Source organism: Phycodurus eques, chromosome 14, assembly GCF_024500275.1.
Source record: "Phycodurus eques isolate BA_2022a chromosome 14, UOR_Pequ_1.1, whole genome shotgun sequence".
In the NCBI taxonomy this organism is placed as follows: Eukaryota; Metazoa; Chordata; class Actinopteri; order Syngnathiformes; family Syngnathidae; genus Phycodurus; species Phycodurus eques.
The window spans coordinates 17070324-17142412 of NC_084538.1; the positions used below are offsets into that span (position 1 = coordinate 17070324).

Consider the following 72089-nt stretch of genomic DNA (forward strand, 5'->3'; position numbering starts at 1 on the left):
CATTTCATTTTAAGAAGCAATTTTCGCATCGTAAAACACTAATTCGTTGGACTGATACAGATGTTATGAATTGCGTGAACAAGGGAGCTGGCAGGGATTTGGTGCCCCTATATACAGTATAAACTAGGGTGGTCCATTCCATTTGGGCAAATTTTCTTTTCTACATCGTTTGTACTGTAACAGTTGCGGCAATTGCAGCATTACAAAATCAGCAAATGTAATTGTGGCCTTTAAGACTTTTGCACAGTACTGTAGTTATTGAAATTGTCATAACTCATTTCGGGCTCCGACAATATTACATTTATTTACACATTAAATATTTAGGAATTACTCAGTCTGAACCTGCAACTGTATTTTTCTGTTTACACACATTACAAAATTTGATGAAAGTATAATGACAGGTACAGTATATGAGATATGTGATTAATATAAGATAGAGGGCTTTCCACCTCACCAATCCTTCATCATAAAAACAAGACTTCAATTTTAAATAACCTTTTGAAAACTATCTTGACTTCTTGAGTGTAATGTGCCAAGGCTGTATTGAGTAAGAGGTCCCTTGCGACACTCATAAGTTGGCTAATCAAGAGAAATAGTTTTTTTCGGGTGAAAACACATTTTAGACAACCAATGCACTGAGGCTCCCTGAAGGGCCAGTCAAATTAAATGATAATATTCATTTAACTTTCAACTATTCCACCTGTCCAAAAACTGGACAGTATAGCCTATATGGATAAACACACATAAAGCCCTTTATGCCTTGATGACATCTGGTCATCATCTGGTCATCACGGAATCTTGACGCTGAATGCCAGAAATGCTGTTTTCCAATGTTATTACAAGAAAGCAAACATCTGAGGGTCGTCGTACTCATTTGTCACAATGTGCATGTGTCTCAACATTGCATGCCTAGAGGTTACATTTGTGTGTTGTTTTTCTACAGAATGTGACCTCATTGCACGTGAAGTCCTTGCCTCCATGTGCTGGGGCTTAGAGTTGTTATTGCTTAAGGAATCTCCTCTAATGTCTCTACAAAGGCCACTTCTCTGTAGATGTATCCAAACCTCTTTTACAATTCATTATTTAGATGAGACACACTGGGTCAAGTCTTCTTTTTGCCCAGAATGCTGATATAACCATCATATCCATCCAAATAAAGACAGTTCATTCGGGGTGTCGGAATTTAAAGAATCTGAATCTATTAAAAGCATGAATGAGACAAGGCGATGTTAAAAAGGAAATGTGACCAAACGTGACACCAAACTTCAGCAGTGAGCGATCCCTTGGAAGCTGCAATGGCGTCATCGCAGCTCATTTTTAGAAATTGCTCTCAACTCAACCAGGTGCAGTCTGGATTCCCTGAGGGGGGAAACAAGCTCGCCGGACATACAGTATATTCCCCACAGGATGGCAGAACTTTCTGTCTCAATGAGGTGCCAAAAGTACCAGAACAATAGAAATGTAGGGGCAGTACATTGTGTAACAAAACAACGCTTGATTGATACAATATTCACCCTCACTCAAAGAAAGTTGGATTCGAGAATGTAAGGACAAAACAATACCTAGAAGATGAGATTAAATCACACCACAAAGGAATATTTAGACACAGTGGGAACTACCCACAAATGTTGTCAAATCACAACCCACTCAAAGACAGAAGAAAGCGGGAGAGTATATGACGACTCTGCTTATCGACTTTGGTCCTTGGGGTTGCTTGAACAGCACTCGGTCCATCTGTCCCCTGCTAGGACCATTTGACCCTAATCTCTGCCTCCCCCATGGTACGTTGGTTGTTAAGCATGGCAGATCCGCTCAACTCTCCCTGCAGTCGCTCCACTGTGGGATGTCTTCTCAGGCTGGCCAAGTACTTCCTGAATCCCTGGAGTCCCGCAAGCTTTGGTTCATTGGGAGGCCCGCGGCAAAGGAGACGTAAGCGAAGCATTCTGACAAACAGATTTACTTAAAAGGGCCCACTTATTTGTGAGAACACCAAGTCACAGAGAAGACAGTCACACTTCAATGATGTTGACAGATTGCATCCTATTGTTGTTCTTGGAGAACTGTGGGAGTAGAGAAGATGACATGACTGAAGATCCCGGAGGGCTCTCAGGAATAAAACAATGAGCATGGGGATGCCTCTGTGCTGCATTTATGTTCAAGGTTATTTGTTTTGTTAGTTGGCTTTTCTCCTATGCATAAATTGACTAAACGAATAGCACTGGTGTTTGCATTGATTACAAGAGGCTGAGTGTGTTTGCTACATGATGCTAAATGGTGCAGTCATGCACAAATGGCACCACTTGAAGCCATATTTCAATTTTGTCTGAAGCTGATGTTCAGATGACACTGTGGGTGTTTGTCAATGTCAAGTATGCTGTTCCGTTGGAGAACAGAAATGGGTGCATGAGCGGAATATACAACCCCAATTCCAATGAAGTTGGATGTTGTGTTAAACATCAATAAAACAGAATACAATGATTTGCAAATCATATTCAACATATATTTAATTGAATACACTACAAAGCGAAGATATTTAATGTTCAAACTGATAACATTTATTGTTTTTAGCAAATAATCATTAACTTAGAATTTTATGGCTGCAACACGTTCCAAAAAAGCTGGGACAGGGTCATGTTTACCACTGTGTTACATCACCTTTCCGTTGAACGACATTCAATAAACGTTTGGGAACTGAGGACACTATTTGTTGAAGCTTTGTAGGTGGAATGCTTTCTCATTCTTGCTTGATGTACAGCTTCAGCTGTTAAACAGTCCGGGGTCTCAGTTGTCGTATTTTACGCTTCATAATGCGCCACCTGTTTTCAATTGGAGACAAGTCTGGACTGCAGGCATGCAAGTCTAGTACCCGCACTCTTTTACTACTACTGTTGTAACACGTGCAGAATGTGGTTTGGCAATGTCTTGCTGAAATAAGCAGGGGCGCCCATGAAAAAGACATTGCTTGGATGGTAGCATATGTTACTCCAAAACCTGAATGTACCTTTTCAGCATTAATGGTGCCTTCACAGATGTGTAAGTTACCCATACCCAGGAACATTGTCCTTAAACTGTTCGACTATTTTCTCACGCACTTGTTCACAAAGAGGTGAACCTCGCCCCATCTTTGTTTGTGAATGACTGAGCAATTCAGGGAAACTCCTTTTATACCCAATCATGGCACCCAGCTGTTCCCAATTAGCCCGCTCACCTGTGGGATGTTCCAAACAGGTGTTTGATGAGCATTCCTCAACTTTCTCAGTCTTTTTTGCCACCTGTCCGAGGTTTTTTGGAACGTGTTGCAGCCATAAAATTCTAAGTTAATGATTATTTGCTAAAAACAATAAAGTTTATCAGTTTGAACATTAAATATCTTGTCTTTGTAGTGTATTCAATTAAATATAGGTTGAACGTGAATTGCAAATCATTGTATTCTGTTTTTATTTGTGTTTAACACAATGTCCCAACTTCATTGGAATTGGGGTTGTAGTATTGAAAAAAAAACGGCACCTCAATGCAACAACTTCAAATTAAGTAGAAGTAGTTAGATCATAATCAAGAGTATTACTGAGCTTTACACACACAATAACATTAGCATTTCCGTGACCAAGCACAAAAGCATGAAAATCGAAGATATTGATGGTTGATAATTGCTGTTTGTTGTTTGCTTAGTTGATTAGCTAGTTCATTTGTGAATTTAGGGGTTAGTTAGTGAATTACAAAATAACTTGGTGGGGTTCCACATGAAGAAAGAACCAATTAGATATTAAGGCTTCTTTATACTCGCACGGTCGGCGACTGTGCTGACGTCACTGCGGCTATCTGGCGCGTAGTTTGCCTTTATACTCGAGCGCAACTCACGCGTTGCAGTTTTGAAAATGTACTGCAGTTCACCTCCAAGTCAAGGGTGTTGCTACTGATGCTATTGGCTTGGACACCACATGAGTTTCCTCTCCATGTTTTGGCCATTTTTCCTTTCCTTTCAGTAACAAGGAACAAAGCAACAACAATGGCGACCGTGGAATAGTGTCTGCTAGAACAAATGGACATAGATGACCAGATGATACGTTTAATTATGCTGCAAAATCGATCGTGAAGGCGGGGATGGTATGTAGAATCAAGGGGCACGCTGAGTACGTCATAACAGCATGTGACTAAAACGGACCAATCACCAGAGATGATCTCCTCGGCGTTCGACGTATTTTTGTTGTGTGCACGGCAAGCTACGCAGAGGTTCGTCTGTCGCGTGATGCAATGCGGGGGGATGCAATGCGGGTGTTGTCGGCCGCGTGACCGCGGGAGTATAAAGAGGCCTTTAGTCAGGCACTTGATAAAGCTGTGGATAGCCACATCGCATTTTGCAGAGGTGGGGCCAAGTTATTGCTTTGCAAGTCACGAGTCTCCAGTCTTTATCCTCAGGTCCCGTGTCAAGTTGCAAGTCCGACACTTTGAGTTTCGAGTCTTTTCGAGTCATTTTAACAACAAATTTATATATATATGTGTGTGTGTGTGTGCGTGTGTGTGTGTGTGTGTCTGTGTGTGTGTGTGTGTGGTCATGTCTTGTGCCGAATTGAAGTCAATCGACATTAGTGATCACGTTGGATTGGCGCAAAAATAGATCACGCATACACTAATCCATAAATAAAAGTAGAGAGCGGCATGGCGTTCATTGTAACGGAGTAAAATTATCTATTCTTTTTTACCTAAATACTCAAGTCAAAGTAAAAAGTATGGTTCATTCAAACTACTCTCACATGTATAATTTATCCAAAATGTTACTTGAGTAAATGTAACGGAATAAATAGCTCGTTACTACCCAGCTCTGATCTACACAGACTTATCTTCATTCAAGTCACAACAATAGACCAAGGGGAGGGAGGTGTGGGGGGTGGGGGGGGGGGGGGGGGGGGGGGGGTAGACAAAATGAGGAAAAATGTGTGGTGGCCGTCACCGGTGCTCGGGAGAAGACGTTTATTTAAGGATTGCTTGATGTATGTTCATGTATTTGTAATACGATATGACACGCAAGCAGGCAACAAATTGTTATGTAGCCTAGCAAGCTAGTGCTAGCACTAACGACCGGTTGTACGTAAACATGCCGGCGTTGTGTTGAATCATGTTGACAACGGCAAACATGGGGGGCGATGCGCCGGTCACAATAGGCAATCCTATTGGTAGGTGTCGGAGAGTTGGCGTTAATATGTCACACTACACGAAGATATAAAAAACAGTAAAACATGCTAGACTCTTCATTTTGGCAGTCGTAGGGCTATCGTAGGGCCAAATCGTTGGTCGTAGATTATGTCACACTACAAGAAAATGTCGGGCCCGATCTAGGAAATCGGCTGCAAGAGCTAATTGAGCCAATATCGGGGCTAAAATCCTGTAGTCTGATCTAGGCATAACAGAGGAGGAGTGAAGCAACAGGACAACAACACAAATGACAGAAGTAAATCAACAACAAAATGAATTTAACAGGACAAAATACTCCTTCTTGAGTGGCTCAGTCAGAGTCCTGATCTCAACCCAATTGAAATCCACAGGTTCACATACAATACCTTTTCCACTTTGCACTGTAATGTTTACATGTAGTGTTCAATAAAAACATGGAAACATATTGTTTGTGTGGTATTGCTTTTAGAAAATAGTTTGTCTATTGTTGTGACAAGTGAAGATCAAATCACATTTCATGACCAATTTATGCAGAAATCTTCAAATTCCAATGGTTTCACATACTTTTTTTTTTTTGCAATTGTATAAAGCATTCTCACTGTTACACTGTTGGGACCACTTCCCACTCGCTTTGCATCATTACCTCAAAGATGATGCACGCATAATATGGAGTATCGTGCAGGTGAAAGAGAATATACTGCATAGACATTTGTCGGACTCCTAGACACTGACGGCAATGACAGCAACTTTTTGTTTGACATTGACAAACACTGTATGAGTGCACAAGAATGTCAAGTGAAAAAGGTCTCGTAGCGGGCGGCACCATTCACCTGCCCGGTGCCGTTGAGGGGGGAGGCATCTCGGGGAGGAGGGAGTGGGCGGGTTATACCTTACTACGCAACAGCCCCCCTGTCGGGTGTTCAGGAGTGCTGCACTCTGATGAGGTTTTGGCTTTGTCCTTGTTGTTGTTGGGCTCATTGTCTTTGATGATGTCATACTGGCGACAGAAGAGAGCGATCACACCTGGGAAGAAGAGCGTCAGAACAAGTGAGCGGTAGTAATTCTGTGGATGCCGATAATCAAGCATTATACATTTATGCTTTATTATTTAAGATTCTTTCACGTATGAGAAAAAGGCATTGCTCAACGGATGGAAGTCACTTACAGAACAAAATGCACATGTTCTTTAAATTTGTTCAGAGCAATGTACACCGGAGGGTTTTATGTGATGCTTGCCTCACTTTCAGGCATTAGATGACTTCTGGTGTAATAATGTACAATGAACAACACCTCTTCATGGTTCAGCATTCACTGATTCACATTTCTCAGATTTTTGGGGAATTTATCCTCTGTTATTCCTAAATAAAAGTATTACTTTACCACCTTCTTGTGGCATGTTGTGGCCAAGGAACTATGTTGAAGTGAGGTGCTTCATTTAGACCAAAGTAGTGCTTTGTTCACATCTTTTAACGGGGTTTAACGGGGACATCAATTACCCACGAATTCTTGCTATTCGCCGCAGGGCTTGGTTCCTACAACAGGGGTTCACTGTAACAGATTAAAAACAAATTAGAGTAACAGATTTCCATGATATCTTCCCTGTGCTGCTGACAACCCTAGGCACGTGCATGGTATCTGAAGATGGCGATGATGTAATATGTTGTGATGTAAAAAAGTCCCAATACCTTTTTTTTCTTTCAACATTCACACACAATTTTTGAGGTAATCTCTATAATTCTATAGTGTTTTACATGATCCTCACCTGCCCACATGATAAGCACCACCACAATGATGATGAGCTCCCCCGCCCTCAACTGGTTGGTCTGACCCACTTCCTCCATCGTTACTTCGTCTGTGAGAGTAAAAAGGCAGCATACTTGTCAGGGAATCGCTCAGATGGTTTGCACTCAGTCAAATTCTCCTTAATGCTAAGGAGTCTCTGGTATTTCCTTTTTTGCGATGGTTCTTGGTGAGTTGCACTGATCTTGGACGGCAAAAGTTCATCCATAAGTCTTTGGAAAGTCGAGCGTCAGGGTTTGCGGACTAAAGGAATGGCAACTGCTTGTTGTAGAGATGATAGTTTGCATTCTGTTGACTGCTGAGGTGCCCATGAGCACCAAACCTCCACTTTTCTGGCATTACTGAATGTTGTGGAAGTCACAGGCTTGATATAAAGTGCACCGCAGTGTAGAGAGTGGCCCTCACATCCTTTATTTGCTTCACTGGGTGACATTTTGAGGCCCCAGCGTGGCAAGAATGCAATTCATGCTCCAGTAGCTTTCAGAAACAAGCAATTCTGCTGATCGATTGGCCCGTTGTCCACTATTAACTAATCAAAGCACAAAAGCCCAAGGGGTGCTAGTGCTCTTGATCCTATAAACTGGCCAGATATCACACTTTTAAAGCACAGCAACCAAAGGCCACACCTGTTCACGTGCAGCAGTGCCTGCATAGCTCATCTCCACTTGCCCTTCACTATGGTTAACATTTAAAAAAAAATGCCGATTGCTAATTTGAGTCAAGCAAAATCAACCTAACACAATAATACATTTAGCAAAAACAAATACATTTTAATTGGAGCTCAAATGTGAATCCACCGTGATGAAAACGTTGTTTTAAAGTAGGCTAAAATTGAAATGAATAAATGTTTACAAATTGATTGCTTGTTACCATACTCAGTAGAAATAAGTAGAAATTAAACTTTAATTCTTTCACTCATAGAGCTTGAATTTTTAATACAGGTATTGCATTAATTCATCTTAACGCGATATTCATTTATTTAAAGAGAATAACATAAGCAAATACAGTTTTCAGAGCACCATTCAGTATTCGACTTTTTGCTAAATATATTCATGATCATTTCATTCACAACAAAATCTAGCTGCCTAAACGTACACAGTCTCATAAATAGACAAATGCAGCATCAATTAGGTGCTACTGAAAATTGTTAAAATCAAATTTGAGAACACAAGATGAAAAGTAATAATATTAGGATTTTTAGAGACCAGGTCTCAGTTGGGAGAGCGGGTCGAAGGGTTGTCTGTTCAAATCCCGGCTCCGAAGTGCTGTCGAAGTGTCCTTTGGCAAGACACTGAACCCGAAATTGCCCCCAGTGGGCCTGGCCTACTGTATGTAAGTGCATTCCATTTACCATTTCCCTAGAGATAAAGCTACAACAGTGAAGCTGTAATGTATGATAATACTGCTAGTCTAGCTGTGTGATGATAGGTGATGTCATAGTTCACCTTGATTCCATCTAAACGTTTTGGAACTGGTTGAAGCCAGAATGAAATGGCTGAAATATAGGATTTCTTTTAAATGTGTTTCAATGCTATTTACAATATAGTCTGAGACTACGACACAGTGATTTATTGGTTAGCATGTTTGCCTCACAGTTCTGACCTATTGGTTTGAATCTCGGCTCCCACCCTCCTGTGTGGAGTTTGCATGTTCTCCTCATGCTAGTGTGAGTTTTCTCTGGGTACTCTGGCTTCCTCCCACATTCCAAAAACATGCAGTTTTGGAATGTTTACTGAAGACTCTAAATTTTCCAATAAGTGTGAATGTGGTTTTTGTTGTTGTTTTGTTTTTTTGTGGCCTGTGATTTAATGGTAACTAGACCACAGTGAACTTCACTTAGTTAACCAGTGTTCGATACCGGAGGTTTCACTGTATAACTGTCAGTTCACATATTTAGGTAAGGATTTCTTTTTTAGGTTCATTGTAATGTTCTTGTGAGTTGTAACCTTTGACTTTTAGCCCTTTTGTTTTGTCTGCTCACACTTTTCACACATTAATTATCATCATTATCAACATTATATTATCATGTTTTCTGCAGCTATTGTTCAGTTTGTATTTTCTGTAACTCCCTCTAACCTCATTTGGTCCCCTCAAGATTAAACTGAAGAAAAATGTCCACACTTTTCAGGTTTATATTCTATATTCAGGTTATTGTTCCTATTGAGACTGCAATGTGGGTTTGAAGATGTGGCGAGAAGAGAAAGTCTTTCTTCTTTGAAAATTCACCTGTCATATGTAGACAAAGCGTGAACAGAACTAATGAAAGCGCTCATACACTTTGCTGTGCAAATAGCAGCAATATTTCTCATGCAGACATTTCTCTCTTTGGCTGATTTACTTATAAAACCGCATACTTCATTTAGTTAATGTAAAAATGTGACTAATCTTTCTGTTAATGGGTGTTTTTCTGAGATATGAGTAATGCAATGACACATTGGAACATCAATCCAAAGCTAATGTGAAGGTTTCATTGCAGAAAAGAAAGTGATTTGGAATTACGGTATACTGTATGCAGTAAACCAGCATCTGCCTACTGGGTTGGAAAATGTACAAAACGAGAAATCAAGGAGGTTCCACTAACTGTATATTATTGCTTCCTCAAAAAAGTTAATGAATATTTAAGAGGCTTCATGAAATTATTTTCAAGGTACAATAACTTTGTTGTTGTTGTTGTTGTGTGTATATATTCCTCTTAATGTCAAAATGTCAGTTAAGAGTCATGTTTATTTGGGAGAAAAAGTCATCAATGTCAGTTAAATGAGCATAAGGTAGTACAGTAAATGAAACTTGGGACCTGTCCTGTTATTGATCTTTAAAATTTTATTTCCTTGCAGCAACAACCCTTAGATAAGACTTCCACAGGTAATTAGGCCTTAGTGGTGGAAAGAGCGTACATGTTCAGTCTTCTGCAGTGAAGGTACTGTATTTGTATTCCATACTATCCTTCCACTGTGGAAGAAGTTCAGACTCTATATGGCTCCACTTTCACGGAGGAGTCCTGCGGAGCGTCACACATGAGCTGAGGATGAGGAGGAATTGTGTAGATAAGGCTTCAGCCAAGAGCGCATTGATTTACCATCCCTTGCAGCTTCCTCTACTCGCCAACTGATAAATGCTCCCCCTTTTCCCTCATTTTGGTTTACTGTGCAGTGGTGCTGATTGCAAGCAAGGTGGCCTGCAGAGGCACGTCAATACAGAATGAATATACCCCCTTGGCTGTGTAGAGCACTCTGTTGTGAAATTTCATTTCACGCTTTGTTTTCATATTGATTTTTATTAGACTTTACGACGATCTGATCGGTGTGATAGGTATCGGCCGATAATTAGCATTTAATGCTGAACAGCTGATCGGCTCTCATGTCATAATTCGCCGATCCAATCAATGACGCCATCGATCGGCTCCGCACAAGACGTTTAACTCGGCATGGCCGTTGCGTATGAATCTAAAAGCCAGTTTATTTTTAGCCTTGTCACGTATCTTGTGGCGCGGTACTGTAACTATCTGACGTCCAATAAAGTTTTTTTCAATCTTGTTAAAAAGTACGTCATCGGTGTGGGACTATTTTGCAGTGTGTCAGATAACAACACATGAGTTATTTGCAGTCTGTGCACAACTGAAGTACGTTGTGGGGAACGTCATCGAAATGCTTCAACACAAATTTGATTTGAATTTGATGAATGTACACGATGAGGAGCATGCCGTGTTCAAGCAACGCAGCGACTAAAAAAAAAAATAAAAGGAAAAGCCAAACGGACGCAAACTCTGGACAACACCCGTCCATATAGCCGGGACAGTGAGAAAGTTAGAGTAAGCATGTCATTAACAGTATTTATTTAAGTAATTTAATTGCAATAAAGACATTTAATTACAATTAGTTAGCACCCATTAATGTCGAGCTGAGCTAAACTTATGTCAGTGGCCAATCCTTGAACTTTTGTCTAAAATGCTAGAGAATAATTTTGAGTTGGGATGGGCTCCAGCACACCCGCGACCCGAGTGAGGTTAAGTGGGACAGAAAATGGTTGGCTGGATGGATACAGTACTCAGTATACAGTGCACAAGCATATACAATAAATGAACAAGTCATGTAAACGGACACATTGCTCCATCTTGTGATCGAATTGGTGATCGGTTATTGTTTTTTTAAACTTGCTGATCGGTGATCGGCCCCAAAGCTCCTGATCGTGTAAAGCCAAATTTTTATTGGTGTTTACACGAGATATTATCAAAAGGCCAAGTTATTTCTGCACCTTCTAGGTTGGGAGCAAACACAAAAAAGCGGTGCAAGCATTTTTGTATTGATTCATGCTATCTGTTCCACTTTACCTTTATTCTTAGAAGCCTGAGTATCGGCCTCTTTCGGCGTTCGGAAGCTTAAAGGTTCGCTTTGAGGACTCGTCCCAAACATGCTGATGGACTGGACATGTACAATGTAGTCTGTCTCCTCCTCTAAGTCCCATAATGCACAGGAGCGTGTTGTGGTGTTGACTTCCTGGATGAATCGTAGCATACGCACGTCTTTCTTCTGTTGGGGCACAATACAGGAGAGTTTTGTGGAATAATGTTTAACACTGAAGACTAAATTATACGGCACATTAATACCATACAGATAAACTAAAAAGTAACTACTCATAAAGATGCTAATTTTAACATATTGACAATTAACTATTGATACATACTTTACCTAATCTAATAATCAATAAAGGGCTAGGCTAGGCCCCTGAGTTTCCCTGAATCTTAATTCTTTAGCATACCAAGCTTTCCTGCATGACTTTGCCCCAGTGCTCAGCGCAAGATAAAAGCATGGTTTGATCATTTTAGTGATGTTAATGCCATTAAACACCTTTTGGATTAATTAGAATGAAGATGGTGAGCCTGTTGTCCCACACTAGCAACCTCAGACCGCCTAACGATTTTCATGATGACTGGATGAAAATTCTCAAAGATACACTCCAAAATCTTGCAAAATTTGTCACTCAGACACCCTATTTTGCTCCACTTAGAGTTTCTGTGGTGTCCCACTTCTTTAGGGAGGATTTTTGCTGCAATACTTTTGAGCATCCATCCATCCATTTTCTGAGCCGCTTCTCCTCACTAGGGTCGCAGGCTGCTGGAACCTATCCCAGCTATCATCGGGCAGGATGCGGGGTACACCCTGAACTGGTTGCCAGCCAATCGTAGGGCACATTCAAACAAACAACCATACGCACTCACAGTCACACCTACGGGCAATTTAGAGTCGTCAATTAACCTACCATGCATGTTTTTGGGATGTGGGTGGAAACCGGAGTGCCCGGAGAAAACCCACGCAGGCACGGGGAGAACATGCATACTCCACACAGGCGGGGCCAGGGATTGAACCCCGGTCCTCAGAACTGTGAGGCAGACGCTCTAACCAGTCAATCACCGTGCCGCCCACTTTTGAGCATTTTACACAAATTTTACAGGTACTGCTGCCAACCGAGCCATGCCTGCCCTGAGTCTGCATATTTTTGCCTGTCCGTGTGCATTACAGTATCCATGAAAAGGATAAATAAAGGTTAGTGAAGTTATGCAATTCATGCATTTGTATGTAAATGAGTAATATGTTGATGTCAGTAAATAGTAACCCCATTACTCTGATCTTTTTTTTCTCTGAGAGCTGTCAAACAAGACCACAACTCCTGTGATTGTTCCCATAAAGAATCTTATAGGCTAAAGGAAGGGGATTACACAGTAAGAAGAATAGAAAAATGGCAGCAACCCACAGTGATTAAACACGACCTCATTTGTATAATGTCTCATTGAGTAGTTTGCACGTGCATGTGCGCATTCTACAGTATTTATTTAAACAAACTACTATGTGTGTTGGATGTACAGTATCTGTGTGTCCATCACCTGCTGTGTGATGGCAAAGCCAATGACAGGGTCTCCCTCGGGGATGTCCCATGTCACCAGAGCAGAGTTAGCTTTCACTGCTTTGATGGTAACATTGACAGGAGGGGACAAGGTATCTGCAAAAAGACAGACAAAAGTGTTACTTTTAAACTTCTGAGGGGTAAAATCAATGCAAAGTTTGGGTCTGTCTCATCTCTGCTGTAGAACTGACCACAAATTCCATGGTTAACAATATGTAACATGAAAGTTTTATTTTATTATTATTTTTTTTTTTTATTGCGTCATCTGAATTTAAAGCATATGCAAGATGCATCTGAATACACATCACTTGGTGTGTAGTCCAAAGCACACTCAAAAGCACACCGGTATCCAGCATAGCTAAAATTCCTTTCAATGAATATATAAATCCTGCAACAATCCGTAAAACAAGTCAAATTTAATTTGGCCCATGGTGTAATTATATTTGGCTTGCAAGAACATATCAAATGATGGAAAAATAGGAGCTTTCAAGACAAGTTGGAGGCAGAATATCTGTTCACGAATGTAAAGGACAGACTTGCTTATCATTGCGGAACCATTTTGGCTGTAACAAAAGAATATAACATTGACAAGCTTGAATTAATTTCTTCTTTATGAAATGTTTCTACTCCAAGCAAGGAACTGTTAATACTTTGCAGGTTGGATTTTCATTGAAAGATATACTTATTTTTTGGGTAGGGTTGTTTAGTTGTTGGCCTGTGAAAACATAATTTCATGAAAAAGGATCTCGAAAGGCTATAGATAGAGAGAGATAAAATAATTTCTTTTATTAATTTAAAGAAGAAACAAATGCCACTGATGTCTTGTATGTCAAATTAGATTTTTTTCATGCGTTCATAATATTAAACTTTGCTTGTCCCAGATTCAGTGTTTCAGCAAAACATACGTTTGTTTTCATATGAAAACGTTTAGCATTACATACAGTATCTGGAGAGAAGGGGAAACATACCTAAACATTTATATTACATTTCACATCCCCCTGTTAAAATGTTTGCAGCCTTTAAAAAAGCCTTTGTTCTATTTTCCTAACCTCTAAAACTGTAATGTTGAATTGTTCAGTGTCCTCCTGGGCACACTTATTCTTGTGGAAGTGCAAAGTGCACAAACTAAAAAGAACAGAAAGTATAAATTGGTGCCAGTCGGATGTCTTGGCTGCACAGGTTTTTATCATGGCTTGATATCTGCGACAGAGAAATGTGGCAGTATTCCCTATCGAGCTGAATAATTGATCATGTTTGTATGTGAACGTGATCAGTTACGGCTCCAAAGGTGTACTCCTGGTTTTCATGGAGATGCATTGCATGCCTCAGGGTGCAGCTGAGTTCTAACAACATTAAGAGCTGCTCAGCTGTCAGAGGTCTTGTGTGCTGCCCGAAAGTGTTGACAATCTGGAAGCTCAGACAATCAAAACTGAATAACATGATGAGTATATGTATATCTCTAGAGAGCCATCTAGGCTAACAGCAGCGGTTTTTGAAAGAATAGCAACTTCCAGTGACAAATTAAGAGACTGTTGCAGCAGCTTATTCTAAATAAGGCATCCACAGTGTAATCATCATCATGTTACAGCACATTTATGAATGACTCTGGCCTTGATAGATATTTGGACTCTAAGTCTGAGTAAGATGAATAGGGACAAGAAGAAGTGGTCACTTTCAATGATGCCCCTCTGCTGGCTTTATTAAGATATAAACATAATCAGGCAGCTCAGTGCAGAGATGATATATTGTGCAGGTTAACAAATTACACTACTGACAATTAATGGGCAGGGTGCTGCAGCTCATGAACTCACGCGCTCTTTATTCAGACTCTTGCCAGCAAATCCCCAACGTTTCAGTGCTACTTGTTTCCACGATACCTGCGGTTGAAGCTGTGATGAATAGCCTGTATAAGAAAAGATGACAGGAAGGGGGCCAGCTGCATATCTTTATCATCAGCGACTATCATGTTTAAAGTTATTTTGCTTTTGCTTACTCTCTACTTACTATTTATCTGTCATCTCCCCTGAAGACTCAGAAACGGGAGGGGCCTGAGGGGACTTAAGAAGTCCCAAATCAAACTAATTCAACTCTTCCAGTCTGTCTATATTGTGCTCTCATCTCAAAACACACACAGCGAGTTAACCTTTGATTCCTCTCAGGGACTGCGACTTCAACAGGGACTTTTAGTAATATTAAAGGCCAACTCTGTAGATTTAGGATTGCCGCCCGCAGATTCTTTTGTTGATTCTCTACCCGCTGCTCCCTCATCTCAAACCAACGCACACATATGCCCGACTCCCGAAGAATATTGATGCTGGAAGCCTTAATAACAATGATGTCAGTTGCAATGCCTCACCTAAAAGTTTTACGATAGCAATAGCTTGATCTATTCAGTGTTGTTCAAACTTTTTTGAGCTGAAGGACACCTTATGTTGGACCACTTAATGAAAAAAAATTACAGACTCCATACAGGAAGGCCAGAGTCAAACTTCAAACCCAGAACCGCAACACGGTCAGACAGGTGTACACTGTACTGCCAAAAGTATTTGCTCATCTGCCTTGACTCACATATGATTTGATGATATGATTCTAAATCCATATGGTTTAATGTGAAGTTTGTCTACCCTTTAGCAACTATGACAGTTTCAACTCTTGTGGGAAGGCTTTCAACAAGGTTTAAGAGTGAAACAGGAATATATTGGTGAGGTCACACAATGATGTTGGATGAGAAGGCCTGGCTCATTGTCCACTCGAAATTAGCCCAAAGGTGTTCTATCGCATTGAGGGCTGGACCCTGTGCAGGCCAGTTGTGTCCATCCATACCAATGTTTCTCATCCATGTCTTTATGGACCTTGCTTTGTGCACTGGTGCACAAAGCAAGAAACGGATAGATTTTATAACCGATTTCACAAAGCTTTACAAATGTTCAGGCACCACCTGTGAAACAAAATGTTTTCCTTTTCCTTCCGAATCTTTCCAGTTGGCGTATTTATTATTGAGTTTCCTCGTAAACAAACACTACTGATACTTGTTTGACTGTGTTCAAGCATATTATAACACACAAAGGGTGATTTAAAGTTTTGTGTGTACAGTATATCAAACTTGATTGCTCACGCAAATAGATGGAAGCTGATCTACTAACCAGGCCCACCCACGATGACATCTTGCTAAATTGCTTCGCAGTTCATTATGCAGGTTCTGGAAGGAGTTTATGCAAATAAATTAATTTAGCACATGCAATGTGATTTTTCAAACCTGACAGGAATTGTGATGGCTGATTTTGCGTCCCCCTCCTGGAAGCCGTCACCTTATCGTGGTGGAGGGGTTTGTGTGTCCCAATGATCCAAGGAGCTAAGTTGTCTGGGGCTTCACACCCCCGGTAGGGTCACCCATGGCAAACAGGTCCTAGGTGAGGAACCAGACAAAGCACGGCTCCCAAGACCCCTATGAAGACTACATTAAATGGATCTAGGTTTCCCTTGCCCGGATGCGGGTCACCGGGGCCCCCCCTGGAGGTGGGGCACGAGGGCGAGCGCCTAGTGGCCGGGCCTGCGCCCACGGGGCCCGGCCGGGCACAGCCGGAGAGGGTAATGTGGGTCCCCCTTCCCATGGGCTCACCACCTGTGGGAGGGGCCATAGGGGTCGGGTGCAGTGCGAGCTGGGCGGTGGTCAAAAAGTGCCGACTAGATATAGTATAGAATCCAGCTTTGCTGGTCGCTGAAGCAAAAACCCGTGCATGGGAGGAGTTCGGTGAGGCCATGGAGTAAGACTTCCGGACGGCTTCGAGGAAATTCTGGTCCACCATCTGGCGTCTCAGGAGGGGAACCAGTGCACCATCAACACTGTGCATAGTGGGGATGATAGTGGGGATGGGGCGCTGCTGACCTCGACTCGGAACATTGTGAGCCGGTGGGGAGAATACTTCGAAGACCTCCTCAATTCCACTGACACGCCTTCCCATGAGGAAGCAGAGTCTGGGGTCTCTGAGGCGGGCTCTCCTATCCCTAGGGTTGAGGTCACCGAGGTGGTTAAAAAGCTCCTCGGTGGCAAGGCCCCCAGGGGTGGATGAGATTCACCCGGAGTTCCTATAGGCTCTGGATGTTGTGGGGCTGTCCTGGTTGACACACCTCTGCAACATCGCGTGGACATCGGGGACAGTGCCTCTGGATTGGCAAACTGGGGTGGTGGTCCCCCTTTTTAAGGGCACCGGAGGGTGTGTTCCAACTAAAGGGGATCACACTCCTCAGCCTCCCTGGAAAGGTCTATTCAGGGGTGCTGGAGAGGAGGGTCCGTTGGGAAGTCAAATCTCAGATTCAGGAGGAGCAGTGTGGTTTTCGTCCTGGCCGTGGATGCCTAACAATCATTTTGTAGTTTTTAAAACGCTGTATCATGTCAGTGAGTCCCTTAAATGTCTAAATAGTCGTAATAATCCATCCATCCATCCATTTTCTGAGCCGCTTATCCTCACAAGGGTCGCAGTGCTGGAGCCTATCCCAGCTATCATCGGGCAGAAGGCGGGGTACACCCTGAACTGGTTGCCAGCCAATCACAGGGCACACATAAACAAACAACCATTCACACTCACACCTACGGGCAATTTAGAGTCCTCAATCAACCTACCATGCATGTTTTGGGGATGTGGGAGGAAACTGGAGTGCCCAGAGAAAACCCACGCAGGCACAGGGAGAACATGCAAACTCCACACAGGCGAGTAGCAGCAGGACTGTGACAGTTTGATCACAAGGCAGAGGAGGCGCTGCAGGAGTGTTTAAATGTCAACGACAGGGTTTATGATTTTAAATAAATATATTTACAGGTATATAAATGCACAGCACTTTGTTTCAACTGTGGCTGTTTTTTTTTTAAAGTGTTCTATAAATTAAGTTGAGTTGAGCCCCTGAGAACAGAAGTAAGCTGCATAAAACGGTTGTACCTGTATATACAGTAGATATCATAGCTCTGTAGCGAACACCCTCATGATCCTCACATCTGAAAGCTTCTGGTCATTGCTTTCATGTCTTTACCCACCTCGTTTCTACCATTTCATAATGTTTTAAAAAAACAATGAGGGTCACCAGTGACCACAGACTTTAAATATCCTCATGACAGTCAGCTCTAATGAAACAGCAGACATATGTCTTCATAAAGTCTCCCTGAGCGCAGTTGTCTGCATCACTGTGAGATATGGATGTGACTTTGAGCCACGCTGGATGTCCTGGTGAGTGTATGTTTGTTCATGATGGCAGCAAGTTGTCTATTCCATGCTGAGTGGAGTCAAGGGTGACAACTCTCCAATATCCCTGTTCATTAATTTCACAAATTAATGAACTATTTTTCTTGACTTTCACTTTGACAATGGACGGTTTACATACAAACAACATTGCATCTCAAATATAACATTTTGAGCCATGCAGTGGAATAATAGAATAGCTCGCCTGTATTTACTAATTTGGTGACGTAAAAAAACAAGTGTTTAGGAATAGCTGAGCCCTTTAATGAATTGCTCGGTGTTTGGATTGAGGGAAACTAGGCAATGTAACTAGCTTTTTAAAAAGCATTAAGCTCACTGTTTGTCTCTGCTTCACTGCCTTGGTGTGCCTACTTGAAACATTGCACATTATTATTCTTAGACGCTATAGCATCAGTCATAGAATTAATGCAAATTGAGCATTAATACATTTAAAAAGGTAGACATTTTGATACAGTTCTTGCATTGAATCTCATTCGATTGTACAGTTATACCAAATGTTGTGGCCAGTGACTAAATATTTTAAAAATGTCTGAACATCCCATTTAAAGATTCCTTTGCATGTACACACTGGATCTCAGACATGCAGTCAATGTATGAGTATTTATTCTGAATAAGCAACAATGTAATTTCATCCATCCATCTATCCATTTTCTGTACCGCTTCTCCTCACTAGGGTCGCGGGCGTGGACCCTATCCCAGTTATCTTTGGGCAAGAGCCGGGGTACACCCTGAACTGGTCGCCAGCCAATCGTAGGGCACATATAGAAAAACAACCATTTGCACTCACATTCACACCTACGGGCAATTCAGACTCTTCAATCAGCCTACCATGCATGTTTTTGGGATGTGGGAGGACAGGCACGGGGGGAGAACATGCATAGGCGATTTGAACCCCGGTCCTCAGAACTGGAAGTGGATGTGCTAACCAAATGTTGCCGGCACAGTGCGGCAACGTTTGCACAATTTGGCCAAATGGGGAAACCTGCCTTCATTCTGTGCCCACCAAAGCGAGAATTTGGGAAAATAATAACTTCTTCCTGTGCGGTGGAATAATTTCCCTGCTTTCGTCTCATTTAGATATTGCGGGAAGAAAAGTTGTACAAAATCCTTCTTAAGCCGAGCTTTTTTTTTTATCTTTTCCTCGCATTCGGAAATAAAGACAATTTAAATCAATTGAGGTGCCAGAATAATTTCCTTCAGCGCACTCAATCTTTTGCAAAACACATGATCAGCAACTAGTCGACGTCAAGACGTCATTGTGGAGTTCGGAATTCAGCAAGTTGACTAGTCTGCACAAGCCCTAATATACAGTAATAAATGTTTAGGCGGTCATACCACAAGCAGCGCTGTGCACATTATTTGTGTCATCGCAATACTGTATGTGATTAAATATGAACTGTGATTAAATGTTTGACAAACTCTTGCCTAAAATATAATTACCATTTTCAATGGCCTCCATTGTCAAGTTACCATGAGCGCACAAGTCCTCTCCACTAAGCACAAGGTCATCGCTCCATTCAAGTGCGCTTCATTAAACCTTATATGACCTCTCAAAGGACAACTTAAGGAGGCTTTTTGAAGTGAAGAGAAAGATGACAATGTGCTAGACAAAAGAACAACCATGTTACAAACCATCTATGTGGGAATTTGAAAGGGCGCTCAGAAAATGGCCTCTTATCTCCATCCATCCATCCATCCATTTTCTGAGCCGCTTCTCCTCACTAGGGTCGCGGGCGTGCTGGAGCCTATCCCAGCTGTCATCGGGCAGGAGGCGGGGTACACCCTGAACTGGTTGCCAGCCAATCGCAGCCTCTTATCTCCTCTGCTTTAATTCAACTTGTCAGGTGCGAATTAACATGTGTGGTGACTTAAGAGGTTCTAGCGGTAGATTGCACTAAGGCCTCAACAAAGCTATGGGGCTTCATTTGAGTTCATAGGCTAAAGTCTGGCAAGCCTGGTTAAAAATACGATAAGGATCGAGCCCTGCCAAAATAGAGAATGTCCGCGAGTAATTGACGCCCTCTTTACAATGGATTAAAATTGCCTGTAGATGCCACAGGATGGTGGCAACATACTACATAATGCTCCTCAATTCACCTCAACATCGTTCCATGGTCCCAAGATGCAAAAAGATGGTGGCAAAACACTACATTATGCTCTTCAACTTACTTAAACCTAGTTACTTGCAGTAAAATGCCACAAGATGGCGCCAAACATACTTTCATATTAGACTATGCTTTGGCCAGAGCATACAAGTGAATGGGTGAGTTTATCAGTGAATGATGGATGGGTTGAAAAATATCTGTGAATAGTTGAACCTGCCAGTATAATTTGTAGGGATGCACCGATACCGCTTTTTTCTTTTTTTTTTGTTTGACCAAGTACAAGTACTTACATTGGAGTACTCACTGATACTGACTGCCAATACTTGATAATACCATTACTTTTGGTAATTGTGATGAAAATGTTTTCTTTCAACCAAATATTGTTAAAAAACAAATTTTCTTGAACATTGTTTCACTCAGGCGGCATGGTGGCCGACTGGTTAGAGCGTCAGCCTCACAGTTCTGAGGACCCGGGTTCAATCCCCGGCCCCGCCTGTGCGGAGTTTGCATGTTCTCCCCGTGCCTGCGTGGGTTTTCTCCGGGCACTCCGGTTTCCTCCCACATCCCAAAAACATGCATTAATTGGAGAATCTAAATTGCCCGTAGGTGTGACTGTGCGTGCGAATGGTTGTTTGTTTGTATGTGCCCTGCGATTGGCTAGCAACCAGTTCAGGGTGTACCCCGCCTCCTGCCCGATGACAGCTGGGATAGGCTCCAGCACGCCTGCGACCCTAGTGAGGAGAAGCATCTCAGAAAATGGATTGATGGATGGATGGATTGTTTCACTCAAATATAATATGTTTTAGAGTAAAAAGTTGCCATTACTGACATTTTATCTGCATGTTTTTCTAAGTATATTTAAATGTGTGGCAACATATTTAAATATAGCCTGGAACATAAAGCATTTTATTCAGGTGTGTCTCTGTCTGAACACGAGAGGCCACTATGTAAAAGTACATAGATACTCGTAAGAGACGAAGAAGAAATAAGAGATGAAGAAGAATGTCGAGTCTGGTCGGTGAATATCATAGATATGAATGGGTAGATTAGTGATGGGCACGGCAGTTCTTTTGAGTGTACTGAATCATTCGAATCAGATCCTTAAAAATATTTGTTCAAAAGATTCATTCACCGAATCGTTCAGTTCTTTTTCACAAAATCATTCAAGTGCTTCCTCTTTCAGTTAAGGATCCGTCCCTGAGGTTCACGTTCACTCAACACGTTCACCGAAGGACTATGCATTGTTGTTGTCATGTATTGTAAACTAGGAAAGGCGGGGAAATTATTTTTAAAAAACACAACCAAAAAAACGGCTAAATTATCACCAACCGATCTCTCTCTCAGCAAGTTCTCAAACACCCGGCTTCGGTTGTGAGTTGTGAGCATGCGTGCAGCGAGCTCAGCTACCGAACATCCCTCCGCGTCCCCTGACGTCCAGCTAGGCTCTCGCCGGCCGACGTGACTTGTCTGCATTCCACCGCGGTGGAACGTCGCTGACACCAGCAACGGCCAGCTGGGTTTTCTGCTCACTCACCTTACTGTTATTGTCATCTGATTAGTGGAAAGCATCCTTGAGTGTCTTGAGAAGCGCTATAGAAGTTTAATGTATTATTATTATTATTATTAAATAAGAAGCTTTAATAATTGCATCAGAGACACAGAGGGAATGATATGTATGTGCATGTATATGCATGTATTATTAATATACATTTATTTTAAATATGTGTGCTTGTTTTCATGTGCTTGACTGACTCAAAAATTAGCCGTTAGCTTGAAGCTGCTAGTGAAAGCTATCCCCGCGAGGACGTCACGACATACGGTTAAAATCACTCGTGAGTATGTTCACTGCGTAGTACGTCGTTCCTTGCGCAAACGACTCACTCATCGCACTAGTACATCGCTCATTAGCGGATCACAAACGAAGAAGTTCCACGAACGAATCACTCGTGTCTAACGGATCGGGACCGATAAGTTCAACTCTTCAGTTCTTCAGTACACCAGTTCACTGAACGAATCATTCAGTTCACTTAAGTCTCTCCCCGGCCTGCACGGCGCTGCGTGACCCTGGCTGCTTATTGGCCATTCGCTGTAGTGAGTGACAACACTGGCGAATCACAAATCACACGGCAATAAGTTTAATGAAGTCCTGCCCCCGCCTGCACAGACAGAACACTTCAACAGTTCTGTTTCAGCTCCCAGCCGACTCGCTTGCCTCACAAGCTAAAAGAACGAATCATTTCATAAACTGATTCGCTTAAGTTCATTCACTAAAAAGATTATTTCTTCTGTACGAAACGTTCACGAACGCAACAACACGAGAGTAGATATGACATGGCCCTTTTGAGCTGTGTGCCACCAGCGACGCTGAGCTAGGGAAGTCAAAGTCGTCAGCACATTCAATGTGTGTGGACGGCAAGAAAACCCAAAGCCCATTGATGCCGGTACATCGTGCTGCATACGGTTACGTAAAACGCCGTACAATTACGACAAGGGAATTGGAAGTAACCTTTCACAAGTAAAAATATTTTTGGATGCTTTTTTCCCCAAATGTCATACATTGATAGAACTCGTTTTTCCATTGACAACAAAGTAAACCTTATGAAAATTGGTTTGGAAATGAGCACGTTATGACTTGATTTCAATGTCCACGCATTGCCTTTGATGGGAACCTCAACCTCCCCAACATGGCGGCCACGTAGGCACGTTGGTTAGCTCATCTTCTCCATAGGGGAGGGTAGGAACGTAGATCGACCGGTAAATAGAGAGCTTAGCTCCTTCTTTAGCACAACGGACCGATACAAAGTCTGCATCAATGCAGACGCTGCACCGATCCACCTGTCGATCTCCCGTTCCATTCTTCCCTCACTCGTGAACAAGACCCCAAGATACTTGATCTCCTCCACTTGGGGCAGGATCTCATCCCTGACCCGGAGAGGGCACGCCGCCCTTTTCCGACTGAGGACCATGGTCTCAGATTTGGAGGTGCTGATTCTCATCCCAGCCGCTTCACACTCAGCTGCGAACTGCTCCCTTGAGAGTTGGAGGTCACGGCTTGATGAAGCCAACAGAACCACATCATCTGCAAAAAGCAGAGATGCAATTCTGAAGCCACCAAACCGGACCCCCTCTACGCCTCGGCTGCGCCTTGCAATTCTGTCCAATGATAATAAAGGCTACCAAAGCAGCAATACCAGTAAGTAAAGGGAGAATAGAAAGAAAAACAGTGCTATAGTGGGCAGAAGAATGTAGTAAAGTAGTGAAAGAAAGAAGGCCTATAAAACATGAACAAGAATGCATTACTTTCAAAAACTGTTTGAGCATAAAGAAAATCACAGGCGCAGGTAAGGAAAGTAATCAAAGAAGTGAAGAAAAGGAAATGGAGGGAATTCTGCAGCTCAATTGGAAGCACGACTCCAATTAGTGATGTGTGGGGTATGCTAAGAAAGATGAGGGGAGTCCAGAAAGAAAGACAATACCCAGTAATACAGAAAGGAGATGAAATAAGATATCAAATGAGGACAAATCAGAAATAATGGTAAAGGTTTTTAAAGATGTTCATAGTTCTAATAATTTAACAGAAGAGGTGAAACGAGGGGAGGAAACAACTCAACAAGAGTATGCTGGCGTATTAGACAGAAATGAGAGTTTTAGCAATATATTGGATGTACCCTTTACATTGCAAGAAATGAGGAGAGCACCAGATAAGTCTGGACACACCTCACCCGGCCGGGAAAGAGCAGATCTGTTATATTATGTTCAAACATTTGGGTAGAAACTGTTGCAAGTGTACAAATGAATATAGGAAGAAGGCAAGCTACCAAAATAGCTGGAAAGAAGCAATGGTTATACCTATATTTAATAAAGCCAGAGAAAGTGCCCACAAACCCAACAAGCGACAGTACTAACCGCTGCTAAATTGTTGATAAACATGTTACGAGCAGAATGGTACAACATCACTTCTTCCTTGTACAGCATTGACAACATATATGATAGATTCACTTCTTTAAGATGATCGGAAATGGAATCTTGCGTTCTTGTTGCTGGCAATTGTGACACATTCAAACTACTTAACTTGAAAAAAAGGTTGAACAAGTGTCAATTATTTTGTGACAAGCAAGCTTGTGGTCGTACGTCAATAGTGTCGTTTATAGATGAGCAGAGTCACGCACGTGACGCATCCCACCAACTCTGTCGCTGCATGGACGGTCATTATAGCCTTAAGACACAATAAATAATAATAATAATAAATAACGATGTAAATGTATTGTTTAGCAAGCGCTCAGAGCACTCCACTATACTATGTTTAAGTTTATATGCCATTACACCGAATTGGTGCTATTTGCATCCCCAGGAAATAACATGTAGAAATGCACCATGAAAATATTATGAAGCATCCTGCACACTGATCTGCAATTTGCTTAATGTTAATATTCTATTAGTGTAAATGTTATGTGGCTATATTTCATGAATTTGCTCATATGTTAAAAAAAAAAACACTTATTATATTATTATAAATAAGTTACCTGAGTTGCCTGAGTTGGGCCAATAAAGATTTTGAGTTGTTCAATATGTGTACTGTATAGTTAAAAAAAACTTTTAAGTGTGCATGTTTGTGAATGGCCCATATAATATATATACATATGTTCTTGGTATATATTTTTGTATGTCTGTGTCCATGTATAACCATATACATACACATATGTATGTATATTCAGCGAACATTTCTTTTTTAATGCATAGTCGAGGTATCCGATCGGGACTCGGTATTGGCAGATTCTGAAAATCAAAGGCTCGGATACAAAAAAAAAAAAAAAAAAATGTGATCGGGACATCCGTACTCAATTCTGTAGTCTCGATGACGACTGAAAATGTATCACCTGCACCTGTATAATCCTGAGCCCTAAAAAGTTTGTATATTTTTACATGCATCATAAAAACGTATTCCCTGAGCACTCGAAAGACTGCATTCTAATTATAAGCATTACAAAAACAAAGGAGAAGACTGGAGTCATTTTGCCTTTTGCATCAGTATTTAATTTATTGAATGATTAATTGATTCCCCCCCCCACCCCCCACCACCCTTTTTTTCTTGAAATAACCCTGGGAAAATTGCCCCCAACAATTTAGACTCATTGAGATGAATGTGTTAGGGAGTCGATTTACATTTTAAATTGAAACATTACTTCTCTCCTTACCCAGGTTCAGCCAGCTGTTTATGAGTCGCTATAAACACAGATGTAGTAAAGACGTCAGCACGGTGTAAATTTTCTTGTCCCACTCCCACACACTCTTGCCAGGCCGACACTCAGACTTGACATCACATCAATGTGTCCCGGAGTTTCTAGTGTTTGCCTTTTGAAAGAAATCGCCTTCACCTCTTTCCTTGCTACTTATGAGCCTTATGTAAATCCATCCATCCATCCATTTTCTGAGCCGCTTCTCCTCACTAGGGTCGCGGGCGTGCTGGAGCCTATCCCAGCTGTCATCGGGCAGGAGGCGGGGTACACCCTGAACTGGTTGCCAGCCAATCGCAGGGCACATAGAAACAAACAACCATTCGCACTCACAGTCACACCTACAGGCAATTTAGAGTCTTCAATCAACCTACCATGCATGTTTTTGGGATGTGGGAGGAAACCGGAGTGCCCGGAGAAAACCCACGCAGGCACGGGGAGAACATGCAAACTCCACACAGGCGAAATGTTATATAAATAGGTTATGAATGCTTGATTAACTGTGAGGATCTCCATATGTGGCCATTATATGATAGATAAGCATATTTATGAGCTGATTCATGCGAAGCTAGATAGAAGGAAGCCAGAATAAGATGCACAATTTCAAATATTATTCCAATTGGGCTTGTTGGATTATCAAACAATCAATGAGTGATTTTATTTATTGATGTATATTTTTAAATTTTTATTATTATTTTTAAAGAAGCTCAGTACAAATGGCCAGTGAATTGTTTGACAGGTAGAAAACTGTTGACCAAATTAGAGGTACATTTACATTTTCTGTGTCAGAAGTGATGTACTGTACATCACTGTGTTCTGGTCATCATGTGAGTGTATGTGTGTAGCTTTAAAGCAGCTACAAGGAAACATGCATCAGTCCACTGGTCTGTGACGATGCACAAACCAAACAGCAAGCAAATGTGATTCAGCCTGTTCTCCAGGTCAGTTAGTAGGAGATGTGATGTCATTGATATTTTGTGGAACTTAAATATATCCCAAATGATTTGTGAATAATAAAAAAAAAAAAAATAATAATAATAATAAAATTAAAAAACAATTGCTTTCTGTAAAGCATACACTGAATGGCTACAAGAGAATGAGCGCTCGCACGATCCGACGAGGTTCAGTAATACAGCTGTTTTGACTCTGGAAACCAAAGTATTAGAAACCGCTTGCAGTGATGATGAATAGTTGTTCACAACTGCAAAGGAAAACCTCGAAAATGAACATATGATTAAATTGACAGTGTCAATCGAAACAGAGAATTCATATCTTTTTGATATAGTGAATAGGATGACCAAGTGGTCATTGTTTTTTGTTGTTGTTTTTTTTTAACGTGAGGCAGCAAGGGTTTGTAAGCACACCAACACCAGTGTTTATGTGCCAGTTTTGGATTATGGATGAAATACAGTATCATGCTTATAGTTCTGATTTTTTCTTATCTTGTATTATCTTATTAGCTCTAAGGATGATGGCATGGAATAGTGGACAGGAGATAACTGCTCCATATGAATAATGCTGATTTACTTAAGATCACATTTGTAGGCTACTTAAAAAATGTTTATTGTCATTCCCATAATGAAGTGCAGCAGTTTAGAGAGAACAATGTTTGCCAGTGGTGTGAACATAAATGTACCTTTTGGACCTGGTAAAGTCCAACAGTGTAGAATATTGTAAAATGTGTACTTAATGGGCAAATTAAATAAGCTTCAAGTCTTCGTGATATATAAGAATATTTGCACAGATTTTATAAATCATAGATCTCGGCACATGCGCGCGCACACTGTGTTATATGACAGCCAATTACATTTTCTAATAAATCCCATATATGCCATTCAACCTAGGCCATCGTAATACAATCCATTGTAACAGATAAACAATCACAATCGCCAATTGGTGTAAATACTTGCACGTTGTTCACTACGATGTCACGCAAACGCTCTCCACAGGTTCCTGAGATAATGCACAGCGTGCCGAGTGCAGAGTGCACAGTGCACAATGCACAATGATGTTCACATCGTTGCAAACGGTCTTTCCTTCCTCCCCATGCACACGAATGCCACTGGCCCACTGTGGAACCTTGAGCCACCCAGTCAAATGGCACTCAGATGGTGCGGATGCTGCCGCGCTATAAAGACCGTCTTTGCAATTGCACATGATCGTCGCCAACTTACCCGCTGAGACCCGCGAGACGCCAAAGCAGCTGAGAACGAGCAGAACAAATCGCTCCATCTTTCTAACGTTCGGACGATGTGCGGTCCCATTTACTCCTCCTGCCGGCGAGGCTCCGTTAAGCGCCCGGCTGGCATGTGCCACCCCCCTCCGTGTGAAAGGCTCGTCTAGACGGGAACAGAACACCGAGCAGTCCCGGTAGCCGCTTCCTCATTCAACACGCTCGACTGTGCCCACGAGCATGACTCTCGAGTGGGCTTCAGCGGGTCTTCTTCCTCCGTGCACCAGCGCAGCTCCCAAAGAATCCTCGTGCTGCACCTGGTGATGAGGATGATGATGCTGATGATGATGCTGATGCTGGAGGTGGTGGCTGCTGCAGAGTGAAACGTGCCGGCATTGCATATGAGAGCCCCCGCCAGCCTATACGCCAGCTGTATTGCACCGTGAGAGCCGAAGTTACTCTATTTTTCCAATGAAAAACATCACTCTGAAGCTTTTAAAAGACAACATGATTAGTTTGCATTCAGCAATATTACAAGTAGCAGCGTGTTACTCCAATTTGATAAACACAATTATAAAAGTGATTGATAAAGACTTCCACCAGAAGCATTTTACCAAGACTGATACACTCTCATTCTCCTGCTCTACAGTCTCTGAAACATCCCTGCCCACTCACATATTAAATATGCATACAGCAGCCCACGCAGACAGTCTCTGTAGCCCATCTTTGAAGAGGTTTTCCCTACTTTAAAATCAAACACGTGCCCCCTTCCAAGTCGCTTTACCTCGCCCTCCCAATGCCCCCCTCCACCGCCAAACCAAGACAAACACAAACATTTACGCAATTCCACCAGCTCACATACTTCTAGGGCTGTTGAAAAAGTTTACATACTGTACCGTACCTGAAGCTCAGGTTGATCCCCTGCTGCATGCTGTTTTAGAAGAGTGTGTGTCTATGTGTGTAAGCGCATATATGTGAGGAAGAGGAGGAGGCGTGGGTGATTGGGGGGGGGGGGGCACTCGATGGTCTGTACCCGAGCTAGCTTTCCAAGAAGTGCTTTTCACATGCTGCCTTGCACCTCGATTCCTAGCCTGCTGCCTGTGACGTGTTACAGGGAACATCGTTATTGTGGTGTTCTTACTCACCCTCAGACCTTGTATGAATATGCGTGTGTGTGTGTGTGTGTATCTCACAGAGACAGATTTACTAAAACATCCCCATCACCAAAAATGAAAATGCAAAGACAGTGGAACCTCTGAGGTTGAACACAATTTGTTGCAGGACACTCATCAGCTCCCATTTTCTTCTAATTAAAACAAAAAAGCAAAGAAACCAACCAGGGTCAACATTTTCACACTTTGAGCCTTTAGTACTGCTGTAGAAAATTGTGAATGTTGTAACATTTTTAACCAGGCATATGGACACATAGAGCCCAAGTGGTGATCGAGCACCTGCCTTTTTGCCCTGGATGAAACAAGTGCCCTTTTTACTGCAGCCTTTCCCCCCCCCCTTTATTCCAAAATAAAAATAGACATCTCAAAATTACCCTCTCTGTTATCAATTCCACCCAAAGTGATATTTGAGGGGCATCTGAGTCCTTGGGAGAATTGTACATATGCTCCCACCTGAATTTATTTGGGGTTAACCAGAGGCACAGTAAATGGTGGCAGGTGTGTGCTGACTCCCATTTAACATGAGTTTGAAAGTGATTGCTTAATTCTCTTTCTGTTAAGTTGTACAGGTTATAGGTGGACTAATCGTGGGGAAAAGTATGAAAATTATTTATCTAGGTGTCATTTTTGTATATCACAAAAACCTGCTGCTTGAGCGGGGGTGTGTAGACTTTTTATATCCACCGCAGCTTCCCTTCACCTCCTTTTTTAATAGCTGTATTATACTGGCGAACACAATTTTTGTTGAGTTAGCCAATCAAAGCGCATCCTCTCATTCCCTTTAAATGGGGCGCAACTGACAGTCTCAACGGAGACTGCTCTGTGCGGAAGAGTAGGATGCATAACCACTGGCGGCTTCGGTATGTCCGCGCACCTCAGTATAGGTCTGACCGTGCCCTGATCAAATTCACCAAAATTGTGTTAGACATAGTCACGGTCGAGCCTGTGCAGGCAGTTAGACGTGGTCTGCGCTGATGTAAATTTAGATCAACTTTCTGCCACCATATTGTCACTCCGCTTGGCCCATGTCCAAGGACACGCCCTTTCCCAGCTTGGCGCAGACCGGTCTGCCAAATGTGCAAACAGCCTAGCTGAGCCAAGCGCTTGCATGAAGATCAGGATAGACCGGCATTTCCGGCCCGCTGCATATGCGCTGTTTACGAGAATAGAGCCTTCAGTGTTAACTTTATTGATGATAAAAGACGCATTCGTAATTTAGCACAAAAAGACACAAAGATCAAAATCCTCACTAGGGTCGCGGGCGTGCTGGAGCCCATCCCAGCTAGCTTCGGGCGAGAGGCGGGGTACACCCTGAACTGGTCTCCAGCCAATCGCAGGGCACATAGAAACAAACAACCATTCGCACTCACATTCACACCTAGGGGCAATTTAGCCTTCAATCAACCTACTATGCATGTTTTGAGGATGTAGGAGGAAACTGGAGTACCCGGAGAAAACCCACACAGGCATATATACTCCACAGAGGCGGGGCCGGATTTGAAACCCGGTCCTCATAACTGCGAGGCAGAGGTGCTAAGCAGTCGGCCACTGTGCTGCCCCATTCCTAAAATGTTGTGTACAAACTATGGCGATCAACTGTAGTTTACTGCTGCTTAGATGTCATAAAACACTGGCAATATTTATTGGATTTGGTTGTTGAAATTTAAGTACTGCCTCTATTTCTGGCTTGACACTGGGTAATGGGAGTCATGCAGTGAAGGTGAGGCCAAACATTACTTACGTCTGTCCTTCTGTTCTTCAAAGACAATTCTCTCTGTTTTATGTCAGCTTAATTAGAGACAATGTTGCTGTTTCCAGTCGTTCATTTGTTTGATGCCGTGACAAAGTCATCCAGTGGCTCCATAAACACCTGCTGTAAGAGATGCACAGATCTATTTGTGTGGCGTCTGCATAATTATGGTACGCTATATTATTCATAGCTGTTGTAGCTCACAAAGGAAGGAACAATGGCCCCGTGTTTTTATTTGACTTACGGTAAATTGCCAACATTAAAATGCACCATTAAATGTCGATTACACGGAAATGTACATATCAATAGGTAAGACATGCATTTTTACTGTTCAGTTATTGTGTCTATATATTTATGCAGTCGCTTATCATTAAATGAAAAATAACACTCAGACTTTTGGGAGGTTTTACGTATAATATTGTAGGGTCCTGAAAGTAACACAGAGATGCTGCTGTCTTGATGAGGTTTATTGCCACCGCTCAGTAGGTTACTGTCGGCCGTAACCTGTGGCGAATACAGCACACGTAGCTCTTTTATCTGGCCAGAGAAACAACTCGACTCACACACCGTATTCAGTTGTCACATGTACATGCATGCATGCACGCACTCACGCACACACCTACACGCGCACACGCACACGCACACACGCACACGCACGCACACACGCACGCACCACAGCTTCCTTGTTCTCCATGCATCAGTGCTGTATAAGGTGCTTTAAAAATGTAACATTAGCAACACACCATTAACTGGCAAACATTTAAAAGTACAATATGCACATTTTTAAACTGCTAACAACAGTGGAATGTATATTTCTTTGGCTTTATAACCCTTCATAACCCTGTCTGTTACATTATTCTGTGTTTTGTACAACTGACTGAACAAATGATGTGGTACAGTAGAAAGTAAAAAAAAAAAAAAATTCCCCCTGTTATTGCAATATTCCACACTTAGTCGTGGTAGTAGTGTAGTGCTATTAAAAAGCCAGACCTCCAAGGATAGTTCTGAGAGTTCCCTATTTTCCTGTTATGCCTCTTTACACGCAACAAAACACCATTAGAAAGCATGTTTATTTCCCATTTAATCAAATCCACATTTATAAGGCATGCGCTTGTGTGGAGAGCAGCATAAATCAGTATGATGCGACAATGTAAAATGTGCTAAATCTTCACTGCCTATTATCCAGCATCTTATTCTGCTGTGGCTGTTTGCTCTGTCTTTGGCGAATGGATGATTTGACTTTTATCAGTAACAAGGAGGGAACAAGACAGACACAGATACATTTAATATATCAAACACCAATGTATGAAGTTTTTGTCTCACGTTTGTGTACAAGAAACCTCCACCTGAAATATATATATATATATATATATATATATATATATATATATATATATATAGGCAAACTTAAACAGAACTCAGCCCAAGCAAGAGTTTAATTTCTCAGGCTTGGCCTCCTTCATTTCTTCTCCCTTATATTGAGAGCAAGTCAAAAAAACCAACATAAATCGGATGTCTATACTGACATCCTTGTTCATATACCTTATGTTCATGGTGAAGGAAGATGCAGTTTATATACTCTATCTCATTGTGTGAATGTGTATGTGAGAGACTTTGGCAAAGGAAAAAGGATTGGACTGTTCCCCAAAGTAATATTTCAAAGGCGTAGGCAGAGGATCTATGAGATGGAACATTATTCTGAACTTATATAGGTTACACTCAGCTAATGTAGCTTGTCCCATGTGAAAATGCAGTACAACAGGGACAGAGAGCACAATTTTACGCAGCCAACCGATTTTTTTAGCATAGTTCCTTGTGTTTGCATGAAGGAAACGGGTTATTTCATCCTATGAGATTTAACAACCTAGTTTATAGATACATAGTAAAAGGGCATACTCGCAGATAGCAAACCAAACTATGAAGTCACCTTTCTGTCTAAGGTCACACGAGCAAAGATTTGGGACAAATGACGTGCTGCTAAAAGAGCCAAAGTCAAGGGCATAATTTGCTTAGTTCACAAAGACAAAGACGTAACACACTTTCATGTACTATGTACTGGAAAATTGGTGCAATGGACCACTGAGCGCAGAGTGCAGCCTGCCAGGAAGATGCAGTTTATATACTCTATCGAGTCGTTTCTTGGGGTCAAGAGTGTGCAGAAAGTTATAGGATTAGATTGGCCGTTGAGATAATTAGTGAATATTTTATTCCATTTGTACATCTTGCTAATAACATTTTGTTTTGCGTCCCTAGAATTCCGTTTGACATTTCGCTTCTGTGCGCCTTAATTGCCTTTTGAGACTTCCTGTTTGCCATTGCCTGTTTTTCTGCCATTGCATCCGCTTCATGCACCGTGCCTCGACACTGACGTACCAAATCCTACTACCGTATCGTGCTTTCTAAATTCAGGGTAATTAATCGGATAATTTGCATCACTGTTTGACAGTCCTATCCGTCACTGCTCAATTATGCATACTGATGTCACTAGCCTTCAGACTGCACTTGCAATAATCACACTGTATCAATATTTGCCTGTTTTGCCCAATTTGTGTATTATTCTCTGACTTCAATGATTCAGCTATTGGTTTCCTTGTACTTCACTGTATATTGTCTTATAGTGAGCTTTGAGTTCTTGGTCTCTCTCTCTCTCTCTCTCTCTCTCTCTCTCTCTCTCTATCTGTCTATCTATCTGTCTATCTATCTATATATATATATATGCCCATTTAACATGAACAGTTAATTCTAAAGACAGCCACATCCCAGTTATAAGAGGGTGTGCACACTTGAGCAACATTTTTACTTCTCCTTTCGGAAAAACCAAAAAAAAAAAAAAAAAAGAAATAACTATTGATTGTACAAGCTGTAGGTCACATTAATGGTGGAAACAGTTTTGAAATGATTTATCTTGGTCTCATTTACTATATATACTGTATGTCACAAAAACCTGACATTTGAACAGAGGTGTATAGACTTTTAATGCCTATTGTATAGGGTTTAAATCATGGTCTTATTCTTGTTGTACAACCCCAATTCCAATGAAGTTGAGACGTTGTGTTAAAAATAAATAAAAACAGAATACAATGATTTGCAAATCATGTTCAATCTATATTTAATTGAATACACTACAAAGACAAGATATTTAATGTTCAAACTGATGGCAAATAATCATTAACTTAGAATTTTATGGCTGCAACACGCGCCAAGAAAGCTGGGACTGGGTCATTGTTTTTCTGAAGTTTTCCTGAGCCCATGTGGTGATATTCTTTACACATTGATGTCGGTTTTTGATGCAGTGCCGCCTGAGGGATCGAAGGTGACGGGCATTCAATGTTGGTTTTCGGCCTTGCCGCTTACATGCAGTGATTTCTACAGATTCTCTGAACGTTTTGATGACATTATGGACCATATATGATGAAATCCCTAGATTCCTTGCAATTGTACGTTGAGGAACATTGTCCTTAAACTGTTCGACTATTTTCCCACGCACTTGTTCACAAAGAGGTGAACCTCGCCCCATCTTTGCTTGTGAATGACTGAGCAATTCAGGGAAGCTCCTTTTATACCCAATCATGGCACCCACCTGTTCCCAATTAGCCTGTTCACCTGTGGGATGTTCCAAACAGGTGTTTGATGAGCATTCCTCAACTTTCTCAGTCTTTTTTGCCGCCTTTCCAAGCTTTTTGGAACGTGTTGCAGCCATAAAATTCAAAGTTAATGATTATTTGCTGAAAACAATAAAGTTGATCAGTTTGAACATTAAATATCTTGTCTTTGTAGTTTATTCAATAACATATAGGTTGAACATGTTTTGCAAATCATTGTATTCAGTTTTTATTTATGTTTAACACAACGTCCCAATTTCATTGGAATTGGGGTTGTAGTAATCACATCACAAATTACACCCGTCTTTTAGTATCTCCCCAGAATCTGCATGATGAGGAACTGTGAAGACTACGTTGAGTGGGAATTGATTCCATGCCAGCTGCACAAAAGTCAGTGAACCAATACATTATGAATGACTCCCTCCATCTGTCCTTCGATAGTGTATACCATGCAACCCGTGCAGCGCTGCGCTGAGCTGGAGCCTATCACATTTGATAATTTGAAATATGACCATGGATACAGTATCACCAGTCAGATGTGGGGGCCGCAAGGCAGTTAATCATCAGTGGCAGAGCACTTGACCTGAGCAAGGAGACCTTATCCAGCTGACCCTGGGTCAGGAAAACCATCATCCTCAACTTCTCTTCTTTCCCATCCCCACTAGTGTGTCGTTTTCCACCCTCCCCTCTGAAGTTCCTCTCCCTGAACCTCAATGTTTGTCTGTCTAACCAGAGTAGTTACAGTCCATCCTGTCCAATTACTGAACACAGCGCCATCATTCTTGATTTCATTTTAGACGTCTTCGTGTATTGTTTTCCTCCCTTGGTTATCTTTTTCAACTTCTGGGAACACTTTCATCTGTTTATTTCCTTTCTACCAATCTCTCGAGAATGCCTGTGTGATGCGATCTTACAGTCATTAAGCTCTTGCCTTCACAAGGCAATGAGATTTAGAGCAGGTTTTTAGGTCATGTCTGCTCAGCCTGTTCCTTGCAGGCAGGCAGCCAGTCCAACCGAATAATGAGCATCATGAGTCAATGCGTGAATGAGACAGGCACTGGATTCAGCACCACGGTCAGCACTCCTGCCTTTAACTAACCTTGCTGGTGTGAGTTGCTCGGTTAAGAGGACGATAAAATTATAGTGTGGGGTGTTTGTGTTAAAATGAGTGCCGCAGGCGCCTTGCACTCATGTTAGCTACAGTCAAATGATTGGATTTGCTGAAATAGTTACACTTGCAGGGGGAATAGCTCTTCCCTTTGGTGAAGAATTCAATTTAATTGGCTGTGTTTTGCATCGGCAAGCACAATAGCCTTTGCTGTTTTTTTCTCTTTTGGGCCTTTTCTTGCTTTTTGACTATTGCCTTTAACTAAGACGGGCAGGCTTTCTTTAGTAGGGAGAGTTAATGCTTACTTTGTGAAGGGAATGACTAACAGTACTTGGGTGTAAGCACATAAGCAAAAAGCAAAGGTGATATACAGTATAGTGTACTAGATGAGGTCCGAAACCTAATCCCAGGGGAGGTATAGCATTATTCTTTAATTGTACTTGTAATTCCTCTGGGATTAGTGAGGCATCCCTTAATAGATCATTAGATGAGCAGAAAAGTTCCTGAGATGTGATATATATGCTAAACTCTTCAAAGATTTGGGGTCTGAAAAGCAGATTTTTGCACTTTCTATGCAACGCAGCAGTCTTCTGTTTTCTCAGTGTTAATGATGTCATGTCCCAGGTCCCTAGGAAGTCTCTCAGACCATACAAGACCACTGAGCCTATTTGTGAATAAAAGAAGACACCACAGCACGCACTGGAGTGATGAATATTCACAAAGCCAGAAGAGTTGCAATGCTGTCAGACATGAGGGGGAGGGAGAAAATGGGTGGACAAGGCTGTCATACAGGATGTCAAGGCGTACACGAAGCGCCATTTGTGGGCGGGTGTGTGCATGTGTTCTTTCAAAGAAAAATCCCAAAATGAATAAAAAACATGATTAAAATGTATATTTGACAAGTGTTAGCGAAGAGGTCATGTTAACGTTCCAGAACATTACGTGCAGTGAGGCCACTGACCTGCCCCTCCCTCTCCAACACACATGCACGCACACAAACACAATAAAAAGTAAGACGTGTTACTTTGTTTATTTTCTGTGGCTGCAATGATGTACACCTGCACTGATTCATTCTGTACGATGCTTACAAAGTCGAATCAATGGCAACAAGACTTTGAGAAGATGGAAGACTTTCTCCAAGGCTTAGAAATATTTGAATTGCTTGTGAACCAGGCAGGAGAAGAAATCATGTGTATTTTTTTTGTAGATTATTTTACAAACATCAAAAGATTCAGAGAATCTGGAGAAATCTCTGCATGTAAGCGGCAAGGCCGAAAATCAACATGGATCATCATTGTGTAAAGGATATTACCATGTGGACTCAGGAGCATTTCAGAAAACCATTGTCATTTAACACAAATCGTCGCTACATCTACAAATCCAAGTTAAAATGCTACCATGCAAATCGAAAGCCATATCTCAACAACACCCAGAAATGTTGCTGGCTTCTCTGGGCCCGAGCTCATCTGATATGGATTGATGCAAAATGCAAGAGTGTGCTGTGGTCCGATGAGTCCACATTTCAAATTGGTTTTGGAAGTCATGGCCGTCGTGTCCTCCCGGCCAAAGAGGAAAAAGACCATCCGGATTGTTATCAGTGCAAAGTTCAAAAAGCCAGCATCTGTGATGGTATGGGGGTGTGTTAGCGCCCATTGCATGGGTAACTTGCACATCTGTGAAGGCACTATTAATGCAGAAAGATAGATACAGGTTTTGGACCAACATATGCTGCCATCCAAGCAAAGTCTTTTTTCGGGAAGGTTCCTGTTTAGACAATACCAACCCAAATTCTTCATGTTTCAACTGCGTCATAGTAGAAGAGTGTGAGTACGAGACCTGTCTCCCATTGAAAATGTGTGCTGCATTATGAACTGCAAAATACGACCCCGGAGTGTGGAGCAACTGAAGTTCTACAGTATATCAAGCAAGAACGGGAAAGAATTCCACCTAACGAGCTTCAACAATTAGTGTCCTCAGTTCTCAAATGCTTTTTGAGTGTCGTTAAAAGGAAAGGTGATGTAACACAGTGATTAACATGCCTCTGTCCCAGCTTTTTTGTGTGTTGCAGGCATCAAATTCTACATGACTGAATATTTTCAGAATACAAAATTCATTAATTTGAACATTAAATATCTTGTCTTTCGTAGTGTAGTCCATTGAATATACTGTAGGTTGAAAACGATTTGCAAATCATCGTATTCTGTTTTGCTTTCGGTTTTTCATAATGTCCCAGTTGTGGCACGTTGACCGACTGGTTAGCACATCTTGAGGCAGATGACTTTTTACCCAGCACACCCATGTATCACTTTTTTTTAAAACCTGTTTTTTATCTCCTTTTTCTTGGTTGGACTTCCTAGGGCGTGCTTTTCTGAGTCAATTTATTTATTTTGTTTACTCCTAATTTTACCTTTTATATTCTTTTAAAGTACCTTATTATAATAATTTCTTTAAGATAAAATAAAAGACTAAAAAAATCTGTTTAAGTCCTGTGTACTAATCATCTCTTCTAGCATCAAGGTGAGGCTACATGGATGCATTACTATTGTATTATTTGTATTATTGTTGAATATAGAATTTGTTTTGCCATTTATTGTAGTCCGTATGGATCAACAAGATTACCAAACATGAGGTTCAAATTAGACCTACTCTCTCTCTCTTTCTCCTTGTCACAGCTGAGGCAGGTCAGTAAATTAAGTGTACCAAAGCTGAGTGAATTCCTCATACCTCCATCTTAGTCTGGCAGCGGCCTCCTCCTCATCATCATCATCCTTTTCAGCTGTCGCTCAGTGTCTCTCTCAATTAAATGGACCGCTAAGCACTGCCATTCATATCCAAGGAGAGATTTCCCATGAAGCAAGGAATTTCAAAATGGAGAAAAATGCACTGTATGCATACTGTGTATGTTTGTGTTAGCCTGGTGATTTATATATATATATACGTATAAAAGACAAAGTGACCGACTCTTTTTTTTTTTTTTTTTTTCTGTGTGCCTTGAACAGCATTTGCCATAGCTGGGGGTACCATGTTTGCCTTTCTGCAGCTGCATAAACAACATAGTCTGCTTGTGTTTTATTGACGTGTCTGTATGACGATAATTCAAGGAAGAGATTCCTCTCAGCAGATCCAGCAGCGCACTGATGCTCACATCAACGTGTGACTGCAATGCCCACCTCGGATGTCACAGTTCACTTTCACACAGCTCCAGTTCTTAACACGCCCACTGAACTTGTGATGTTCACTGTTGCACGGTAGTACTTATCATTGTCGTAGTGCAGGTGTTTTGGCAACTTTACGTAACATAATTCTAAAATAACAGATTCTCTATTATTGCATCTTGTAACTGGGTGAAGCGCCGTTGCCAACCTTAGTCCACTGACTTTAGCGGTATTTTTCATTCACTTGTCTCTCCCACAACATTAACCATCAAAAAGAAATACATGCAAACGAGATTTAGTAACGACCGACTTTTTGACGAGCCAATAAGCCACCTTCCTTTCTTAGCACTTGGCAACACTTGCGCATGCAGAGCAGTAGGGGGACTTAGAGGAGGTATTTGTGTTTAGGAGGTCATCACATTCATGTTCTTCCCTTTTATCTTTTGAAGGAAAAAAAATCATCGTTGTCTGTACAGCTACTAAAACATTTATTTATGGCTGTTTTTCTGATGGTGTTGTTATGCTATGATGGTAATTTAATAATCCATTTGTTTTGTGTTACATTAAAATGTTAAGACTGTCAATGCATCAATCAACTGATAATGAATAGTGTTATATATAAGTTATATTTAAATAAATGATCTGCATGCCTGTAAAATGGCAATAAAATGCAGCGTGAAAGAGAAAAAGAATGGACCATAACTAGAGTCATAAATGTCTTCAGTTGTTAAATAATATGTCCTTCATCACAGGTAGTGATTGTATATCCTTGAATAAAAAAATATTCCAGTGCCATCATTCATACATTATTTACTCTCAGGCACAGAACTACATTGATATGAAATATTGCATTCCTTAGAGGTCTCTTCCTCATCTGCTTTCGATCTTTTTCACCAGAATGATTGTTGTTAATTTGCATCTGCAATGATATCCAGCAAAGTAGACTATTTCATTCTGTCGCTTAATTTGAAAAACAAACAAACAAAAAACCTAGAAATTTGTTGTGCTGTTTCACAACAAGGTCAAACACTTGTGCTGCACTATATATATATATATATATATATATATATATATATATATATATATATATATATATATATATATATATATATATATATATATATATATATATATAAAAAGGTTCACTTTGTTTTCCTCTTTTCTTTTGTTCATCTTCTTCCAGCACCTCAGTGTGGCTGCTAGGATATTCCAACTGGCCATGATTCAGCATGTGAGCTTGCTGCACACTGGTACAGTCACCGAGCACTGCACACCCCCACACATGCAATCATGCCGATTTATTCGCTTTACATTCAAAACTGGATGATGTGTGGAAAAGGTGAGTCAGTGAGAAAGCAATTTGATGATTATATTTCAACATACTGCAGACCAAAAAACGTTTCAGTGAAAAAGGAGTAGACTTTTTTTTTTTCCCCCAAAGGAGGGTCATAGTACATTCACAGACAGACCCACAGATACTGATGGATGTCCTCAGACGGCAGCCGACAGTGAAAAATGAGAGGATGGAAATTGTTCCATAGGTGACATATACTGATGACAGAAGCCACAGAGAAAAAGGATGAACGAAAGTAAAGATTTAGAGAGCAGGGTGAAGAAAAAGTTGATGAATCATCACAAAGGTTGAATCAAGGCAACTGGACAGTTCTTGTTGGTTGAAGATAATTCATAATAATTCAATTCCAATGAAGTTGGGACGTTGTGTTAAACATAAATAAAAACAGAATACTATGATTTGCAAATCACGTTACACCTATACAAAGACAAGATATTGAATGTTCAAACTGATCAACTTTATTGTTTTTCGCAAATAATCATTAACTTAGAATTTTATGGCTGCAACACGTGCCAAAAAAGCTGAAGCTGTACATCAAGCAAGAATGGGAAATAATTCCACCTACAAAGCTTCAACAATTAGTGTCCTCTGTTCCCAAACGTTTATTGAATGTTGTTAAAAGAAAAGGTGATGTAACGAAGTGGTAAACATGACCCGGTCCCAGTTTTTTTGTAACGTGTTGCAGCCATAAAATTCTAAGTTAATGATTATTTGCTAAAAACAATAAAGTTATCAGTTTGAACATTACATATCTTGTATGTGTAATGTAACTTCATTGGAATTGGGGTTGTAATCCAAAAGGCTTCTGGTTCTAAATTTTTTCGGTGTGGAATCTCCCTGTGCACACATTGTACATACAAATATACATACTGTACACATACTACTGTGTATACATTTTATTTCTGTTAAAACTGAAAATCATTGCAGACCTATATTTTGTTATTTGTATTCCATTCCTCTTGGCACGACATTTACCTATCGAGCAATAAAGAGACCCTGTGCTTTGCCTCACCACTGTGGTCGGTGCCCGATATAAATGTTGGAAAAGTAAAGGATCGCTTAGCTCTACCAAGGATGAAAATGCAACAGGCGTTTTTTTTAATTAAAGTAGTCTTTTTTTTAATGACATATCCATACATATAAAGAAAGTAGAACAAAAAAGATCAGAGATTAAGTTGTGTGTAATAATGCGAAATGACACAGGAGAATTGTATTGTACACGCCAACTAGTAGAATTGTATTATACACGCCAACTAGTATTTATTTCATACTTTGCACAAAAGCCTTTGTTTGCAATGACAGCTTCAAGACGCCTCCTGTATGGCGAAATTAGTCGCATGCATTGCGTAATTTTGGCCCATTCCTCCACAAAAGCAGTCTTCAAATCTTGAATGTTCCATGGGCTTCTTTTATGGACCTTGAGTTTTAGTTCTTTCCATCGATTTTTGATTTTCGTTCAAGTCAGGTGATTGGCTGGGCCATTCTAGCAGCTTTATTTTTTTTTCTTTGGAACCAATTGAGGCCCACCCAGATGCTTTCCTCATCTTAGCTGGAGGCTTTAACAATGCTGAGCCCAAGGCTGTGTGTCCTAAATTCTACTCAAACATTGACTTTCCAACATGGGGAAATAACACACTGGACAATGTTTTTACCCCCCCTGAGAGGGGCCTATAAGGCCCTTCCCCTCCCCCACCTTGGTGCCTCAGACCATCTCACTGTTATGCTAATGACAGCTTACAGACCACTGGTTAAAGTCTCCCAACCAGTTAGGAAACAGTTAGGACACAACGCGTGTGGCCAGAAGGGTCCCTTGAGGCACTTCAGGACTGTTTCGCCGCCACAGATTGGATCATTTTCAAACAGGCTGCCACCTACAACTCCATCACAGAACTTCAGGAGTACACAGAGACTGTTACTGCCTACATCAGCAAGTGCATGGATGATGTCACCACCACTAAGTCCATCACTGTCCGTGCTAATCAGAAGCCATGGCTGTCGGGGGAGGTCTACAGACTACTGAAGTTCCGCAACACGGCTTTTAGATCTGGGGATGAGGAGGGCCTGAGGACAGCCAGGGTCAATTTGTCCCGTAGCATCAGGGAGGCAAAGCTGGAATACTCCAGGAAGATCTCCCATCGCTTCAGTGACAGCAGTGACACCAGGAGTCTGTGGCGTGGTATTCAGACCATTATGGACTATAAACCCTCACCACAGACCTGCGAAAGCTCCACCTCCCTGCTAAATGAGCTAAATGACTTCTTTGCTCACTTTGAGGCACACAATAGCCCCCTTCCACACAAGACTCCACCCCCTCCTGGTGACCAAGTGCTGACATTGACCCAGGACAGAGTGAAAAGATCTTTCGACAGGATCAACACACGAAAAGCCCCGGGCTCAGATAACATACCTGGTCATCCACAGCCCTCCACTCCTCACACACCTGGACTCTAAGGACTCATATGTCCGACTGCTGTTCATAGACTTCAGCTCAGCATTCAATACCATTATCCCGAAACAACTGATCTACAAACTCGACCACCTGGGGCACAACACTTTGATGTGCGACTGGTTGCTGGACTTTCTGACAGGGAGACCGCAGGCAGTACGGGTCGGCAGCAACACATTCAGCACCATCACTGTGAACACGGGGCCCACCTCTAGGTGGTGTGTTGAGTCTCCTCCTCTTCACCCTGCTTCCCCTTCATCCTGCTGACCTATGACTGCACACCGACATACAGCTCCAACCCCTTCATCAAGTATGCAGACGACACAACTGTAGTGGGTCTCATCAGCAACGGGGACGAGACCAACTACAGGAGTGAGGTGAGCCGCCTGGCCAGGTGGTGCACGGACAACAATCTCGCCCTAAATGTGGAAAAAAGCAAGGAGATTGTTGTGGACTTCAGGAGAGTGCACCCCCAGCATGCTCCCCTGAACATTAACAGTGCTGCGGTGGAGAGAGTGCGCAGCACCAAGTTCCTGAGAGTGCACATCACGAGGACCTCTCCTGGACCAGCAACACCTCATCACTGGTCAAGAAAGCACACCAGCGTCTCTACTTCCTACACAAGCTGAGAAAAGCCAGAGCCCCGACCCCCATCATGTGCTCGTTCTTCAGAGGGACCATCGAGACCATCCTGACCAACTGCATCACTCTGTGGTACGGAGCCCTATATATATCCATCCATCCATCCATTTTCTGAGCCGGTTCTCCTCACTAGGGTCGCGGGCATGCTGGAGCCTATCGCAGCTATCTTCGGGCAGGAGACGGGGTACACCCTGAACTGGTTGCCAGCCAATCGCAGGGCACATACAAACAAAGAACCGTTCGCACTCGCATTCACACCTACGGGGAATTTAGAGTTGTCAATTAACCTACCATGCATGTTTTTGGGATGTGGGAGGAAACCGGAGTGCCCGGAGAAAACCCACGCAGGCACAGGGAGAATATACAAACTCGCCACAGGCGGGGCCGGGGATTGAACCCCGGTCCTCAGATCTGTGAGGCAGACGCTCCAACCAGTTGTCCACCGTGCCGCCGCCCTCTCTCTCTCTCTCTCTCTCTCTATATATATATATATATATATTATATATATATATATATATATTATATATATATATATATATATATATATATATAAACTGGTTTGATCAGACTGATAGAAGAGAGTTGAAATATTTAGCCGTCAGCCTAATAATAATACAATAACTCGTTAGCAATAAATGAAAAACAAAGACTGCTATTTACCATCTTGGATTCATTTCCCACCAGTCAAAGTCATGAAGCATTCACAGTAGAAATATGATGTACATCTGGCAGGCAATCAATCTTTGATGTATTTTAACCTACTCATGGAGCCTAAAAGGAAAAATGCTGAAATAGTGTGCCAGCCTAAAGCAACCTGTCAACTTCATTGTTGAAATATACTGCTCTGCATGCTGACTTCTGGATGAGTGATGTGGAATGGAATGGAAAATGGAATTTGCCAGTCACAGGGGGTTATTGCTGCCTGAAGTTCTTTTACTTTCCTGACTCTGGAGCTGAAACAGGCTGCCGTTAGCCTGGTAGGGTGACACTGCTGCAACAAAAACATTGAAAGGTCAAATTGCAGTTAACAAAGTCGAACATCAAAAGATCTTAAAGCAACACACATTACAGCTGGAACCTGTATGTATGTGTGTGTGTGTGTGTGTGTGTGTGTGTGTGTGTGTGTGTGTGTGTGTGTGTGCGTGTGTGCGTGTCTGCATGTCACACACACACAACAGCCTTCTGTCTTCTCTTGCAGAGGTTTGGGTAAGCTGAAGTGAGCGGACAACTAGATCGATGTTATATTTGCATATTTATGGATGACAGTAACCATTTGTTGCCATGTTACAGAAAATCACGACTGGGTGAGTATTTCCACGAATAATGGAGAATAGATTCCCCTCCAGAAATCTGCGAAGAGATGATTTTGCCTCACTACAAATATGTGGGGGTCTACTGTATAGTTAAGGAGGTGGAAAGGTTTAGGCTAGTGATTTGATTCCCCTCCTTTGCACATATAGTGGGACAGCATGAGTGTTAATTTAGATTTTAAGTGACACATTATCAGGGTGTTTATGTTTAATGAACACAAGAAATAACCCATATTCAAAGACATCCAAATTGCATGCTAAGAACTACATGCTAAGTGTTAACACCGGGCACAACAACACGGAAGTAAACAAAAAATTTTTTTAAGTATTAATATATATATAAATTTTAGTTAACAGAGCTAATATACCAAATTTAGAGAATATTTATTGGTCCCTTCCAGTAGCTCACCAGCAGCCTATTTGTGGCCCCCAAACTGTTAAAGCCTTTCCCAACTGCACTTAGCACAGTGCGCCATCGAGCAGTCCATTCATTGTGCCCATGGCACAGCGGTGCAGCGGCATTTGGCTGAGTCTGGTTGTGCACGAGGTGGGCGTCACGTACTCCTGGTCTATGCTGTCACTGATGGTGTGTAGTGGTACACTCGCCTGACTTTGGTGCAGGCAGCGTGGGTTCAGTTCCCACTCAGAGACGGTGTGAATGTGAGTGCGGATGGTTGTCCGTGTCTATATGTGCCCTGCGACTGACTACCGACCAGTTCAGGGTGTAGTACGCCTTTCGCCCCAAGTCCGCTGGGAAAGGCTCCAGTGCCCCGCGACCCTCATCAGGATAAGCGGTGTTGAGAATGGCTGGATCGGTGGTCTATGCTTTTGCAGTACTTTAGATTTACAGCGTGGTGTATTGTTTTTTTCCCCCATTTGTTTTGTTTACTTAGACTTAGGTGTTTATATAAAGTCACCGATCTGCATATTTCTAGGATGTCAGGCTTGCATTGATGGTGTACAGTACATCCAATCTGCCCATGTAGTGACAGTGGCAGATATCCTGTACATTTGACATTTTCCCCACATTTCTAATCGACCTAATTCCAATCAAAAGATGTCGGATTTCACGCAATTTGTTTCCATTGACGCTGTTATGATAATACATATTCCAACTGTGCCACTTGGGAGTAAAACATCAGAACTGTGTCTCTGGAATGTACTGTGTTAAATCCATCCTTAATGTCTTTGCCAAGCTACAGCAGTAACTTCACTAAACTGTGAATGTAAACGTTGCTGACTGAAAAGCATCAAATCTGTATGGCCATCTGTTAGCTGGATCACTATCTGCTTCAGTTGATGGTCTTGCTGATCCCAGTAGGCCATCAACCCCATACCACATGCATACATGGACCAATATGGATAGCGCGGATCAGAGCACCTTAAGAACCTGCGATCAGCAAGATGAGAGCAAGGACGTAAGCAAGCCCTTCGCACTAATGAAGAGGCTCTTCATAATATAAGTGCTGCTTTTACTGATAGTGTGCACACTCTCAAGGAATGAGGCAGCTGAGATGAAGTGTCCACTTCAGCTACAGCTCTGTGCTTAAACCTACAGTAGAAAATTATTTCTCCCTTTTGGAAGATGTTTCCCCCTTATATGTCAGCACTTCAGCTCTCATTGAATTCATTCCCTTCTTGATTTGCGCTACAGTTTCATGCTCTTCACTTTGCATGCTAAATATACCTTTATGTGTTGGTGGATCGCCAGCTGGGAAAGTCATCCAATAAGAGAGGCGATTTTGTGAACTTCTGGATGACATACTGTAAGTCTTTGTAGAATAGTTCATCAATTTTATTCCACTCAGATTAATCTTAATTGTGTCATTGAATTAGAAGAATTTACTGAGGAGAAACATTGATTAGCTGAGCCTCCAGTCTCCCAAGTGGCCTTGAGAAGCATTACTTAAAGTACAGTTTCAATGTTATAGTGGAGCATATTAATCATTCATATAACCCCTATCGCCCACACATCCTGCCCTACCTCGTGCCAGATTGTAGCTCTATATATAACCCTCCTGTTCTTTCTCTCTCCTCCAGCGAACACCCTTACACATATGGTAACATTGTCAGACTTTGTTATGCGTTCTTTCTCACCGAGTTCCCAGGAGATAAGTCACTTGAATTGTGTCCCATCGAATTGAATGGCACACTTGACTTTATGCCTATGACAGTCACTTTTAACAATCAAGATTTACAGTATACAGCATAATTATGTTAACCATTGACAACAGTGGGTCATTTCCATTTAGAGGAGGAGAAAAAAATACTAGAACAAATTATTTATGAGCTAAAATGAAATGCCAGGCTAAACCTAATCCTGCATGGATAGGAAGAAGTGACTCGGCTCTGTGGAACAAGAAGAACACAGAAGACATCATGGCAGAGTGTGTTGAATATTAATACCGGTATTTAAATTTCACAGATTTGAATCTTTGCTTTGCTGCTGTTCTGATTTAGAGCTCTATACATTCGTACATAGTGTGTCTAGCACCAGGAAACTCAAGGGAACTGCACTGCATAACTGAACTCTATTGAATAGATAACTAAACTCTATTGAGTATTCTGGAAACTCGGAATATTTCATACTATTGCACACTGAACATAGCTGTCTGGTGGAAAACATGGTGGGAACTCTCCCTACACCTACGTGTTGAGCTCATTGGCCCCTACGGGTGCAACAGAAAGAAGAATCATCCATTTTTTTCCTTCTGAAAGTGCCTGCCAATTTCTAAACACTTTGAACTGACTCTTTGACAGATGGATTTGGGAAAGATTCCATCTAGCGTGTCAGGCTAACAAATTCTCAGTCAATTTGCCAAAATAACAGTCATTAGCTAACAAAGCTTTGCAATTCGTTGTATATTCTGGCAACAATCATAACAAACACATATCCTGAAAAGTACTTTTTTGGAACTGCCTTCCCGTTGAAGCATCTGCCAATGTCTTCTGGCAACTTTGGACTCATTAGCAAACAGACTGGTGCAAGAGTTTCTCCATCTGGCAGTCTATTGTTGCACCCAACAAACTGTGCTCATCACAGCACAATTCAAATGAAATACCCCACAGTATAAACATCCAAACAATGCACATTTACATAGCATCAACTGAAATGGCTTGGTGCAAATTGTTGTTTCCCACTGTTTATATCACTCAAGCTAAATTATAAGTAAGAGAGCATTTTTATATTTACAAACATGAGGGCAGCACCAGTTTTCTCATCACACGACTCTGTAGGAAAGCATAATTGTTTGAAGAAGAATATTTCTCTTTCTCCAAAATACCTCGCAGGCAGAGTTCAGTGTTTTTACAAACTTTCAGTGCAGTGTGTTGATAAAAAGAATGTATAAATCAGGACCATCTGTTCAATGTAGCAACAACAGTTTTTATTGCTGGTATTTGATAGGATGCCATCGGGTGCATTTTTTTGGCCATTTCCGGTACCCGTTTTTACTTTCCTTTCCATAACAAGAAACAAAGCAACAACAATAGCAACCGTGGAATATAGTCTGCTAGAACCAATGGACCTAGATGACCAAATGATACGTTTAATTATGCTGCAAAATCAATCGAGAAGGCGGCGGCGTAGCTGCTATGTCGGCCGCACGATCGCGGGAGTATAAGGAGGCCTTGAGGGTGGAAGCAAGATGAGAGGCTGGAGGATGCCCGAAGGCTCTGCAAAACGCCTTCAACGGTTTTTCTGCAGGTACTCCAGTTTCTTCCCACACGCCATAAATGTGCATGCTAGGTTAATTGGAGACTCTAATTTGTGAATGCGAGTGTGAATGATTGTTTGTTTCTATGTGCCCTGCGATTGGGTAGCAACCAGTTCAGGGTTTACCCCGCCTCTTGCCCGAAGGTAGCTGGGATAGGCTCCAGCACACCCGTGACCCTGGTGAGGATATGCGGTGTAGAAAATGGATGGATGGAACACAGTATGACAGGAACGATGGTGAAAGGACTATAAATGCATTTCTTGCAGCTCTGGTTGACTATATTAACAAAATACAATTAATTCCATATTATGACAGTGTCATTGCACAGGGTTTTAATGAATGCATTCTGATACAAATAATTTTCCTAAAACAAAATGTTTATAATTATGTACCAAACAGGGCGGCACGGTGGGCGACTGGTTAGCACATCTACTCACAGTTCCGTATGTGTGTGTGTATATATATATATATATATATATATATATATATATATATATATATATATATATATATATATATATGTTGTTCATTATATTGTAGTTATGTGTAAAAATAACAAAAACAAAAGCAAAAAAAAAAGTGGGTGGGTGTAGTCATTGGTTCTTACTTTGGGGGTTGGGGGCAAATGCATTTCACAGCTTGGTGGTAGAACACTTTTTGAGCCTCGTAGTTCTAGACTTTAATATCTTGTGGCATTTTCCATAGGTAAGAGGATGGAAAACTGATCGTCCGGAGTGGGAGTGGTCTTCTATGATTCCATTGGATTTTCTTAAATCTGCGAGTGTAGGTTTTCCTGAGGGTGGGTAGTGTGCAGCCAATCACCCTCTCACCCCTCCTCTCCTTTGCAGTACATCTTCTGAACCAACTTGTACAGCAGTACGTCAGGGGGCTCGCCATGGTGGATCTATAAATGTTTATTAGCAGATGCTGGGGGAGCTGGGCTTGGTGTAGTCTCCTAAGAAAGTCAAGTCTTTGACATGCTTTCCCCGCCTGATGGGAGATGATGGTCGACCAGGTGAGGTTTGCCGAGATGTGGACTTCAAGAAACTTGACATTTTCCACAGTCTCTACTTCCTCTCCAGGGTGGACTACACATTGTAAATCCATTCGTCAACGCGAGGGGAGGGTCTGGGGGCAATCGTCAATGGGGTTGAATGCTGCACTGGGCGACTTCCCCGGTCGCCCTTATCAAAATCTGCCTGTCTCTAATAATAGATGAATAGCTTTAAGGTGGACACGAGGATACAGTATAACATGGAAGCATAGACTCCAAAGAAGGTTTATTTTGCTTTCATTTTAATAATTATAGGCATTGAATATGTCTAATAGAGACCAGTGAAAAAAAAACATTTGGTTAGATTCAACAGCCATAACTAAAACCCAAGTACATGTGATAGTGTGGAGAATTGTAGATGCATCAGCACAATAGCAGAATTATATATACTATACTATATGTTCTCTGGAGGATTTCATGGAAGGGGCGGCATGAACTTTAGCTCCCTGTGGTCAAGATGAGACTCTACAACACAACGAAAAGAATGAGGAAACAAAATGTAGCTAGGAAAACATTCGTGAGGTGACAATGCACTGTATTGTTAGAATATTATTTGAATGTACTGTATGATGTGTTGTACCTGTAGAGTTTCTTTCTCTCTCTTTCTCTCTCTCTCTATCCATCCATCCGTGCAAGGTAAAAACATGTTTATTTTTTTTACAAAAAGGGAAAGAAGTTAATGGAGAGCAGGGTAAATATTTATTGTAGTTTTAGTTTACACTGGTGTGGAATTGTTGAGAGAGATCGTAATAGATTGTACAGATGCACTTCATGTTGTGGCCCAAGCAATTAAATAAACTTGTTCATTAACATTGCTTCCTGCCTGTCCTGCACCAAATTACATTGTAAGTTAATTACTTTCTGGTGAACTCAATGCAGCATAAAGCAGACAAATATCCTCTCATGGTTGGCTGGACACTAAAACAAAGTGTGACTATTGGACTTAAATCAACACTGTCTGGGATCGATCCCCACCGTCTCCACCCAAATTGCCGTAATTTCCTCATTGGTGTGACTTATCAAAATACTGTAATTAAAGAGTTGTATTTGGAGTTGCACTTCTGCACAGAAGACCTCGTCTTTCCTCTCTTTCATTTACTGATGCAGTTGTGGATGCACGTGAATATTCAGGGTCGACGTGGATGTCAGTGACATTTCTGAGAATGCTTCCATCTGAAAGGGCAGCAAATTGCACCTTAACTAATGGTAATGAAGTTTGTACGTATTTCAACTGGAGACGTGAGCATGAACTCACATGAACTAAAAACATAATCATGATGAAACATTCACATTGTAGTCGGTGCATGGAAACACTCAAATGTGAATTAATAGAGGGCCCAATTACTGTACGTTTGTACTTATAGGGCTCTATTCTCGTAGCGAGCGCATCCGCCGCACATTTTGGCGGGTTCCAAATTTTGTGTGTTAACCGACGTGCCCACGTGGCGCCCATGCTGGGAAGGTCAACGTTCCCATTATAGGCAATATTCTGAAATTAAGTTGTAATGTACTTATTTCTCAACATCGCTCTCATTTCTCGATTCTAATGAGGTTTACTTTTTTGTCAACACCAAAGTGTTTGCTATCAATACATAACATTGTTTTTTTAACATTTATTATTACTATTTAATAAAATGCCATATGTATCATGGTCTGTGTTTTAGTTTAGATTAGGTTTAGTTTTGTTTCATGTTTCCCATGTTGTTCATGTCCTGTGTGCTCATTTAGTTATTGTGTCCACCTGTTCTTGTCAACCCCCAACCTTGTGTCAACCAATCAGCTCACTCCAGCCAATTGTGTCCTGTCCAGGTGTTCCTTCTTGTCTCGTCAACTTTTTTATTTCCCCGGTTTCCTTCAGTCCTGGTCGGATCATTGTCATTTGCACTCTGTTACTGGAAGTCATTTGTCTCTCGTCATGTTTGGTTTTATGCCATGGTAAGTTTACGCCTGGTGTTTCTTTGTTACTTTGAACCTTGTTTTTTTTTTGGTTAATTTATGATTTAGTTTTCCCTGGGCCTTGTTTGCCTCTTTTGTCTTCTGTCCCTCTCACCAGCGTCACATGTCCTTTGTCTGCTTGCTGCAGTGATGGCAAAGAGAAGTGTAATGATGACAGTTGAAGTGAATTTTCTTCCAGTACAGCAGCAGATATACCCTGGCTGCTGAGTACAAAATGTCTGTCCACGATAAGATGACATTAATAATAAAAGAATGGACTGCACTGTTCGTGTTAATGGGAAGAAACTCTCCTCCCAAGTACACACAATATTAAAGCTTTGTACACCATTTGGTATTTCAAATATACTGCGGTCCACTTAGTTTTACACATAGCACAGTTAAATTTAAAGTGTGATTCATTTTAATTATAATCTTATTTTTAGAATACATGAGTGTTAATGGTTATTAAGCATCACTTTTATAGGTAATAAAGGTTTTATTCTGTTAAAACCCAAGATATTCCTCATTAGGGATGAGAGTGAGAAATAATCTATCCCACCTGCCTTTGGCAAGAGGCGAGGTACACCCTGGACTGGTCGCCAGTTAGTCACAGGGCACAAACAGACAACCATTCACACTCATATTCATACCAAAGGACAATTTAGAGTCTTCCATTACCGTTACATGCGTGTTATTGGAGTGTGGGAGGAAGTTTGGAAGCACGGGGAAATCACGCATACGGCACATGGCAAGGACAGCGGCAAGATTCGAACCCGGAACCTCAGAATTGTGAGGCAGATGTACTTACCACAATGTATCCGTGCTGCTATATTCTGAAATACTTTAATTTCATTTCATATGTTTCCGATATGAAAAAATGCTAACAAAGGTCAACCGAATTCCTGGAAAAGACTGTGTTAAACCTCAATGTACCACTGTACTTGAGAGGAATTACTGCACTTACGAAGAACTAAATGTAATGTGATTATGTAAGGTACATGGTATGTAGTATATGAGCTCTTGTGAGGAAAATAGAATTAATTGTGCTGTGCAAAAGTATTGCATATTAGTCATTTTCTCCAGTATTTTTAATTTTGAGGTGGTTAAACTAATGCAATATGAGACAGTCAAAAGGAAAATACTTGATAACTTTATTCCAGCTATGCATGAATGATGCATTTTTTGCAGAATGTTCCAGGCTGAACAAAAGTACCATAAAATCTGAGCATTAGTGTCTGAAACACAACTATCTGTTCACACAGCTGCAATAATGTTTAATGTGTCTCAGATGATCATTTCTGACTGAGCTTTTCTTTTATGCGTTTCATTTCGTTGGATTCCAAACATGGTAACCATGGCATCAATCTAATGAACAGGTGGACAGTTAGATGAAATGAAGCACCCCTGTTGCTGGACAATATGTGGACAGTATCGCTGTATTGTATGATGCACACAAAGAACAATCCACAAGCCTATTTTGATTGTGCAGCCAAATAAATACACGCTTGTTTAATTTAAGACATGGCATTATTGTATACACTTGACAGAGCTAATGTTAACCTACTTTTAATTTTGTTCTCTTATCGCCATACGAAAACCTCAGAAACAGGAAGATAGTATTACTAGTCTAACAAAAAATATAAATCTGTTAATGATCTGCTCACATATCACATTATGGGAACGACTGCACCTCAACACACCCAGCTGTGAAACTCCTAAAGATTGCCGACGACACCACAGTCATCGGCCTCATCAAAATCGACAGGAAGCGGACCGCTGGAGCTGTGGTGCGGAGCTGAACACGCTCAAGACTGTAGGGATGATTGTGGACTTCAGGAAACATCCTTCGCCCCAGCTGCCCCTCACGCTGTCAAGCTGCCTTGTTTCAACTGTCGAGACCTTCAGGCTCCTGGGAATTACATTCTCTCAGGACCTGATGTGGGAGACCAACATCAACTTCATCCTCAAAAAGGCCCATCAGAGGATGTACTTCCGGCGACTTCTGAGGAAGCACGGCCTGCCAAAGGAGCTGTTGAGGCAGTTCTACGCAGCGGTCATCGAATCAGTTCTGTATATAAATATATATATATATAATCTGTGCAAAAAGAAAAAAAATCCATTACAGAGTGAAACTGTCATCCTCATGAAATCTTTTATTAACTACACACTAGGATGAAAGTGTTTGAATAAGATTAGATATTAAAGTTTGAACGACAAAATAAATCCCCTCTGTGTTTCAGTTAATGTCTCCCTCTTGCAAGGGTTATTAATGTCTGAGCTTTAATTGCGTTGTGAACTGTGCGGAATCAATGCTCTGAACCTGCGACGGATTCATTTTTCTTTTTCATTTTTTTAGAAGAATCAAGAAGCTTTCAACACAGGCTCCCATAATAAATGAACAAGGACGAAATCTATGAATAGCATAGCAGCCCATACATTATCGTTGCACAAAAAAACCCCTCAACTATTTATGTTCCGAGTTAGAGGCACGCCCTAAACCACAAATTATAACACTATTTTGGAATGCAAAACAGTATTATTTGTTGGAGGCAGAATTATGGATGAAAGAACGGCATTGTATGTAGACGATGGATGGTTTCATTAACTACCTCTGTTTAAAAATGGTCTTTCCACCTTCACGCACTGTAGATGGCCTTCCTCACTCCTCTTTTGAACCATCTTTCTTCTCTGTCAAGAATATGTACATTTTTTGTCTTCAACATAGATAGTGCTGTTTTTCTTTGGGAGGCAGGTAGACAGCTGAGTCTTGACCTGAAGAATTAGCCCATCTGTGTTGTGCCATGTAACTGCTACTGTAGGTGGCTGCTTGGTTTCCCCAATATATGTATTTGTGCATTGCTCACTGCATTTGACCGCATACACCAGATTGCTTTTTGGGTATTGAGTGTCCGGTCTTTGACGTGTACCAGCCTTTGCCTCAGAGTGCTACCCGTACCCGTGTTGTGTTGGTTAAAAATCCTTCTGATTTGAACGGACTTGATGAATACGGAATAACAATATTGTTGTGTCTGTCACTATTTTCTTTCTCATCCACTGTGCTCTTGTCCCTTCTGGAATTAGATTTACTTTTCACAAATGACCAGCTGGGGTAAGCACAGATTTTTGACAGCCTCCCTCAATTGCATAAACTCTTTCATTTTGTCCTATAGGGTGCTTGGAACATTATCAGCTCCGCGTTGAAGGGTTCTGATAATGCCCAGTTTGTGTTGCAGTGGGTGATGTGAGTAAAAAAGTAAGTATTGGTCGGCGTGTGTGGGTTTTCTGTAAACCCCAACATGGAGGGCCCTGACGTATCCAAAAGAAGCAACTTATTGTCTTTGACATTCTCATGTGTGAACTTGATGTTATTGTCCACTGACTTAATGTGCTTGGTGAAGGCTTGCACATCTTGGCTTGCAATAGCACATAGCGCAACCATGTTATTGTCTGTTTCTCATGAATTGAAAATATGTGGTGTTAAAGCTAAGTTCCAGCAAGTGGAATATCTGTTACGGGTTGAGTGTGGATCTCTCTTGGATGCTGGGATAGAGCATGCATTAACTGTTTCCACTGCATCTTGGGCTGTGCTCTTTCAGGAGAGGTTTAGAGGTGGGGTTTTGAGAGCTACTGTCACTTTTAACCTTATTTGTTCCTTGGGTTTCCTTTAGCATATTCAACTTAATAGCTGATTCAGTTGTGGTGATCATATCAACTGTTGCTGTCCCAGCTAGCCTTGTGCATGAACTGATGAACCCTGCTCGGATGAGAGGTGTAACGTCTTCTACGACAATCAGAACAGTCCAGTGGCTATCACTTCAATGCCCTGTGATTACATGGTGAGTTTTAACATGGATTTTTACATCAGCCCTTGTTGAAAATCGTCTCATAAGGCACTATCTATCATGTGTTTTCTTCCCTGTGAATGTGTTGTTGTTTTGTTTGGTCATGGGGGAGAGTCATATTAGATGCATTCTGAGCCATTCGAGGAACAGATGGCAATCATTAAGGCAGAAGTATCTAAATCACTGGTCCTGAGAAAAATAGATGCTCTGACTGCTCTGACTATTGCTTTAACACACAGCACCAAACCCTGTAATCATCATAATTCCTCAATCGATGAGGCGTCCATTTACTGTTCCAATTGACAGACTCCTTAGCCTCCAGCAGCTCAGTCTCTCCTCCATCCCCATTGTTTTTGGCCTTGGAAGAAAGGAGCAGCAACTCTGAATGTCTTTGTCTAACAGGCAATGCAATCCACCAGTTTTTGTACATTTGGACTATTCAAGCCTCTGGATGGGACATATCAGTGGGTTATTTTTAGGCTAAGCTTTGATAAAGTGTCAGCTGGCTGCTCTTGGAGGCTATTGAACATTTAATTCTGTCACGTGTTTTGTTCTGCATCTGCACAAAAGCCAGCGTTTCCATCCTCGTCACTGGTTTGTATTCATCATGCTTCCCTCTGAGAAAATATTTGTTCCCATTCTGATCATGTGCACATTGGAGATGGCTCATCTTCATGTTCACATCATAGGAGAGGTTTGTGGTCATCTCTGAGACTTTGTTTTATTTCATTATGAAACATGTTAAAATAATGTTATAACATTTTAATTGCATTTATTTTGAATGCTACCTTGGATTGTTCGGTGGGGTAGTTTAATGGTTGCAGATTGAAAGCTAGGGAGGTATTTAAGAGGAATTAGCTGCATGCACTCAAGTCCCCGGAGTAGGGCTCAGGTGGAGGGACATGAGGCTCTTTGTACGGGAGGTTGGATGAAGGCTCGGAAGTATTAATCACGGGAGGGTGGTTGGACTGCATTTGGAAAGAAAGGAGGGATACTTGTTGCGTGAGAGTGTTCAATGAGTCCATGATCTCACGGGGACCTTTGTCCTGTCTTCTTATGTGGGCACCTTGGAGGGTGAGTGCTTCTCTTAGTGCCTCCAGGGTTGCTGGGTCCATGATAGCCAGAGTATTCTGTCACGATACAATTGTATCCATTTTGACTGGACCCAGAAGCAGGCAGAGGCTGAAGACGTTTGTGGAGAATGATTTATTGAGAAGGGATTCGGAGTTGGACCTCTGAGGCGTAATGGTGGACCGTCGAGACAGGGGACATGCGAGAGGCGGTGGCGTGAGCAGGTGGAAGGGCTCGATGGCATGGTTGGAGGGATCAGCAAGGCGGGGAGCACGGAAGGAGCACTGAGGACGAGGAAGAACATGGAGGTCATAATAATTGCGAGAACCGGCGTAGTTTACGTGTGAGTTGAGAGCCGGTGTACCATGGGAGGACGTTAATAATCTGGCAGTGGAGTCCATGGATCTGGCAGGCTTAAATGCAGGTGATGATGAACGCTGATTGACAACAGGTGCGCGGCAGAGGTAGTCCTGATTACTGATTAAGAGAGAGAGAGAGAGAGGGAGAGAGAGAGAGAGGATGAAAGGGGTGCAAAGCCCCACCCAATCTCCAACTAAGGAACTGCAAGGCATAGCTCATGACAGTTATGGTTTCGCTACTGTATTTACTTGTTTTGTCATAATGCATTGTATGTGTTCTGTTATTCTGCTGATGTATGGAAGTGTTAATATTTATTTATTTTTGGTGTCTGTTTCCTGTTTGTGTTTCACTTTCCTTTCCTTTTTCTTATGTTCATGTTGTCTGGCTTGTTGCTTTCCTTAGTTTATGGCCCTTTTTGGATACTGTTTGAGGGCATTTTGTGTGTGGTTTTCCTCCTCCTGTCTGTCCTTTTCTGTTATGAAGCTATCAACAAAGTAAGAGATTCCTCTTAACTGGAAAAAAAATGTTTTGTCTGAACAAAAGAAAGCAAAAAAATAAAGCCAATTTAAAGAGAGAGACAAGATGAATGTTATAGACCTCCATCCATCCATTTTCAACTCTGCTTATCCTGGTTAGAGTCGCGGGGCGCTGGAGCCTATCCCAGCTGACTTCAGGCGAAAGGCGGACTACACCCTGAACTGGTTGCCAGTCAGTCACAGGGCACATATAAACACGGACAACCATTCGCACCCACATTCACACCGTCACTGAGTGGGAAACTGAACCCACGCTGCCTGCACCCAAAGTTAGGCATGTGTACCACTATACCATCAGTGACTCGTTATTGACCTATGAGTGAATATTTGCAAAAAACAAAAAAAAACAATTAAGTTTATCGTCGAACATTAAATGTCTTGTAGTGTATTCAACTATATATAGGTTGCAAATAATTTGCTAATTATTGTAATCTGTTTTTATTTATATTTTTGCACAACATCCCAACTTCATTCGAACTGGGGTTAGTATAAAAATAGCTTGAGCAAACTGTAAGCCATTAACAGAAAACATTAGGCCTTGAACATATTGGCACTGTAAAACCTTTTAGATATGACTAAGGGTTAGGGACACTATAATGCTTCTGCTTCTAATTCCTCCATAAATAATTAATTCAATTGAACAGTGCCGCAGATGTTTTCTGGCCAAACGATTTACAACATTAAATTATGAAATTAAAGTTTTTCCTAAATGAGATAATCCTTGATGATGCAACTGGCTGAGATACACAAGTACTTTGGAACTTTTAAATGGACTGGTGACAGGCGGCCACAATGTATTCCAGAAAGGAGACAAGAACGCTTAATGCCGAGGACAAAAAGGTCGTTCTCTTACCTTAAGTACAGTGGCAGTGCAGCAATTTATTGATTTACTGTCGTTTTATGACTTCAACGATATATTTGTCTTCTATCTTTCCTTGTGCAATTACTAAAATGGAGGCAGTTATAGGTGTGTGCACAGAGGTGACCTACCTGCTGCATTAATAAAACAATCTATTACATGAACAAGGCGCACTGTGCTTATATGACAGTGTCACAGCTTCCATCAGTTGAAGCTACTGACTTGAACGACATTTTGTGAATCTGTGGAGTTTATTTGAATTGTTTTAATGATTCTCTATGCATACCTGCCATGAGTTGCATGCGTGAACTGTCTTTTGTCTGGAACCAGGTATTTGCATAAAGCCCTGCGCTTCCTTGTGAATGTGGTGCTGATTAAATGGCTCTGATTGAAATGGGTCCCCTGAGATGGGCTTGACCGGCAAAAAGTCAGCAGGGCCATGCTGTCTCATTGCTTCCATAACAATCACCATATTTTAAAACTCTTTCTTACACACTTAGATGTGTCCCTGACTACCGCTGAGGTGGTGCATTTTATGTCAGGCCAGTTCTGCCTGTTACAGGTTATGCATGCAGTTACAGCAAAGAGCAATCCGTTCGGTTGAACTTTTGAACTTGAAGCAAATCTTATTTAGTAAAAGTGTAACTGTCTGTTTTTTCAAGGCATATTTAAAATTGCTTCACTTGTTGCAAAAATACAAAGCTAGATTCACGTTTAAAAAGTATTTTAAAAGGTAAATAAATAAGAATATAAATGCCAAACAATATATAAGAGACTTAAAAGGTTTTATGTTAGAAATAACGTATAACATGTGCCATATTAAATGGTTTCAGTGGTGATATTAAAAAACCTTGATGTGAAGACATTTCATTTTGAAGGTGCATGGTCACATGACTGGTCCATTTTGAAATTGTATTGTGGAAAATGTGGATAAGAAGAAGTAAGTCAGACATGAAACCAAGACCGCATGTCACATATTCAGATACAGTACATGAACAATGCGTTCAGGAGGTTCACACGATAGTTGTGCTTTTGTGTATCCGTATTTCATATTTGGTTGCTTTGAGTATACAATTGATGCTCCATGTGTTTTGTATTGTACAGTGTGTTACCATTAGCCTCAATCCCTCATTTGGACTTACCAACCATTCACTGTAATTCACCTTGGACTTGCTTTACACTTACTCCTAGTTGGACTGGAATTACACTCCAGAACTATTTGTCAAGACTGTCAAGACCAAATTCCATTAAAATTTCAATCTCTACAACAACACAACCCCCTACATATTATAGAGATGAAAAAGACAAGTCACGGCTAAAACGACTCCAAAGCCACCCTGGAGACTGAGGACTAGGGGAATATTTGAATGTTGCAAACCATAGTTATATTTACGCAGCATGCAAGCATATCATATTAACCTCATAATACTGAATCATCAACTCACTACAATTTTCCACACAAAGGCATTTTTTTAAATATGTAATCACCTTCCCTCCTTTCAACTGATAATGTATCTTGTGTTCTTATAAATTAATAATTTACCAGACAGTAGATCTAGTTAAAATCAATGTTCTCAACTTTCCTCTCCTCTGTATCTACTTAACATTACAGCCTTAACTAGCCAGGGGACGGATATTAACCCCCGACTCACAAGACACTGTTTCAGTGAACACCTGCTAGAGCTTTAACAGTCTCCTTCCCTTCCGCTCACTGACAGACATCCAAGTGCAGACGGCTCGAAGAAAACAACACACTGATTTCATCCAAAATGCACACTTGTTAGGCATAGGTAATGTGTCTTAAAGTGGGGATATGGGTTCAGGTGACAGTTCACACTGGTTTACTTTCCTTGTCTAATGAAAGGTTAATTTTCTGTGCTTTTGGATTGCCTCATCCATCACTGGAAGCCCAACAGTGAGAAACAGCGGAAGACTAGGGAGCCTCTCGGACAGCCTGCCATCCCCTGGAAACCAGAAACCTAATAATAGGATATGGATGTGCATGTGAGGTGTGTATTTGAAGGATGAGGAGTAGGTTTACAAGTTGTGTAAATGTATGCCATCATCATGACATTCCTGTATTCCTACAATGTGCTTTTTCACAATTTATAACATTTATATTTTGTGTGGGCTTGCAAAGTAATATCTGCAAATGATTGGCAGTCGAGTGCTGGTCTGAATAGCTGCTTTCCAGTCATGTTCTATGAGTGGCTGCTCACAATAAGTGAGATTTGAAGTTATTGAGCAAGAAGCTACATGTCCATGAGGGAATAGGGTGGTGACTCCATCATAATACTAATGAACCCTGACTTTACTGACCTCTCTGGGCTTCAGAAAGACTTGGCGGCCACGCACTGTGCAGCCAATTGGGTCCCTGCAGCCTCCACCGGGTCGGGGCGGCTCGGTGGGGCCGACGGACCGCTCTGGCTCCCTCGGTGTGGGACGTGTCCCGTCCACCGGGCTGCCCACGGGTGGACCCCTGGGCCCGATCCCGACTCTCGATTGATTGGGTGGGGTCCTCAGCTTCCGCGGTGCGGGCACATCAATTACAGGAGACTTCTGTCAGTCTTTGTGCATGTAAAACGATGTCAATTCACTTGCATGCGTCCGCAGGCACACACCCCTGGGACTATTTCACTGAATGTGGGGCAATCTCACTTATTGCGACAAATAACTCATGAATATGAACATTGATTGTGTATCCCCTCACTCATACTCTCATCCTATAGATTTATAATTTACAGTCAATCCCACCACACTTCAGTTGTACAGCCGGGTTCACGACCCTTGTCCTGCATGCGTCTTCTCCCGTCCTTGTCCTGTTCTATCTTGTCCTGTCCTTCCCTCATAGGGTGTAGCACTACAGCCCCATGCAACACTCATATCTAATGTTTCATTGTTGTAGCTATGTAATGATTTACCTGTTTACAATTAGTGCTTCGTCTTTTGTCTTCGTTTCTCTCTCCCCTCTAGAAACTTTGTTCTGTTCGACTGATCGATTCTGACTCTCAATAAATATCAATTATAAGTCTAAGAAACCACAGCGGAAGCTTATAAACTCCGAACAGGACACAACAAACAAAAAAAAGATTAGTGGAATGCTTTTGTGGTTACTTGATGGTTTCAAGGCTGAAAATGGAAACCAACTGTGGCCAGTTATACAGCCAACGTGGCAGAGGTTAGAATACAGTATGACATGAAATGTATTGCTGTCAGTTTGTAATAATGCTGGATAAATGTTAGTTTTAAAAAACACATCCAGAGTATGGGTGTGAAAGGTATGACTTTTACGAGGACAACTGCCACAAATAATCATTTAATTCTTATCCGCCTTGTCCTTGTACTTGTACACCTGCACAATCCACAAGGGATGTATCAATAATGTTGCCTTTACAAAAGTAATCATACCTGGTTTTAAAATTGTAACATTTGTTCCTCCCATTGGGGGAGGAGTGGCTTATCTGTTAAAGGCTTGCACCAGACAATAATGAATTCTGCAGTACTCCACCAGTGCAAACCAAAACTGCAATAATAAAACTATATTGACAGTTTTCAAATGATCCCTTCATTCCTACACAAGTATACTGTATTCAACTTAATTCCCAAATTTTCCAACTTTTAACATTTTGCAACCTGACATTACAGCAACAGCAGAACCTGGCTAACAAAGATCATATTTCTGTTGAATAGGCTTAGGTTTATATTGTGTTCAAGAAATAGTGTACAAGGCTCACATTTGGGGAGATTTCTGTCTTTAAAATGTTGACAATTATGAGACAGCGTTTGATTCTCCACCTATGGGTTTTTAAACCTCTCAGCGACGACGCCTTATCCTCCTCCACAACACTCTCAGGGGACCCCATCACACCCACCATCTCTCACAGTTACCTCAGCTCTCCCTCTCATCACCGAGGAAACCCATCAAACTGTTCCCAGCAGGCATTGATTGGTAGCACGATTCAGCCATTAACACAGTATTATCACCTCCTCTAATGGAGTCATTTAGCTTCTTCACATTTCTTTGAATGCTAATTAGCTTCTACACTGATGAAGTTGAATAAGAAACAGTAACATGATTGAAGCTCTTCATTTGATCTTTCTGTGTTGCTTCAGTGTTCTACAGGAGCACTGAAGCAACACAGCTTCTGACCACCAATCAATTTTCAAATCTTATCTTGAAAGTGTAGATTTGATGTCTTATTTATTTTAATGGTGGATTTGTCCTTTTCTTTTACTGTGTTACAGTTAGTACAATATTATTTTATACATTTATATTTATATTATTAGTACAAATGTTATTTTGAAGAAATCAGCAAATAACCCGAACCCTGCATTGACATTCTTTTGTTTATTATATGTTTGAAATTTCTCTACAGGGGCTCGACAGGAGTTCGTTTCTCCTCGCACAACTCTGTGTAGAACTTAATAAAATTTTGTTCACAGTAACACCACAGCAGAGGTCTCAACCTCAGCAGAAATTGTTGTAATGTATATCAAAGAGGTGAGCTTTAATTTCACCAACACAGTGCAGAACTTCGCATCACTTTCCATCCGATCAGAATCAGAATCATCTTTAATTGCCAAGTATGTCCAAAAAACACACAAGGAATTTGTCTAATGTACTTGGAGGCGCTCTAGTACGACAACAGACAGTCAATTGACAGAGAACACTTTTGAGACATAAAGACATTGACAAAAAAAAGTCACTGATCAATAAAGGGTTAATAGTTATCTGGTAATGCCGGTACATTTATTGTTTTTTTTTTGACAATTGTGCAAAAGATGCAGAGTCCTCTAGCACTTAGAGCAGTTCGAATGACTAATATTGAAATAGTCCGGTGCAATAGTGTTTGCACCAATTGCATCTTACATCTTATTTTAGTTAACAGACTGAACACATCGAACGAAAAGACAAACCTTCCTTGCTTGATTTTATCACTCAGCGAACAAAGTGAAAAACGCAGACTGAAACATCTTCCATCCGTGGACACGTTACAGTATTAACAGTTTAGAAAATGCATCATTTGAGGGACAGTCTTTCTTTATCTAACCTTTAAAGTGATGTTTTACCTCCCTTAAATGCCACAGACCTCCTTGTGGGAGATCTAGTCCAGCCTGCAGCAAATAAGTCTCAGTGAGCCAAAAAGGCCATGCTGTATCAGTGAACACGACTTAAACATCAATATTTATCCTAATATTACAGACCTAATTATTAATTCTTTGAGCCATTCTTCCGCTATCATAGATGTTTGTTCTTTTTGCTCTTTGGCCACCACTTTGACCAGATAATTCAGTTCAACAGTTCCATATCATTCATGCAGCATCTACTCAAAACAAAAGTTAATTCAAGGCCTATTACCTACTTTACTGTGTTTTGATCAGTGGTGGCACATACAAAGCATTTTCACAAAAAATAAAAATAATTTAAAAAAGGGTTGAGTTTCCTTTTAAATACAATATTTTGCAGTGCTATATTCCTTCTTAAAACAATAACCTTTGGGTCATCTTTAACTAAAAACAGAGGTATCCAAAAGAGCTGAAATCACCCAGTATAATTTTTTTACACTGAAATAATGACTTAGAAATAACAGCAATACCACCGCCTTTTTCCCCTATTCGACACTCGTTTATAAAATTTAATTTGCTGGTGTTGCCTCAATTTAAATGGTATTACAGCTACTTTCTGTTAACCACGTTTCATTTAGTAACAAAAAATCCAGATAAACGGTTGTAATGATGTCATTAATCAACATTGATTTATTACCCAGTGACCTGCTTTCGAAAAGAGCTAGTCTCGCAGAGATAATGGGAAACAATGGTTTGACAGATTCACATTTTATCCTCACTACATTTGTAGTTCTACTTTTTTGTGCCATATTTCTTTGACTAACTTTCTGTCCCTTGTAATTACAGGGATCAAAAATGCCTGTTCTCAGTAGGGGTCTGACTTATTCTGGAAAAGACCCCGCAGATATCAGTCAGATTCGCAGATAAGGTTCTTCATGGGTGGCGGAGGGGTCCTTCGCATCTTAGTGGACAGCGGTTTCAGGCGAAGGAGGATGGGAGGAAGATCTTGGCGTGGTGTGCGTTGGATTCCAATATTGACAATAGTCTTCATCCAGTCACACAGAGCAGAGAATTTAGGCTAGTCGAGAGTGAGTTTTGCGTTGGGCTTTGCTCCAATGGGGGAGGGATGGGTATGGGAGATTCAACGTACTGGCTCATCTCATTTGTCGTTCTCTCCTCCGATTGTTTGGATGACGCTGATGAATCCGTCTGTGCCTCGTGTCCCCTTATCTCTGGTTCCCCCAATTTTTTGGGAACAACTGCATCACCAAGGCCAGTGTTTTCTTTTTTTTGGGGGCCGCTGAATGACGTACACAGTAAAAATGTTGGCAGCCAATAACTTAACCCCTTGTCTATTTAGACAGAAACCGTCTGCCTTGTAAAGATGTCTGCGCTCCCAAAAAATGCAGAAATTGTCAATGAAACTCACGGCTACTGCAGTACATACTTCTTTGAGCCAGTTATTTAATTGACTGAACCGAGAGAAATGTTCATCTCCAAATCGTACAAGTGAGAGAGGTCCACTAATAAAAACCTCAGCATCCAAACATTGCACTTTTGTTAGGAGATCAATGAAATCTCGCTTCAGTACCTCTGATTGCTGCTTGAGAACATCCAGGGCCTCTGTGTGTATAATGACATATTTTACTGGTGGGGGATGAGCATTCTTGGCCAGAGTCTTATAAAAGTGGCTCAGATCTATTTGTAAGTCTGATGTCAATGTTTTGCATTGACTCACATCCTTTTTTCTTGCCCTTCGCTGTAGGTCGCTCACTTGGGGTTGAAGCAGCCCACAACGCACCCTAGTCGGATTCCTCGGTAATCTGCTCCCTTTTAGATGTTGTCCCATATCTTTGGGCTTTGCCGCCCAAATTCCAGGGAGAACTGCTGGATGGTCCATTACCGTTTCCACAGTCCACATCCGTCCTCTTTGTTGAGATAAGTGGCTGTCCATTAGCACACTTCTGCTCACCATTTTGAGACATTGGTCGAGTGGTTTTATTCCCCGACTGTCCATTTGCATCCACATACACGTCAAGACGATGGATTTTCGTTTCCAGGATTGACATCCTCTGCAGCGGTCCGTGATAGTCCTCAGTGGGAAAGGGAGGCATCTAGATTGCTGGTCTTGTTGCTAATAGCAGGCTTGTGCTAATTAGCAGGCCACGCTCATGTAATGGTGAGAGGGTATCAGAAAATATTGGAATATAGCAACAACTGACTGTATCTACAAAAAAAAGTACAGTCCCACAGGTTTAAAAATATCCAGGAGTCGCTGCTTCTATTTATTTTTTATTTTTTTCGAAGAAGAACAAGCTCAGCAGCAAGACAAAATGTAAACAAGAAGCGAAGCAAGCAGAGCGAGCAAAAAAGCGTCTGCACTGTACGAGAGTGAGAGCGTAGCCAACTCTTAATCCTATATTAAAACTATACATTAATCTTACTGACTCTTTGATACAAGCCGCTACAAAGCAGTAAACAGTGTTTATTTATTTATTTTTGTCTACTTGTGCCTTAAGATTTAATGGCCAATTTCAGGGTGTTACCCAGCCTCTCACCCAAGTAGGGGCGAGATTCCAGCTCATCTCTAATTACTGTTTATATGCTTGACTGAATAAAGTTTGATTAAACAGACACACTACTGTACTTATTGCGCATGATCTTCACACTCGGTAATAGCTTCAGGGTGACTTTCATTAGAGACACTGCATCAGGTCACAGTTCACCACTTTTTAAACGTTTTTATTTCATCCATATGTTCCATAAATTAAATGCATAATATCCATATAATATATACTTTTTGACAATGACCCATAGATTTTATGTGTTAAATTCAAAGACAACAATGCCCAAATACATCTCTACTGAATAAAATAGTTAATAGAAATAATTCATATCTATAGCCACAGATCTTAAATAATGAATGTGTTCAATATTTACAGCCTAAACCTTTCATGTAGGAAACGTCAATTTCTCCTGAGTCATGACACCAAGAATGGTGACGTGGAACATAAGTGTAGCCAATCAAAGAGGCACCCAAGACTGACGAACATGGAAAGAACCATAAATGAAAACAAAAATGTCTTACCCAATGTCGTTTTATGGAGAAAAGTGGGTTCCCCCAGACGGTAAGCGGTATTTTCCAAAGCAAGTTGTTTTTTGAGAACATTGCTATTTCACAAGGCTCCCGGCTCCGGCAACCTTCGGGAACACTCGCGAAACACAAAACAGAAGTAGAAGAAACACTATCCGGAAGTGTTTCTTCTACTTCGGTTTTGTGAGATCTTGTGTGATCACACTGGACTTCGAGATCTGTGGTACAACAGAATCTTTGTGTGTCGTCTGTTGTGTTGACATTCTCGGAGCACACCACCTGAATTTTTTATCTTTATGTTTGGGGTCTTTAGCAGATACAAAAATCTTTGAAGAATGGAAAAATCTTCGTGTATCAGGCCTAAGCAGATTGCACTTGCTGCCAACTTAATAGCTTGTCCTGAACCTGAGATCCTGTCAATGCAGAGGAATTTGATAAAGTTAAACTTAGAGCAGTATAATCTTCAGTCTCATGGCTCCCAAAAATTATAAAATGATAAATGGCTTTGTCCCACATTGTTATAGCTCAGTCCAGTACAATTAAATGCTGTAGTTCATGCAACACAACATGGTCTTCAGTCTTGAATGTCACCACACTTTATGGGTCAACTTTTTCCCATTCAAACACAAAGTGTAGTCAACGGATTCTCCACGTGAAAGATGCCAAACTGTGCTGCAAAATATCTGTCCCATCCCAAAAGGTAGCTAGCAAATAACACAGATGAAAAGAATGGATGAGGATTCTTCATACATATACTTAACAACAGTCCATGCCATATATTCACATTGTGAATCAAACATCCACTCAAGTTGTTGTGAGCCCCCCTCCACAGTTCACATAGCGGTCAAGCAGCAATTAACATACTCTGCTATGCCTGTAGTCCAATGGGGGCCTTTATCTGCAAGCTCCAAAAGACAGCAACATTATAGCCAATCCTATTGTTTAGTGTTACATTTCGGCCTCATTGGGACGCTCAAAGCAAAACACTTTATCTTGTGCTGAATACAGGGTAAAAGACAAACTCACAGGCAGTAACAAGATCAAATACAAGAGCTGTGTCAAAGCATACAGCATAATAATGCTCAGGTAGATGTTTATCATGTTTTTTTTTATATATTGTAGTTGTAATTTACAGTGGTGTAGAACTGTACCATACAGAAAATTATTTATCGTACTTGGGTGACCTTTTTAGCCACACGAGAAGAATAAAATATTTGACTATTTTTTTTCAACCAGACCTACAGTCGTGTTATTAACTTGTGATAATTGTCGTGTGTGTGTGTCTTCCCCCTATCTTGTGCTCACTGCCCCTGATTGCGTGTTCCCACACCTACAGTCTGTCTTGTTACTGCCAATTACCTCCTGCATAGAGCCTCGATTCAAATTTTGTCTTGTTGCCAATTTGTTGGAACTCATCGTCATATTACAGCTTTCCTTTTCATGCCATTGACTCAAGTGAGCTCTGACCCTGTTCGTTTATTGACTCTACCTTTTTTGCATCACGTTCTTGGATACTGCTACCATTGCTGACTCAATACCTGTGCAGGTAACCTCAATTTAATTCTTTATTCCAAACACGGGCGGCACGGTGGACGACTGGTTAGAGCGTCAGCCTCACAGTTCTGAGGACCCGGGTTCAATCCCCGGCCCCGTCTGTGTGGAGTTTGCATGTTCTCCCCGTGCCTGCGTGGGTTTTCTCCGGGCACTCCGGTTTCCTCCCACATCCCAAAAACATGCATTAATTGGAGACTCTAAATTGCCCGTAGGCATGACTGTGAGTGCGAATGGTTGTTTGTTTCTATGTGCCCTGCGATTGGCTGGCAACCAGTTCAGGGTGTATCCCGCCTCCTGCCCGATGACAGCTGGGATAGGCTCCTGCACGCCCGCGACCCTAGTGAGGAGAAGCGGCTCAGAAAATGGATGGATGGATGGATGGATTATTCCAAACACGTAAGAGTGATTTCAAAAAAGAAGAACAAGAAAACAGTTTCGAAATTTCAGAAGAATCTGAACTTGTCGTTAAGAAGTGTCTGGGTCCTGCCTTTCGTACTGTTCATGACATTAATTTATTTAATTGTCTCAACGAGTAAATGTCCAAGGTAGATCGTCTGCGTTTTGCTTAAAGTCACCTGGGATAGGCCCCAGCTCGCAACAACCCTGAACGGGACAAGCTCTATAGAAAATGGATGAACTGGAGGTAATTAGGGATCACCAACCTTTTTGAAACTGATAGCGACTTCTGTGGTACTGATTAATATGACAGACTACCAGCTTGATTCACACTTCTGAAATAACAAAAATTGCTTAAATTACCTTTATGAATTATTACTAATCATTTATGATATTCATTTATGTGAAGACTGCTCACGTCTCACAATTATCAACATTGATTTCACAAGGTAAGAAACACATAAATACCAATATGCAACACTTACTTTCTATTAATCACTACAGGAATTTACATTCGCAAATAATCACTTCTGCAACATTCATAGGAAATTACAATGTCCCATCACATGTGAGCTACTTTTAGAACAGGCCTGCAGGTCGTCGGGGGCTACCTGGTGATTGCGGCTACCATGTTGATACGGTATGGTATAATTGCCTAAAAATGTTGAGCCTTGCAACCAAACACAATCCAATCTTTGAATATGAGTTATTGGCAGCCAAGGTCACTATCTCAGATGAATGAAGTTGACTGACAAGCTGTTGTAAGAGAATTTCTGGCTCATATAACGTGTAGTTGGTTTTCCTCTGATTCTAACTGCATGCATATTTCCACAGTCTTGCAATAATTATGAATTTTGATTGGAAAAAAAGAACCATTTCACTAATGTATACATTTTTCATAATACTTAGCTACATCATGTAAACATTCGCAAGCAGAATATAATTTCTGTAACCGCTCTGGATCTCATTTCATTTTGTGTGTGTGTGTGTGTGTGTGTGTGAGCGCGTGTGTGTGTGTGTGGCACGTGATTTATTTCGTGCCAGCCTTGCTCATGCCTGCCTGCAGGCTCAGTGGAGGAGATCAACGGCACCCCCTCTCCAGGATCTCGAGTAACACAAGCAGGACGTCACCTGGTTGTGGGAAGCTGCCTTTGTGTGTGCTTGTTTCATTACCCTCAAATACCTTTGCAGGAGTCTATATGTTAATTAGAGAGACATTCATGCCAACATGGCAGTAAAAACATACTGGCTGAAATTACTCCATCCATCCATTTTCTGAGCTGCTTCTCCTCAGCCTGCTGGAGCCTATCCCAGCTATCATCGGGCAGGAGGCGGGGTACACCCTGAATTGGTTGCCAACCAATCGCAGGGCACATATAAACAAACAACCAATTAACCTAGCATGCATATTTTTGTGATGTAGGAGGAAACCCACGCAGGCACAGGGAGAACATGCAAACTCCACACAGGCGGGGCCGGGGATTGAACCCCAGTACTCAGAACTGTGAGGCAGACGCTCTTACCAGTCGGACACCGTGCCGCCTGAAATTACTCATGGGAAGTTAATCTTCACTCACCTCACCTCTCTCCTGAGATCAGTAAAACTGCATGTACTGTTTGTTCGCCTGTATAAACACCTAAAAATAGAAGGTTCTGATGTGGGAAAAGGTACAAAGCCACTGTGAGGGTGCTGAAAAGGACTGCATACAAAAAAACATTCCATTGTGTGATTTTTGTCGTGAGGAAACTGCATTTTCTTATCTACAAACATTTCTAGTGAGGCAATTTCAAACAAATATAAATAAGCATTTCTTATGCGTATCAAAAACATAAGGCAATTAAAAAAAAAAGGAACCCAAGTTTATCGCCTTATTATAAAGGCACAATTTTAGCCAACTGTAGTACATCAATTGGAACGCTCATAAAAATACTACGTTAAAAAGGCGAAGAGGAAAAGGACACGAAGAAGAATCATGCAGTTTCATGTTAAATAGATACTAGTTGCGTGCGGAGCAATTGGTAAATACAGTGAATAAAAACAGAAATACAAGACTGATTCTTGAGAACACTACACAGTCTAAAACAGATTGTAATGAACAGGAAGCCAAGACAGCGCACGGCCGGCCCGCCGTGTAACTATTTGCGTGATCGGTCACAAAGCCAGCTGCTAATGCTAACAAAAGCAAGCACACGTGACGTCAAGCTGCGGGTTTCCCACAATGCTATGTGGATTTTTGTTTTATTGTTGTTGCAATAATTAACATCCATATTGTTGCATTAATTGTGGTTGTCGTTTCTGTGAATGTTAACAGTGATTCTTGGAATGAATAAGTTAACGGTCACATTTATTCCTTCTTTATGTTGTACAGTTGTTGTTTTTTTTGTTTGTTTTTTTCATGAACCCATTATTTCTGGTAGTGTGTAAAAGGATGACCTCTGGTCAATTCCTTTACAAGCGCGTGGCCATCAGGAGGTTAACTGTCTAAAGATTGCAAGAACTAACTGTAGCAATAATAGCGTGGTGATCTTAAAAATAATCGGTAAGATCTGCAGCATTACTGTATGTTTTCACTTTTCATATTTTCTTGTAGTATAACAACAAGTAACACATTTCGCCATAGAAAGAGAAGCTACGAACTTTGGATTCTCAGTGATTGGGTCAAAGTAATAAGTCTTTTCAAGTCAATGGGTTCAAGTCCAAGTGAAGTCACGAGTCATTGTTGTTCATGTCCAAGTCAAGCTGCAAGTCTTGTAACATATTTTCAAGTCGAGCCCAAAGTACAATTCATGACTCGACTCTGTCTCGAGTCCAAGTCATGTGACTCGAGTCCACAGCTCTGGTCGGAAGTGACAGAGTTCGGGCGCTGGAATGATCCACGGCCGCTCTATCTGTTGCACTGAAGGGGAGCTAATGCACATGTCAAACCTTTAGCAAGAGTCAATGGGCAAAAAATGGAAAAATGAGAAGACGATGAAGCTGAAAAGTAGAACTTTGGGTTATGTTACTCGGAAAGGTTTGGGAGCTTTCGAGAGATCAATTTAACAAGAAAAGTATGGAGAAAAAAAAGACAGTAAATCGAGCAAATATGAGAGGTATTCTCTAATCATCTCTCACCAGCGGTTCTTTGAAGAATAGGATAATTTTTCTTGGGAATTTGCTATTGCTCATGTCCATTTGGTGAGTGGCAGTTTTTGTTTTTTGTTTTTTCTGTCCCAAATGAATGAGTTTGTGAAGTGGGGAATTATGGGTTCAGACTGAATTTAAGTTAACTTGCCTATTTGCCCCCTTGGAGGACTTTTTAAAACTTTCGTTTTTGTTGGTTATCCATCTTGTCTACTGCATAAATAAAAGTGCATGAACAAAGTCAAGTTGTTTAGATATACTCCCTGGGTGTTCTTTCATTAGAAAGACAAGAGGCGAGGCTTTGGAAAATGTGCTGTGTGCTCATTAGTGCGAAGTGTGTTCTTATAGGCCTTATCAGCATTTCTCCCACATTTGCTTTGAGGGAAGACATGCAGGTTGTATGCCAGTGAAGACCACAGCTCCATCTTTGATTCCCTGCTTACGGCACGGATTGTAAGGCCGCTGATGAATAATTTTGCAGGTCTCCCAAAGGAGGCTTTTCTACTTGGCCTCGCTCTCTGCATTAACGCTCATAAATGCGTGAAGAGCTGCGTGTTGGTTTGCACGACTTCTTAACACAAAGCACTGCTACTACTAAATACGAAACACATGACTCGAACGTGTGCATTAATCCAGAATCTGGTAGAACAAAGTGTTAACAAATATATATATATATATATATATATATATATATATATATATATATATACTGTAATACTTCTACCACAGTACTTCTTGGGTACTGATTAATTCAAAGGGCTATTAGTTTGATACACACTTCTAAAATTTAAATATATAATAATAAATAATAATAAAAATAAAATTTGCTCAAACTATCTTTAATTGTATAATGTTATCAATAATTAATGACGTTCATATATGGGAAGACACTGACCATGTTGATGAAGTTTTGAACCAAATTGAACAAGGCAGAAAAACGTTAAATATAAATTTGCAACACTGTTTTAATAGATCTCTGCAAGTATTCCCAGTTTTAAATGATCACTTCCGCAACATTCGTAGGAAATCACAATGTCCCATCACCGGTGAGCTATTTTTAGGACAGGTCCATACGCTACTCATTTGGTCCTCGGGTGCTATGTGCAAATGAATGATCAACTCAGTCTTCTATTTTTACTTCCTGTAGGCCAGGGTTCCCAATATCTTGGCCCAAGAAGTGTAAAATCAAGACTTTCAATCAAGACTGAGCATTATTATCTTTGTAAAGGAAGCATTTTTGTTTTGGAGTTGCGTACATTAGGTGTCTCTAATTTTTGGGACTGATGAGTGCACGTGGAAAGAAAACCTTTG

General features: G+C 41.2%; 1 protein-coding gene across 1 annotated transcript; it reads right to left on the reverse strand.

Moving 5' to 3' along the window:
* Positions 1-1174: 1174 nt before the first annotated feature.
* fndc5a (fibronectin type III domain containing 5a) lies at positions 1175-27812 on the reverse strand. The gene is made up of 6 exons (XM_061696471.1): positions 27633-27812; positions 12848-12963; positions 11297-11495; positions 6932-7021; positions 6059-6192; positions 1175-2060 (listed from the first exon to the last, which is right to left on the reverse strand). Exons 1-6 carry the CDS (start codon positions 27688-27690, stop codon positions 2010-2012), a joined length of 648 nt encoding a protein of 215 aa, XP_061552455.1. The 5' UTR covers positions 27691-27812; the 3' UTR covers positions 1175-2009.
* Between the last annotated feature and the right edge of the window lie 44277 nt (positions 27813-72089).

Coding starts and splice junctions, on each gene's coding strand:
- fndc5a (XM_061696471.1), bottom strand. CDS start 27,690: ATGGAGCGATTTGTTCTGCTCGTTCTCAGCTGCTTTGGCGTCTCGCGG. Junction 12,964..27,632: donor CGTCTCGCGGGTCTCAGCGG/GTAAGTTGGCGA, acceptor GTCTTTTTGCAG/ATACCTTGTCCCCTCCTGTC. Junction 2,061..6,058: donor GGGGGCTGTTGCGTAGTAAG/GTATAACCCGCC, acceptor CTACTCCCACAG/TTCTCCAAGAACAACAATAG.